General features: G+C 38.5%; 2 protein-coding genes across 2 annotated transcripts; one reads left to right on the forward strand and one right to left on the reverse strand.

Annotated features, from left to right (window-relative positions):
- The first annotated feature begins 14,631 nt into the window (after window positions 1-14,631).
- On the forward strand, window positions 14,632-15,942 carry LOC133824228 (uncharacterized). The gene has a single exon (XM_062257095.1). The coding sequence runs from the start codon at window positions 14,632-14,634 to the stop codon at window positions 15,940-15,942; it is 1,311 nt and encodes a 436-aa protein (XP_062113079.1).
- Window positions 15,943-32,930: 16,988 nt separating this feature from the next.
- LOC133824229 (uncharacterized) lies at window positions 32,931-36,096 on the reverse strand. The gene is made up of 4 exons (XM_062257096.1): window positions 35,129-36,096; window positions 34,905-35,046; window positions 33,149-34,543; window positions 32,931-33,089 (listed from the first exon to the last, which is right to left on the reverse strand). The coding sequence occupies exons 1-4, from the start codon at window positions 36,094-36,096 to the stop codon at window positions 32,931-32,933; spliced, it is 2,664 nt and encodes an 887-aa protein (XP_062113080.1).
- Window positions 36,097-72,089: the final 35,993 nt, after the last annotated feature.

Raw genomic sequence — 72,089 nt, forward strand, 5'->3', positions numbered from 1 at the left:
ATGTAATGTTAAGGTAAAATAAATTAAATGAGATTTTTGTAAGGTATATTAAATGATAAAATAGAAAAGTTGGTAGGAGTGTTCTAATACATAAATATTAAAGGAGCAAAGTTAAGCCTTTTAGCTATTTTTTACATTTGGACTACTTTACATCTTCTATTGGGATTGCTCTTAAAGCGAAGCTGTAAAATGTTTTATCTTTTAAATTTTAAAGAAGCGGAAAAGAAATCATCACACCAATGGATGATGTATGTTGCTTCTCTAGTTTACATAGCTACAGTGCATTTCGCCAGATTTATATAGTACTATAGCTCCTTCATATATATATTTTAATTAATATTTTATTCTCTCTATTCCTTGGAAATGTTCTAATGTCTCCCCCTTCCTTGTTAAATATAATAATGAAAATATGTAACTTCAACGTCAAGTAAAATATATATATTTATATAAATGTAGTTGGGTTATTTTCAATAATAAACTTTTTTTGTTTAATTTTTAAATATTAATTGGGTAGGTGAAGTATTATGAATTATATATGTAATTATATATATATATATATATTCCTTAGAATAATATGTATATATAAACATAATATCGAATGTAAAAATGTAACATGTAAATTATGTAAAGAAAATATTTAAATTGAATAAAAAATATAATATTTAATTGATATAGAGAAGAAAAAATTAGAAAAATTGATGGATGATATAATGTAAAAGTTAGAGGTAAAATAAATTAAGTAGTGTTTTAGTGATGTATTTTGAGAGATAGAGTAGATCACCTATTGAAAGTGCTCTTACAACAATCCTTTTAAACTCATGATCTAAAATAGAGATCTTTTATATCTTTATGCACATTTATAGTTTATTTAGAGTTCCTCTAAATATTTTTTTTTCTAGTTTTTTATTCATTTTTTTTCTATCCAAATTTATTGGTTTTTTTATTCTTTTTTATTATTTTAACTAATAAAGATATTTAAATAATGAAAAAAATATATAGAGAAGTTTATATTTGGTGTGTGAACATGTAATGTAATATAGAGAAAGTGAGGTTTTAAAGCACTCTCAATAGATGTTTTACCCTATTTTTTCAAATACATCAACAAAACTTTATTTTTTTTTTTTATTTTACATCAAATATTTACTTTACACCATACATCAACTTCTCTATATTTTTTCTACATCATTTAAGTATAATTTTTTTTATTCATTAAAATACTATAATAGGAAAGAGGAGGAAACAAAATAAAATAAAATATAATTAATATAGAAAGAGAAAAAAAGAAATAATAATAAAATAATTTTAACTCGATGAATAGTTATCTCTACACGTGGAGTAATATTATTCATCAAGGTAAAAAAATGTATAAAATAACTCAAATTTAACTCATTGAAAGCTTATTTTTACTATTAATCTCTATATTTTTAAAAATTAACTAGTTCATCAATTGTGTAGAATAAAGGTGATGCTGGGAGCGCACTAACTTGAGATAATATATTTTACATATTTTTTACAACAATGAATATTTTTTTAGATCATTACTCTAAAATGATTTTATTAGTTTTTTTATATTTTAATTGTTTTTTTAATATGTGTATATGTATATAAATATTATATATTAAGATGAATAAAATATATTAAAAATTGATATTTAAATGATGTAAAAAAATTAAAAAATATGATATAATGTAAAATAAAGAAATTAAAATGAGAGAAAAAAAATGATGATGTGAGTGCTCTACGATAAATTATAGTCTTAAGAAACATGAAAGGGTCCATGGCAGGCAGATAGGACCGGCCGCAGCATAATATGTTTCCGGAAAAGAGAGCATATATATAAAATATAATTGATGGAGATCACGTGAATTCCGGGTAAATGAATGCAGTTCATAACCGGTGACCGGTAAAAAGCCGGTAAGAAAAGTTGGCAACCGGTCAAACTGCCGAGGAATTAAAAATATTATATTTTTATACCCTCCAATTAAATCTCCCGCCTTTTATATATACTACCCAAATTTGGGGGCCGGCTTAGCTGGATTTTAGTTGTAGCCATTTCCTATCTGCCACGTAACCTCTTTTCTTTCTTTTTCCTTTATTCCCTTCCGAGAAGTCCCTATCTATCAATTTACAATTTTCCTCTTTTTTTTAATAAATAAAAATATTTGGAGTTTATATAATTTTTTTGTATTAGGGTTGATATTATGATGATGTGAGGCTGTTTTTAATTACTTATGTTATGCTACTTTGCTAAAAACTTTTGGTCCCAAGTCTTTTTTTCGTCAAGAGTGATTGGTGGAGGAGATTAATGAAAAAGGACAAGAGAGAAGAAATGTAATTATTGATTGAAAATAACTATGGTTAATGTGCATTTTCAGCTTTATTTTATAATCATATCACCTAATAATGTGAATCTAAATATCTTTTATTTTATTAAATGATTAGGGTGAGTTCACCAGTCATTAAATGGTGTGAGTGACATGACATGTAATTACTAATTATTAGTTAACAGTATGATTAAAAAATTATTAATAGGAGCACTTGTAGTGCTTGGCATTATAGACCTCATTAATATAATTATCTATCATACTCATATATACAGTAACACGATGCTAAAAAAAAATGTGTTTTATAAATATAGGACTTTTGTTGAAGGAATTGGTTTTCTTTCCTATGCTAGTAAGAATTATTTTTTGTTTTCGAAATATGGATAAATTATAACTCAACTTTTTTTTATATGATGTATATGTTATAATTGCAGGGAATCTATTATAAGTTTTTAGAAAATTTTAAATAATTTAGGATATTGAAATCAATCAAACAATTTGACACATGTTTTTATTATGTATGTGAAATAGGTTGTTTGAATATAATTTCAGTACCTTAAATTATTTAGAATTTTTATGAAATTTGTGGGAAGTCTCATATAACTACAATATACACTATGATATAAAAAAAATTAGAATTACAACTTATTTATATGCCCAAAACATAAAAAGTTCCTACCAGCCCGCCTAAAACAGAGTTCGACCCACGGAAGCCTCCAATAAATATTTCTTAACTAATGACAATTTTTTTAATACAATACCCATTAAAAACTTTGCAATGGAACACATTAATTTTACATAATACTGATTTCAAATCATGTAAGGATTTATGCAAATTTATCTTTGAAAATAAAACTATTACATAGTAGTTATATAGTTATAGGATAATTCTATGGTAGGTCCTTCAAAAAGAGCCCTACCGTAGGGCTCTTTTGTGTTCTCAACCTGTGAATAGTTTTCGACGCGATTTTTTTTATGACCATGTATATTGTAGTTATTTAGAGCATCCTGCAAATTTTCAGAAAATTCTGAATAATTTACAGTGCCGAAAACATATTATTGCATGCATGACTAATTTTTTTATGCGCGTGGAAAATAGCATGTTTGAACTCAGTTTTCGGCACTGTAAATTATTTAGAATTTTCTGAAAATTTGCAGGATGCTCTAAATAACTACAATATACACGGTCATAAAAAAAAATCACGCCAAAAACTATTCAAAAGTTGAGAACACAAAAAGAGCCCTACGGTAGGGCTCTTTTTGAAGGCCCTACCAAAGAAATTTCCATTATTATACCAAATTGTAAAGTTGTCCTATAAAGTTTTTAAAAATTAATAGTTATGGATAATTCTACGGTATGGCGATTTTTTTTTATGACCGTGTATATTGTAGTTATTTAGAGCATCCTGCAAATTACCGTAGGGATAATTCTATGGTAGGGCCTTCAAAAAGAGCCCTACCGTCGGGCTCTTTTGTGTTCTCAACCCGTGAATAGTTTTTGGTGCGATTTTTTTTATGACCGTGTATATTGTAGTTATTTAGAGCATCCTGCAAATTTTTAGAAAATTCCGAATAATTTACAGTGCCGAAAACAGATTATTGCACGCGTGACTAATTTTTTTATGCGCGTGAAAAATAGCATGTTTGAACTTAGTTTTCGGCACTGTAAATTATTCAGAATTTTCTGAAAATTTGCAGGATGCTCTAAATAACTACAATATACACGGTCATAAAAAAAATCGCACCGAAAACTGTTCAAAGATTGAGAACACAAAAGAGTCATACGGTAGGGCTCTTTTTGAAAGCCCTACCAAATAAATTTCCAATAGTTATAAAAGCTAGTGTAATTTGGAGTTTATTTTCTTTTTCTTTAAAAAAAAAAAAACAAAATTCACTACAGTTTAATGATTTCACATTTATTAGATTTATTTAAACAAAAAACAAAACGCCATTGCAAAATTTGAGGACAAACAAAAACAAAAGAAAATATATTCCTAAATAAATGGCAATTCCCTCAATTTTTAAATAGAATATGATTTTGCTTAGTGGGACGAAAAGTGGTTCCAGAGTATTAGAGCTTTTGTCTTAACGGTTCAGCTTCTTGATTAGTTACAAATTAGTTATTAACTACTTTCTATTATGCACTATGTTGCATTTTCATTTTAGTTGTCTTGACTGGCCATATATATGGCAGTAGACCCATTTTTGTAAGATACGAAATTCTAGTTCAATAAAAGCAAAGCTTTACCTTTCCTATGCTTTTCTCTGTTTTGTTTTCACCCAGTGTTTGTGCACTAATATGGTATCAGCATCCATCTAAGTCCATCAATCTCCAAGATCGACATCAATGACGCGTTGTAATACCCTACTATCCTAGAGTCGTTACTATGTGATTTTAAAATGTGATATTAACTCGCTAATCGATGTTTTAGACTAAAAAATGTGATTAATCAAAATAAAGATTCAGTTACTGAAAATCAAACATAAAAAGTTTGGATATTCATTAAAATTATAAAAGTGTTACATTGGGATCCTAAAATATTGTTTCAAAATATATTTACAACTCAAAAGTTAGAGTACAATCGACCTAAGCAACAAAATCGAACATTCACAGCGTGTCCCTCAAACAACCTCAGCCGTGGCGGCTAGGTAGCCCAAACAAGTACGCGTCGCTCCATGCCCTCTAACTCATGCTTGGCCAGCCTTTCCCTTGCCCTTACCTGCACATAGAGCACTCGTGAGCCAAGGCCCAACAAGAAAGCTCTACACATAGCATATGACAATTCAATCCAGTAAATGTACAACTTTAAACAGATAACAAACTATTCACATAACGACCTATGCCGACCAAGGTGCTTTACCAGGCACTAGGTTCACAGACTTCACCGAACGGGTGAGTACAACACCCTAGATGGCCATGCCATGGCGACCTGCATTCAACATGCTTGTTGTCGTTCGACTTGCATTCAACATGCTTCTCGCCGTTCCCGGCCTTTGCCATTCAGTCATAATTACACAACCATAGCATAACAATCATAAACACTCACACATAACATTAAACACGGATAATCAGGCCATGCCCTGCTCTACGGGCACAAATAGTTTTCTTACATTGAGTCCTGCAAGCCTTAGGTAAGCGCCCTAGATACGATCCCCGTCAATTGCTCGGATTAGCCCTCAGTTGTACAGAACGACCTCAAGCTTTCTTGGCTCCACTTTTTAGCTTGAATTCCTCCCTTGATCCTAAAAAATCAGCTTCGTTTGATCTTGGTTCCTGGTTTTCTATAGAAAGCCTGTAAAAGTCTAAGTGTGAAGAGTAGAGAGAGTGAGGAAAAGACTTAGAACGTACCACCATGTACTCCAGATCATCAGTGGGATACCTCTGCTCATACTCCTTGAGTCTTCTAGACGCGTAGGCTATCACCTTTCCAGCTTGCATCAATACACACCCTAAACCATGCCTCGAAGCATCGCATTAGACTCGGTACCGAAGCGGTAATCAGTCGCCGCTTTAATTCCTTGAAAATGTTCTCACATTTATCTGTCCAAACATACTTGGTCCTCTTACGCGTCAACTCAATCAACAGTGTAGCTATTCTGGAGAATCCCTCAACGAATTGCCGATAGTACCCTACTAATCCCAAGAAGCTCCTAACCTCTAGTACATTGCTCGGCCTAGGCCAATCTCTCATTACCTCAATCTTGGTTGGGTCCACCAAAATCCCCTTCTTACTTGCAATGTGGCCCAAAAATGTTACTTGGGGCAACAAAAACTCACATTTGCTGAACATAGCATATAGCCTATGCTCTCTCAACCGTTGTAGTACCAAACGAAGATGCTGCTCGTGCTCTGTCTCTGACTGAGAGTACACCAGTATATCATCGATGAATACGATCACAAACTTATCCAAACAATCCATGAAGACCCTATTCATCAAGTCCATAAAGGTTGCTGGGGTGTTGGTTAATCCAAAGGACATGACCAGGAATTCATAATGTCCATACCTCATACGGAACGCGGTCTTAGGTACGTCCTCCTCCTTAATCCTCAACTGATGGTAGCTAGGCCGAAGGTCAATCTTAGAGAAAACTGTCTTCCCCTGTAGCTGGTCAAACAAGTCATCAATCCTAGGCAGTGGATACTTATTCTTAGTGGTCAACTTATTCAGTTCTCTGTAGTCGATGCACATCCTTAAGGTCCCATCCTTCTTATTGACGAACAACACTGGAGCACCCTATGGCGAAAAACTAGGCCTGATGAATCCTAGATCCAGTAACTCTTGCAACTGGATCTTCAGTTCCTTCAACTCTGCTAGAGCCATTCTATAAGATGTCCTGGATATTGGCTCCACGCCTGGCGCTAACTCTATGACGAACTCGATCTCTCAGTGTGGTGTCAACCCTGGCAGGTCTGCTATAAATACATTAGGGAACTCACACATCAACCTAGTCTCACCCGGTCAACTGAAACGACCCTAGATGTATCCACTGTGTTCGCTAGGAATCCTATGCAATCTTCTTGCAATAAGTCTCTAGCCTTCAATACAGAGATCATAGGTACTCGTGGCCCACTCACTGTCCCCACAAACACAAAGGGTTCCTCCCTTTCCGGTTCATAGGTCACCATTCTTTGCTTGCTGTCTATCGTCGCCCCGTACTTTGATAACCAGTCCATCTCCAGAATCATATCAAATTCATCCATGACCAGTTCAATCAGATCCATTGATAACTCCTTACTATCTATCTCTACTGGTAATGCTCTAACCCATCTCCTAGAGACTACCAGTTCCCTAAATGGCAATAAAGTCATAAATCCTCTAGCATATAAATCACAAGGTCTACACAAACAGTCTATCACCCTAGCAAATACAAACAAATGAGTAGCTCCATAATAAATCAATGCAGTAAATGAAGAACTGGCACTAGAAATCTGACCTGTCACAACCGAGGGACTAGCCTCAGCCTTGGTCTGGGTCAAAGTAAACACTCTGGCTGGAGTGAGGTTGTCACTCCTTTTGGGTTCCTCCTTTCTGGCTTGTGGGCAGTCCTTCCTCAAGTGACTAATACTCCCACAGATGAAGCATTCTCTGACTCTGCACTCCCCCAGATGTTGCCGCCTGCACTATGGACACGCTGGGAAGCTTCTCTAGTTCTCTCCCCCACCCTGATGGCCACTAAAAGCACCCCGTGCCCTCCTATCTAAACTAGGAGGAATAAAAGAATCTGAGGCCTTTCTCTTCTGTTCACTGGGGCCACTACCCTGGCTAGAACCAGTGAAGGGAGGCACTGTCCTCCGAGCATCACACCTTGCGGCGCCTTCTCTCCATATCTGATCTTCAACCCCCTCAGCTATAAAGGCTTTCTCCACTACCTGAGCATAGGTGGTAGTCTTTGGACCCAATTTTATCTTGACATCCCGGGCTATAAACACATTCAGCCCCCGTACAAAACGATCCCTTCGTGCCATATCTGTAGGCACTAAGTCTGATGCGAACTTCAACAACCGATCAAACATCAAAGCGTATTCTGTAACGGTCATTTTGTTCTGTTATCCCCAAAAATTGGAGATCGATAACGTGGCAATAGAGGTGACAAGTGGCAGTACATGGTCCGTAAAAGACACATTAAATAGTCAATAAATACATTGACTACTCAGAGTTATGATAAAGTGACCCGGTAGACTGGTGAAGAGTTTTGACTGCTTGAGAGGTGTCATGACCGACCAGTCAAGTTGTTGCATTCGACCAGGAATGACATTGCTGCCCAGGAATGACATTGTTGCCCAGGAATGGCATTGCTGCCCAGGAATGACATTGCTGCCCAGTAATGACTTTGCTGCCCAGAAATGTCACGCAAGACCAAAGTGCCATGTTAGACCAGAGATATGGCATGCTAGACCAAAGTTCCATGTTAGACCAGAGATATGGCATGCTAGACCAGAGTGCCATGTTAGACCAGAGACATGGCATGCTAGACCAGAGTGCCATGTTAGACCAGAGACATGGCATGCTAGACCAGAGTGCCATGTTAGACCAGAGGAGTGCGTGTCCTACCAGCCAAGTGCGTGACTGTCCAGTAGAGGTGTGTTCGACCAGATTGAAGGTGATATGGATCAACCAGGTAGAACAGACTATGTCAAGATTCCTAGAAACGGCTTCAACAAGAATCGGTCTTGGCATACGCGGGAATATCTCATTCTTCCCACAAATTGGGTGTTCTGTTACATTTTGAATATTTTTGTAATTTAAATATAATAAGAATAATAAAATATCCTGATTCTAGGGGATATCAGATGTATGATCCTAAGCCTATAAATAGATGGCTTATGAGATCAGAAAGGGGGCTTCTTCTTTTGAGACTTTTTTGGGGAAATTTTGGGTCTGAGTTTTCTAGAGAGAGAAAGTGCTTGTATCTGAAAGAATTCTTGTATTCTTGTAATCTGTACTGAAGAAACTCAGTTGGCTCAGTTCATCTGATCTTGAGTGCAGATCTATAATCACAACTCTAAGTAGATTAGGCTATTACTAACATATTGGGGCTGAACCACTATAAAAATTGTGCGTGTTATTTATTTTCTTTTCAAACCCGCCTGTATCGTTTTATTTCTCTTGAAGATTTCATCGTTTTTGACGTTTTCACGTCGTTGGCCAAAAACGCGGTCAACATGTTCTCAGTTAGATTTGTAAACTCATCCACATTTGCAGCTCAAACTGCCACGGTGTAATACTTCTCATTGAAAACATCCCTGAACTCATCCCAGGTCATAACTGTCACATCCCTCCCCTGGGACACAACTTCCCACCATATACGGGCGTCTTCTCTCAACATATAACTGGCACAATCCACCCTTTCATTTCCTTCCACCCTCATAAAATCAAAGATGGAAGAAGTTATATTCATCCACTACTCTGCCCGCAGTGGGTCTGGACCACCCTCAAAGGTGGGAGGGTGTTGCTTCCTGAAGCTTTCATACAAAGGCTCACACCTGTTCTCCATCATAGGCTGGGTTGGCATTGGTGCCACAGTCTGTGGAATCTATAACCCAACACCCCGAGGAGGGGCCTGCTACCTCAATTCTCGGAGTTCGTCTTCAGTTCGCTGAAGTCTAGCTTGCATTTCTGCAAACATTTGTTGTCAGTTACGTGGGGTAGGTAAAGGGTCTTGACCCTGGTTGTCATCTTCGGCCATATTGTCGTGGAGTCTAATCAATCGCCAAGGCATAACTTCAATATGCCTGCAGTCATTGACGCTGCACATGAGGAACGATAACAACATCCAAAAATAAATCACCTCCTATTCCAATCAATCAAATATAACATCAAGTCAACATATTGCACAAACATATAACAATCAAAGGAGCCATGCCGTGGCATCATATATATATATAGATATATTCATCAGGCTTTATTTATAATATTGAAGCAAACAGGGCAACTCAGACAATCAATTAAACACATAATTCACTTATTACCAACCAACCCAGAGTCGACCTTGTCTCTGGCAGCGAGTGTATATGTTCAGTCGATCTCTAGGAACCATAAACCTTAGCACGCTCTGATACCAAGTTGTAACGCCCTACTACCCTAGAGTCGTTACCATGCGATTTTAAAATGTGTCATTAGCTTGCTAATCGAGATTTTAGACTGAAAAGTATGATTAATAAAAATAAAGACTCATTTACTGAAAATCAAACATAAAAGGTTTGGAAATTCATTAAAATTATAAAAGTGTTACATTGGGATCCCAAAATATTATTTCAAAATATATTTACAACTCAAAAGTTAGAGTACAATCGACCTAAGCGACAAAACTGAACATTCACAACGTGTCCCTCAAACAACCCCAGTCGTGGCAGCCAGGTAGGGAAAACATGTACGTGCCACTCCATGCCCTCCAACTCATGCTTGGTCGGCCTTTCCCTTGCCCTTACCTGCACCATAGAGCACCCATGAGCCAAGGCCCAATAAGAAAATTCCACACATAGCATATGACAATTTAATCTAGTAAATGCACAACTTTAAATAGATAACAAACTATTCATATAATGACCTATGCCGACCCAAGTGCTTTACCAGGTACTGGGTTCACGGTCTTCACCAAACGGGTGAGTACAACACCCTAGATGGCCATGCCATGGTGGCCTGCATTCAACATGCTTGTTGCCGTTTGGCCTGCATTTAGCATGCTTCTCGCCGTTCCCGGCCTTCGCCAATCCCGACCTTCACCGATCAATCATAATTACACAACCATAACATAACAATAATAAAAACTCACACATAGAATTAAACACAGATAGTTGGGCCATGCCCTGCTCTACGGGCACACATAGTTTTCTTACCTTGAGTCCCGTAAGCCTTGGGTAAGCGGCCTAGATACGATTCCCGTCAAATGCTCAGATTAGCCCTCAGTTGTACAGAACGACCTCAAGCTTTCTTGGCTCCACTTTTTAGCTTGAATTCCTCCCTTGATCCTCAAAAATCAGCTTCCTTTGATCTTGGTTCCTGGTTTTCTCTAGAGAGCCTCTAAAATTCTAAGTGTTAAGAGTAGAGAGAGTGAGGAAAAGACTTAGAACGTACCACCATGTTCTGAGCCATCACTCACCTATCCTCAAGCCAATTTATCCTTTTGCCCCTCTCTCTAGCTAAACACCCATACTAACCTCAAGGGCATCCTAGTCTTTTATTCCTTCTCTTGCAAAAATGCCATTTTTTCCCATTTAATTTCCCCCCAATATCAATTACTCTAGAGTTAGTTACCCAAGTTACCATAATACCACTAATTACCAAATATCCCCACTTGTGACTTTCCGCTTAAATCGCAAGACGGGATCCACCGATGCCGGAAAACATAACACAATATTATCAACGTACATACCCTCAACGAGCTAATTTTACAAAAATGCCCATGGTTACCAAGCATGGGACTTTAGGCATAGTTAAATTCACAATCACATTTATGCTCTCAATGGGCCAAAATTACAAATATGTCCTTTATCAATAGAAACAGGCCCACATACATATTTAACTCACCTAAACATGCATTTCTAATCATATAATCATTTAATTCAATTAATCACATAATTAAATGAATTATTGCCCTCCTGGCATGCTAATCAAGGTACTAAGCCTTATTAGCAGGTTTGGGACGTTACAACGTGTTATGATTGGTTAAATACAAATGATAAAGTGTTTAAAATACAAGCAAGGACTAAACACTTAGTAGAATTCACATAGTGAAGATGTGAATTTGAGTTTTAAATTGTAGGCACTTATAAAATGCAAATTTAGGTCCAAAGTGATACATAAAAGTATCTAAGGGGTGGCGATATATTGCCACCCAGGAGGCATCACATTGCCTAAAAGCTAGGGTTTCCAGAAATGTCGCTTGGTGTATTACATAGATTTATGTAAATGCTCAAAATTACGTGTTTTGCAAGTCTAATCCTATTGGTTAGACCTAATGATGTGCCTACTCTATATATGGGTCAAAAACAGTGATTTGGGAGACTTGATCACTCTCTCCAATCTCTCTATACCCTCTCTCTCTCTAGCTTCAAGAATCTCTAGTTTTCTCCAAGAACTCTCCAAGAAAGGGCTTGACTTACAGAGTTGAAGGCTTCTTCAATCTCAATCCTTATTTCCTCAAGAGAAGGCCTCAAGCATTAATGGTGGCTGGGAAATAGAGTATTAGGAAAGCATTCTACAACGTGTATAAGCATTGGTTTGTGTTTGATTTGCTCAAGGGTTTGCTTAAATGATTATTCAAAGTAGTGAATTTGCCTAGGGTTTGAAGCTTCATCAAAACTTGAAGAACACCATTGTTCTTTCTTAATATTTTTTAAGTCTATGTCAATCCAAACTTTGTGTAGATTCTATTTTTTATGGTGGTGTTATCTCACTCTCCCCTAACATTCTAATACTCTATAATCTGAGATAGCATATCATGGAAGAATCTAACTCTCTTTCGGATTTGAGATTCATGACACAAATTTTTTAGATTAGATAGATTTGATGGGGACTAATTTTGTGCATTGGCAAGACAAGATTAGGTTCTTGCTCACTACTTTGAAGGTTTTCTATGTCTTGGACAAAGACCTAAAAGACTTGGAAGAGCCCAAGGAAGATGATACTCAAGAAATCGTCAAAGAAATGAAGAAGCGCGAAGAAGATGAATTGATATGTAGGGGTCACATCCTCAATGCCCTCTTGGATAAGCTCTATGATCTCTACACCAACACCAAGACTGCCAAGGAGATTTGGGAAGCCTTGGAGAAGAAGTACAAAGCTTAAGAGGAAGGTACAAAGAAATTCCTTATTAATCAATATATGAAATTTAAATTTTATGATGATTAACCCCTTCTCCCTCAAATTCAAGAGCTTCAAATTATTGTTAATAAATTGTCTTAAAATTGTATTGCCAGAACAATTTCTCGTTGGTGCCATTATAGCCAAGTTACCTCCTTCATGAAGAGGATATAGGAAAAAGATGCTCCATAGAAATGAAGAGATTTCTTTGGAGGAGATTCTCAAACACTTGAGAATTGAGGAGGAATCTCGTTCTAGAGATTTGAATGATTAGAAGTCCAATGGAGAGACTTCTAAGGCCAATGTAGTGGCAAATCCTCCTAACAAGGGAAAAGGAAATGGTAAGAACAAGGGCAAGGGCCAAAAACCCTTGGGGCCCAAGAAGAATGAGGGGAAATTCAAGAGTTCCAAGGGACCTTGCTTTGTGTGTGGCAAGAATTGCCACTTTTCTAGAGATTGTAGGTTCAAGATGAGCCATAACAATGAAACAAAGGTCAACTCGGCTCAAGAGGAGGTAGTGACTACACTAAGTGAGGTCAATGCCATTCATGGAAAGGTGAGTGAGTGGTGGTATGATACTTGTGCCGCCATTCATGTAACCTATGATATATCTTTATTCAAGACCTTTGAATCTTCAAAGGAAGGGTATTAAATCCAAATGGGCAATGAGAAAAGGTCCAAGGTTGAAGGAAAGGGAACTATTGAATTGTTATTCACATCCGGAAAGAAGGTTCTACTCACCAATGTTTAGATGTACTAGAAATGAGTAGAAACCTTGTGAGTGGCAATTTACTTGGCAAACCGAGAATCAAGGTTGTGATAGATTCCGACAAGCTCATTTTATCTAAGGACAATATTTTTGTTGGAAAGGGATATGCTTGTGATGGCATGTTTAAACTTTTCACTTCCATTGACAATGTGAACAATAAAACTTCTTCTTCTTGTTATATGCTTGACTCAAATTCTATTACTTTGTGGCATGTTAGACTTGCACATATAGGATTTAGCACAATCAAAAGGGCTGTCAAATGTGGATTAATTGATAGTGATAATGTTGAACATGAATTTTAACTTGATGGATAGAATTTTAACTTGGAATGTTCGGGGGATTAACAGTCAACATAAGCACAGAGAGATTAAACAGTTAATTCAGTCAAAGAAGGTTGGCTTGGTTAGTCTTCTCGAGACAAAAGTGAAGAATAAAAATATGGGGTCTATTTACATGAATCTGTTTTCTGGATGGTGTTTCACAAATAATAACCATTGGATTGATAAGGGTAGGATAATAATTGCTTGGAATCCGAGTGCCTTTACTTTGGATATCAAGTTATGTACAACACAATTAATCCACTGTCAAGTACAGGTCCCTAATCGAACATGAAGTTTCTTGATTACTTTTGTATATGGGTATAATGATGCAGCATCTAGGGAGAGCCTTTGGAATGATTTACAAAGTTTGGCTGGGAGTATTTCTGTCCCTTGGCTGGTGGTTGGTGACTTCAATGAGATATTATCCATGCATGACAGAATAGGCAAAAAAACTTCTATGAAGTTCTCAAGCAAATTTTCAGATTGTTTGTCAGCTTGTCATCTGGAAGATTTGAAGTTATCTGGATGTTACTATATTTGGAATAATAAGCAGAGAGCAGATGAGAGGGTTTATTCTAAAATCGATAGAGCTTTAGTGAATTCAAATTGGACTGATCAGTTTCCTAACTCAGAGGCTGTATTTTTGCCAGAAGGGATCTTTGATCATTGTCCAATCCTTGTTCATGTCACGTTGGAATTGCAGATGGAAAAGAAGCCATTTCGCTATTTTCGTATGTGGAAAGAAGCACCCTGTTATGACAATAAACTTAAGGCAAATTGGGAATTATCAGTGGATGGCACACCAATGTTCCAGCTAGTGTCAAAACTAAAAAGGTTAAAGCAGGTGCTCAAGAACATCAATAGAGAAGGTTTTTCTGATATTCAACAGTGACAGATTGATTTCTCAGGAGCAAATGTGTAGAGAACAGTATATGTCTTACCATAAAGCTTACATGAGCTTCTTGGCACAAAAAGCTAAAGCCTCTTGGATGATTAATGGTGATGAAAACACTCACATCTTTCATGCTTCACTTAAGGCAAGGAGACTTCAGAACAAAATTTTATCCATCAAGAATGAGGTAGGGAATTGGGTAGACTCTCCTACAGCTATAACAAATGCTTTTTTAGAGTATTATAAAGGCTTGTTAGGGACAGTAATGGTATGCAGGAAGAAGGTGTCACGGTCAATCATGAAGCTGGGACCAGTCCTAAACGCAGGGCTCATTCAGGTGCTTACAAGGGAGTTCTCAGCTCAGGAAGTTAAGAACATGATATTTGCAATCCCAGGGTTGAAAACCCCAGGCCCCGATGGATTTGGTAGTTTTTTTTACCAGGATAATTGGGGGTTGGTGGGTTCGGAGGTCACTACTGCTGTGTTATCCTTTCTTACTTCAGGTAAAATTCTTAGAGAAATTAATAACACAGCTATCACACTTATTCCCAAACATATATGCCCATTTTCGGTGAGTGATTTCAGACCTATATCCTGCTGTAATGTCATTTACAAAGCTGCATCTAAGTTGATTTGTTCAAGGATAAGGAAGGTGCTACCTGAATTAATTGCAGACAGTCAAGGGGGTTTTGTTCATGGTAGATATATAGCATACAACATTATGACATGTCAAGACCTGGTTCGGCACTATGGGAGGAAAAACAATAAACCAAGTTGCCTGATTAAGTTGGATTTGAGGAAAGCATATGACACCATCGAATGGGATTTTATTGAAGAAATGCTCACTAGTTTTCGATTTCCACAGAAGTTGATTCAGCTTATCATGGTATGTGTGAGAACTACCAGATTTTCATTGATGATTAATGATCCTATATCCCCCTTACTATTTGTACTTGGTATGGAATACTTATCTAGGATAATGCTTAAGGTTGGTTCTCATCCTAGTTATAAGTATCATGATCGGTGTGCTACTTTGAGGTTGAACCATTTATGTTTTGCTAATGACATTTTGTTGTTCAGCCATGGAGACTTTAGTTCTATACTTTTGATGCTCAGAGGTCTCAAGCTGTTTTCCACGACTTCTGGACTCTTTCCAAATGAGGCAAAGTCTGCAATATATTGCAGTGGCATGAGGGATTCTGAGATTGAGAGAGTACTAGCTGCTTCAGGATTTTCAAGATCTACATTACCATTTAGATACTTGGGCATTCCTATCTGTTCTAAAAGGATTTCTAAGGTTGAGTGTGGGATCATTCTAGACAAATCATTCTAGACAAAATGGTGGCCAGAATTAGACAATGGAGTTCCAGGAATTTGTCATATAGTGCCAGAGCAATCTTGATCAATTCGGTCTTAATATCCATTCACTCTTACTGGGCTCAAATCATGGTCTTGCCAAAGAAGTTACTGAAGGACATAGATGCAATTTGCAGGGCATTCTTATGGAAGGGAGTTACAGAAGCTCACGGCCCAGGTACAGTTGCTTGGTCCACTATCTGTTCTCCAAAGTCTGCAGGAGGGTTAGGCTTCAGGAAAATTATAGAATGGAATATAGCTGCCTTGGGGAAATATGTCTGGGCAATTACAACTAAAAAGGACAACTTATGGGTGAAGTGGATACATAGCATATATCTGAAAGATAAGGACTGGTGGACATATTTAGTTCAGCAAGGCTGCAGCTGGTACTGGAAAAAAATAGTGGAAATTAAAGAACTTTTTCGAGCAAGAATGGCTGAAGCAGTGTTCAGAGCAGTGAAATATGGAATACACTCGGGGCATGCATTACTGTATGATCAACAAACTAAGGTCCAATGGAGTAAATATGTTTGGGAGAGATGCAATATACCAAAACACAGGTTCATCCTATGGTTGACAATACATCAGAAGCTGAAAACCAGAACTTATCTTAATAGTCACGGTCAGGTAGTGGATAAACTGTGCTTGCTGTGTGGGATGCATAATGAAGAGATATCACATTTATTTTTTCAATGTGATTACAGCAAATTATGTCTAGTGAAACTAAAAGAGTGGATCGGTTGCAGAGCTCAAACAGGGGACTATTTCGCATTATTGAGTTGGATATCCAAAGCCAAACACATTACTAAATTCAGGAGAAGTTGTTATATAGCTGCTGTATTAGCTTTAGTGTATCATATTTGGAGAGTCAGGAATCAGGTTTTATGGTCCTCGAAGCTGTGGCATGTTGATCATACAATGGAGGTCATTAGGAGAGAACTAAAACTGAGATTTACTGTAATGTATAAAGGGAAACAAAATAGGGATAAGGAATGGTACCAGAATTTGTAAAGTTAGATGTGGATTGTAAGTAATATAGAGGTAGGAAGGAACTATATTGTACATGACTTGTTTTGAGCAATACAATGATTCTTATTCACCAAAAAAAAAATGTGAATTATGTGTTAAATCTAAAATGGTAAAGAAATATTTTCCTAGTGGTGAAAGAAACTCTAAGTTGTTAGATTTGATACATAGTGATTTATGTGAACTTAATGGAATGTTGACTAGAGGAGGAAATAGATATTTTATCACTTTCATTGATGATTGCTCTAGGTTCACATATGTATGTTTGCTTAAAAAATAAAGATGAAGCATTTGATGTGTTTAAAGTGTATAAAGCAGAAGTTGAAAATTAACTTGAAAGGAAAATTAAATTACTTAGAAGTGATAGGGGTAGTGAATATTTTTCAAATGAATTTAACTTGTTTTGTGAAGAACATGGAATAATTCATGAATGTACAACCACTTATACTCCACAACAAAATGGTATAGCAGAAAGAAAGAATAGATCATTTATTGAGATGATTAATGCTATGCTATTACATTCTAAATTAAGTTTTAGTTTGTGTAATGTCTTGAATTCCCTAATGTGGCTTAATGCTTGGATTAGGGGCCAGGAGGGCCATAATTGATTTAATATGAAATTATGTAATTTTATGCATGATTATGTGAATTATATTATGATATGATGATAATTGCATGCATGTGGGCCCACTTCTTATTAGAAGGGCATTTTCATAATTTTGACCCGTTAAGGGTGTAATTGTATATTTATGTGCATGTTTGTGAATTATGGGTGGAACCAAATTATTATGTGGATATATTCGAGCTATTCGGCCTGAGATGATCTTAGGATGCAAGTTAGTGGTTTGGTCATAACAGGATTATTTGTCGGGCTTGGGGTGAGCCTGGGGGTAATTTGATGCTTAGTACATTACCAGGAATAAACGGGTAAGGGGATATGATTTAATAAGTATTTGAGGATATTGGGAGTAACGGGAATTGGAGGACGTTAATTATGATTAACGGGATAGGTTGGAAATGACAATTTTTCCCTTGGGTGGCTTTGGAGGTTTTAATGACTCTAGGGGCAGTTTTGTCATTTGGATTGTTAGATAGACTTAAGTTTAGTTGGCTGTAGAAGGGTCTAAGGCAAATATAGAGTTCCTCATTTCTCTATCTCTCTTTCTTGATCATCTCTCCCTCTCCTTCTCGGTTTGGAGTTTGAAGCTAAGTTAGGAATTAAAGCTTGAGGGTTAAGGTGTGGAGTTTAGGGTTGTGTTACAGCCATTGAAGGGGTTCAATTCTTTTTTTGAGGTAAGGTTTCCAGATGAAATTTCAAGGTTTTGCTCTGTTTTTATGTTGTTTAAAGGATTGAGAGTTTTGATCTTAGAAGTGGTTATTTGGTGTGGTTTTATGTGTTTCAAAGCTTTGGTTTTGTGGTTTGAATGGTAGTAATGTTGTGGTGATAATTGGTGATGATTTTGGGATTGGTTTTTTGAAGGTTTGGCTGAGTTTGAATTGAGAAATATGCAGGGGAGCTGGGTTCGCAGGGTCAAGTCGCGACTAAGTTCATGTGAGTCGCGACTTGAACCCATTCCAGAGCCTCCCATGGCTTCTGTCTAGCAGGCGCGTCATGAACCACCCCTGGTACCCTAGACAGGGAGCTCTCGATCTTGGGGGCGCGTCACGACCCTTGGAGGGCAAGTCACGGCCCGCCCATCTTTTTGTGCCAGGATAAGTTTTAACCGCAGGTTTTCATTTCCTTAAGCTCAAGATCGAATCTACTAACCATTTTAGTAGGATTTGAGGTCCCGGGAGTGGGGTTTTAGTCCATGAACCTTTTATTGCTTATTTTATTGATGGGATTTCATATTTGGTTATGACTAGGTGACTGCTAAGGGACTTAAGGACCGATTGTTCTCAAGGATCGTTCTTTTATTATTTCACGCTCGAATTAGAGGTAAGAAAACTGCACCCAGTATGTGACATGCATGGTTATTGATGAGGCATGTTGAATGCTCTATTTATGGACATTGGTTGCATTATAAATGTCTGGCAGCTCTACTTACTTGTGAATTGCACTGACTTATTAGTTAGAAACGACATTGGTGTTTAGTATGGGTCATGAAGTTCTGACTTATCAGTGATGATCAGCAGTAATACTGAACACTGGTTGTATGGTATTGTCTTATGAGTCAAGAGCGGAATTAGCGTGTTTAACGCAGGCCGAACTGAGTAGATCTACTCAAAATGAGCATTAAATGCTTGACCGACCTATTGGTCGAAGAAAACTAAAGCGCTTGACTATTCTAAAGGCTAGTTACATAGAGCCAGAGCTAAAAGGCTCAGGTGACTGAAACGTCACATGGCTTGGGAGCATAAAATCCCAGAGAGATTTATTAGTCATCTATGCAGAGAGACTTATTAGTCATCTACCCAGAGAGACTTATTAGTCATCTACCTAGAATGATTTATTAGTCATCATCTGACTAGGGCTGCAAGCCCCAAAATCAATTATTTATAATGTATACATGTAGTAATAAGTTTTCTTGCTGAGCCTTGGCTCACGGGTCCTATGTGGTGCAGGTAAATGGAAAGAAAAGCTCACCTAGCATTGAGTGGAGAGCTTAGGTGGCAATGTGTACATATGTGGTTGCTTGACCATTGCGACCAAGGTGTTTCTCTGGGGAACTAGGGTTTAACCCTATTTTTGCCATTTAGGTCAGCGGGTTGTAGCTTTTATACTGTAATGACCATTTTGGATTGTAAATTACTTTGTAAATACTTTTATGGGCCCATGTACAATTTAACATTTTAAATAAAATATATCAATTCCTTTTGACCGAGATTTTCACCCTGGCCTATTAATAACACCTAGATGCATGTTTATAACCTAATGACTCATTTAGTAAGTTGAGCACTATTTAAAGTACACAGTGTGACAGTCTTGGGCTATCTAGGGCGTTACAGTTTGTTGGGGGGGGGGGGTGAAACCTTGCTATCTGCTTGTCATATTTTGAATCGTATTCCCATGAAGAAAAATAATATATCTCCATATGAGTTATGGAAAGGAAAGAAACCAAGCACTGGTTATCTTAAAAGTGTGGGGGTGTCTTGCTTATTGCAAGAGCACCAATCCAAAAAGGACCAAGTTGGGTCCAAGAGCTATAAGATGTGCATTTGTGGGTTATGCCCAAAATAGTAAAGCATATAGATTATTAGACTTGGAGTCTAATGTAATAATTGAATCTAGAGAGGTTAATTTCTTTGAGAACATGTCATGTGACAACAAGTTAGAACCAACTCAAACTAGAGAGCCTCAAGAGGAGACTTCTATAATAGTTGGTGAGCAACCTCAATTGCCTAGAAGGAGCCAAAGGCTCAAAGATTTGGGATCAAATGAGAAGTGTTCTCCAATAGAGACACTATACATTTTTGAAGGTGATAATGAGGAAGTTACTTGGAAATATCCAATAGTACTTCAAATATAAGATGATTCCAAAACCTTCAAGGAAGCAATGTCCTAAAGGGACTCCCTTTTTGGAAAGAGGCAATTAATGATGAAATCGATTCAATTATGTCAAACCACACTTGGAAATTGGTTGACCTTCCAAAGGGGTCCAAACCAATTGGGTGCAAATGAGTATTTAGAAAGAAATACCATACCGATGTCACCATACAAACCTTCAAGGCTAGGCTAGTAGCCAAAAGTTTCAAACAAAGAGAGGGAATAGATTACTTTGACACATATGCACTGATAGAAAGAACTACTTCTATAAGATTGTTGTTTGCCTTATCATCTATATACAACCTTTATGTTCACCAAATGGATGTCAAAATGACATTCTTAAATGGGGATCTCGAGGAGGAGGTCTATATGGAACAACCAGAAGGTTTTGTTCTTCAAGGAAATGAACATAAAGTGTGTAGACTTGTCAAATCATTATATGGTTTGAAACAAGCTCCAAAACAATGGCATGAGAAGTTTGATAAAGTCATTGTTTCTAATGGATTTAGACACAACAATGTGCTTATACTCTAAGACTTGTGGTGACTATGTCATAGTTGTGTGTCTATATGTAGATGACATGTTGATTTTGAGTAATGACATGAAAGGAATAATGGAAACGAAGAGGTTTCTATCTTCTAACTTCAAAATGAAAGACCTTGGAGAGGTGGATACCATTCTAGGAATCAAGGTTAGAAGGAATAGTGGGGGTTTTGTGTTGAGTCAAACCCACTATGTTGAGAAAGTGCTCGACAAATTCAGTCATCTCAAAATCAAAGAGGCACATACACCATTTGATTAAAACATGAAGTTTGAAAAGAATGAAGGAAGAGCAGTGGCTCAATTGGAATATGCAAGTGCAATAGGTAGCCTAATGTATGTCGCTCATTGCACAAGAGTGGATATTGCATATACGGTTAGTAAACTTAGTAGGTTTACTAGCAATCCAAGTATCAATAATTAGAAGGCTATTGAGAGAATACTTGGTTATCTTAAGGGTACCAAAGAGTATAGTCTTCACTATACAAACTTTCCAAAGATACTTGAAGGATATTCCGATGCTAATTAGATATCGAGAATTGGAGATAATCTTTCCACCACTGGTTGGGTGTTTACTCTTGGAGGAGGTGCAATCTCATGGGGATCCAAGAAGCAAACGTGTATTTCACACTCAACCATGGAAGTAGAGTTTATAGCTTTAGTGGAAATCGGCAAAAAGGTCGAGTGGCTTAGGAATCTCACGATGGATATTCCTTTAACCACAGATATGGTATCAACAATTTCAATACATTGTGATAGCCAATCCATACTTGCTAGAGCATATAATAGTGTGTATAATGGAAAGTCTAGACACGTTAGTCTAAGACATGAATATGTGAGACAATTGATTCAAGGTGGAATCATATCAATCTCATATGTTAAAATAAGTGAGAACTTAGCGGATCCATTTACAAACCTCTTGTGAGAAGGTTAGTAAATTCTACTTCAACAGGGATGGGATTGAAACTCCTAGAAGAATAGATTCACCAATGGTGGAAACTCAATTCTCAACTTGTACAAATCAAGGGAAAGAGTTCAATGAGTAAGAACAAGTCATTGGTAAGTGAATAGTTTCAACACTAAAATTTATGATGAGTTCCATCCAAGATGGTTAATGTTGGTTGCTACCGAGTTAGGGTTAAGCCTAGGGCTTTTAATGAAGTTTAGTTGAGTGTAACAAGCATCTATAAAGGTATCAAAGATGTTGTAAGAACTTCACCTATGTGGACTTAGAGGTGGTGCCGCCTCTCATGGGAGTTGGAGTTTCTCCCCGGAAAGTTCACGAAGAGATGAGCACATGGCCATGATAATGCTAAGTGAGAAAGTGGTAAAACAAAAGATGTTGTGGAGGTATGTGAAGTATCACCAGTGTTATCATATGGAATACTTGGTTCAAGCTTTAAGCTACTAATGATTTCGATAATGCTTTGTGGTATTTTCACTAAGATAAAGTTCAAACCGAAAGACACATTATTTTATGCGCCAAAATTTTTTAAGCTAAAGAATGTGTCTTGTATTTAACCAAGTGGGGGATTGTTATGATTGGTTAAATACAAATGATAAAGTGTTTAAAATACAAGCAAGGTATAAACACTTAGTAGAATTCACATAGTGAAGATGTGAATTTGAGTTTCAAATTGTAGGCACTTATAAAATGCAAATTTGGGTCCAAAGTGATACATAAAAAGTATCTAAGGGTTCCCAAAAATTCTGGTGGCATTTGGAGCATTTTTTGGACCTTTGGAAGTGTCCAAAGTCAAAGGGGGTGGCGGTAAATCGCCACCCAGGAGGCTACACATCGCCTGAAAGCTAGGGTTTCCAGAAACCCTAGTAGCAGGTGATGCATCGCTTGCTGTATTACGTGGATTTATGTAAATGCTCAAAATTACGTGTTTTGCAAGTCTAATCCTATTGGTTAGACCTAATCACGGTGCCTACTCTAAATATGGGTCAAAAACACTGATTTGGGAGACTTGATCACTCTCTCCAATCTCTCTCTACTCTCTCTCTCTCTAGCTCCAAGAATCTCTAGTTTTCTCCAAGAACTCTCCAAGAAAGTGCTTGACTTAGAGAGTTAAAGGCTTGTTCAATCTCAATCCTCATTTCCTCAAGAGAAGGCCTCAAGAATCAATGGTGGCTGGGAAATAGAGTATTAGGACAGTGTTCTACAACGTGTATTATCCTTGGTTTGTGTTTGATTTGCTCAAGGGTTTGTTCAAAGGATTATTCAAAGTGGTGAATTTTCCTAGGGTTTGAAGCTTCATGTAACGCCCCACGTCACTATGGCCGCTTCTTGGAATAACGACTGGTCCTACAAACCAACACGAGTCTTTCTAGCGTACTTTGTCCTCACTCGCACGCTTCTTGGGAAAACTTCCCAGGAGGTCACCCATCTTGAGACTACTCCAGGTCAAGCACGCTTAACTTTGGAGTTCTCAAGTGATGGGCTACCGAAAAGAAGATGCATCTTGTTGGCATAGGTAGTACCCATCAATCCATTTAAGTCCTCTTCAACTGTGTAGTCCTATACCTACATAGTCTTAGAATCATCACACTTGACCTTCCCTAGGCGGTGTGGGATTGCACAACCTTTTACCCGGTCTTTCCCCTTACGGATCACGAGATTCTGACTGTCACAATCACCCCCCCCTTACAAGCCCAACGTCTCCGTCAGCCACACTTCCGGCTGGGTCAAGGCTCTGATACCATTTGTAACGCATGGCTGCTTCCTGGAATAACGACAGGCCCTACAAACCAAAACGAGTCTTTCTAGCGTACTTTGTCCTCACTCGCACACTTCCTGGGAAAAATTCTCAGGAGGTCACCCATCTTGAGACTACTCCAAGTCAAGCACGCTTAAATTTGGAGTTCTCAAGTGATGGGCTACCGAAAAGAAGAGGCATCTTGTTGGCATAGGTAGTACCCATCAATCCATTTAAGCCCTCTTTAACCGTGTAGTCCCATACCTGCACAGTCTTAGAATCATCACACTTGACCTTCCCCAGACGGTGTGGGATTGCACAGCTTTTTACCCGGTCTTTCCCCTTACGGATCACGAGATTCTGGCTGTCACACTTCATCAAAACTTGAAGAACACCATTGTTCTACTTGGGTTTGCATGTTCTTTATTAATCTTTTTTAAGTCTCTGTCAATCCAAATTTTGTGTAGATTCTATTTTTGTGTGGTGTTATCTCTCTCTCCACCAACACAGAGCACACTACTCGTCTTTCCAACTCTGATGGTGGCGAAAACCCTCTTGCTCAAGATCCCCACGCACAAAAAGGATTACCATTTCCATTTCCTAATAACTTTGCTGAATACATTTTTCATCTAATTCATCTTGACATTTAGGGTCATTTCCTAATAACTAGTATGGAAAGTTTCAAATACTTTTTTACTATTGTTGATGATAAATCTCGGCTCACATGAACCTATTTACTAAAAGAAAAATATGATGTCAAGGACATCATCCCATCATTTTTTCAATTGATAAATACTCAGTTCTCCACTAATATCAAAGCAATAAGAACTGATAATGCCAAAGAGCTTAATCTTGCCTGTTTTTATGCCACCAAAGGGGTCATACAATATCACTCGTGTGGATACCCCACAAAAAAATTCTTTGGTGGAAAGAAAACACCAACATCTCTTTGAATATTGGCCGATCCCTTTTGTTTCAATCACACTTACCATTAGTCTATTGGTCCTTCATTATTAGGACAACCATTTACCTCATCAATAGAACCCTTTCAGCCATTTTCAAAGGGAAAACATTTTGTAAGATCCTACATAGCAAAGAACCTATTTATGATCACTTAAGGAACTTTGGTTGCTTAGCCTATGCCTCCACACTCAAAAGCACAAGACATAAATTCTCACCTCGCTCTTGTGCATCTGTTTTCATTGGGTACCCCGAAGGCATGAAAGTCTATTGTCTCTTAGATTTAGAGACAAACCAAATCTTCACTTCAAGAGACACCAAATTTCATGAACGCATATATCCTTTTCAAAACCAAATAACTAACAAAGACATTTGTTGACGGTGAAATCTCGTCAACGATATAAGGTTAGAAAACTAAGACTATATTGCCAAAGGTATCTCAGAAGAAGATGGAGAAAACTTAAATGAGCAAAAATGTAGAACTGCAATGGAGTCGAAATTGTATATTACTTAACAGCCTTAGCATACAATCAATTTTCCAACCCCCCTTTCAGGTGGAGTTAGAGTTCATTTTATAGTAGGCTCTAATGGCCCTGAGTACATGGTGGTCCAGGGGACCAAATGGTACGTGAGTACACTAGTAGAAGAGTGGTCCCTGGGGTAGTGGTGTCAGCTCTGGTACATGGTCAGAGTTTATGGGTGCACCTTAGCTTTTGTACTCGGTTATGCCTCCACTACTTGCCTTGTACGGGTGTCAGAGATGGGCTGGTGAGGACCATAACAGGTACCTCATTTGTACGACCACTACCTGTATGGGATGAATACCCTATCCGTACTCCGATTCCTTCCGACTTTGCATGAACCGCTATGAGGCTTCCCCACTTCATTCTCAAGGGTGCGTGAAATAGGTTCTTGACCTCACCTCATGTTAGACCCCCAACAAGAGTGGTGTCCCATCATCAGCTCCTATCAAGGGAAGTGACTAAGCCCCTCCAACGAGGCCCACTATGTAGGCAACTCTTAGTGGCACGGACATGACGTGCCGAGGTGGGGGTGTCTCTCGCGAGCCCCTGGCGCAACGTGGGCGCGGCGTTGGCCTCGGAAGCCCTTGGCGCGGCAGGTGCGCGGGCGAGGCGAGGGCGTGGTGTCGGCCTTGTGACCCCCTGGCGCGGCTGATGCGTGGGCGAGGCATTGGCCTCGCGTGGGGCACTCGTGTGCGTGCGGCGTGAGGCGAGGCGGTGCCTCGCGTGGGGCTATTGGGTGCGCGCGGTGTGAGGCGAGGCTGTGCCTTGCGTGGGGCTGTTGGGTGCGCGTGGCGTGAGGCGAGGCAGGGCCTCGCGCGGGGCACTTGGATGCGCGCGGCGTGAGGCGAGGCGGGGCCTCGCGCGGGACACTTGGATACGCGCGGCGTGAGGCGAGGCGGGGCCTCGCGCGGGGCACTTGGGTGCGCACGGGGGACGCGAGGTGGGGCCTCGCGTGCGTGGCTGGCGTGCGCAGCTAAGTTGCCACACGGACGATCGCGTGTAGTGAGACCCTTGTGGCCTTGGAAGGCACTCATGCATGTTGGACACCCTTGCATGGAGAGGCTCTTAGGCCTCTTGGGGCATCCTCTTTAAGGCTTCCTATGAGACATGGGTTGTGGGGAAAAATACTGGGTCGCTTTGATTGCCTGGGGCTGATGAGGGTTAACCTCCATATTTTCCCTTGGTGGAATCTGAGCATCCACACATTACAACCATGGACTTAGAGATTTTTTCTTTTTGGTGGATTTTTGGCATCCACACTTGCCCCCCAGTCTATAGGGAGGCCTTTAGGCGTTCTTGTAGACTTTTCTCTCCCTTTTTATCGTAGATATATATATTTTTCATTAATTATGATCGAGGTCCTTTGGAACCCACGCGAAAGGGGGTTCAGTAGGTCTTTCTTTGGTGCACCTTGATTGTATCTATAAGGATATATTGACCCCTTGGGTTCTAGTTATCCTTTTGCATACTTTTGCTCGCGCTTATTATTTTTTGCGAGAAGCGTCCTTCTCGTCATTAGGCATAGTACTATTTTTGCAAGCGTCTTCTTTGAGACCCTTTTTGCAAGCGTCTTCTTTGAGACCCTTTTTGCAAGCGTCTACTTTGGAGACCTTTTTTGCAGGCATCTACTTTTGAGACCCTTTTTGCAAGCGTCTACTTTGGAGACCCTTTTTGCAGGCATATACTTTTGAGACCCTTTTTGCAAGCGTCTACTTTTGAGACCCTTTTTGCAAGCGTCTACTTTTGAGACCTTTTTTGCAAGCGTCTACTTTTGAGACCCTTTTTGCAATTTTTGAGGTGACCTCCCCTCGAGTCGGGACTTTCATGGCTAGAGGGTCTTCGTTCAATCTCAAACTCGTTCAGCAGCCCCTCTAGCGCGACGCCCCCTTCTATATGGAATCTCCAGTCGTATTGGTAGGAGGGCAGCTGGAGGAGGGTTCGCTTTCTTCAACATAGAAGTTCTTATGGCCCTTTTCCACACGTATGTACTTCTGGGCTCTCTCTCGAAGTCATCCAAATTTGTAACTTCTCTTTTGAGCATGTTCCCCCACAACTTGCTTCCTGGATGAACTCCGGCTGTAATAGCCACCTTGTGCTCCGCTTTGGTTAGACCTCCCACCTTTGTTGCTTCTATACTGAACCTATGGATGTAATCCTTCAGACTTTCATTCTCGCCTTATTTTATGTTAGCGAGGTTGGTAGTTGGCATGACGTAATCACACGCTGCACGGTGTTGCTGAAGAAATTCATCAGAGAATTGTTGCCATGACTCAATTATTCCTGGCCTTAACCTCTTGAACCATTTGTACGCCACTCTTTTAAGCGTAACGACGAAGCAATGACACTTTGCCCTGTTTTTGACCCCTCTTAACCTCATCAAGTTATTGAAGGAGTCTAAGTGATATTTTGGGTCAGTAGTACCGTCGTACGGAGTCATGCGAGGCTCTCTGAAGCTAGTGGGCATTTGCTCAGCCTGAATCTCCCTCGTGAAGGGTGACTCACGGTCGAATTCTTCGTCATCCATGTGCCCCCCAAGTGCAGTGGTGATCTTGCCTCGAGGGCTTCGCATTTTGGTGTCTAGCCCCCACCTCTTTTTGCATAAGAAGTTTCGCGGGTTCTCGGGCTGATCCCTTGCCTTGGTTGTGTCCCTCGGGGGAACCACGGGGGGTACGTCTCTTACTTCTGACCTCTCCCCATGGGGCTCTTTTCTTAGGCTAGGGGTGCCTCTTTTGAGGGGACTTCGACCTCGTTCTTACGACCATCACCTTCCCTCCGCCTTTGCTCCTGGGTACATTTCGTTGGCCTAGGTCCCCCCTGGTACTTTGTCTAAGGGGTTTTACTGGTGGAAAGTTGGGTTTCCCCATTGTCTACGGGGACAGTGCTTTCCCCTTTTTTATGCTCCTTCCCTTTACGCTTAGGGAGGGGTATGCTTGAATTCCCTTGCAGTAGGTCGTTTAAAACCTCCTGCATGTTCTTTATCGTGGTTTCCAGCCTTCGAGTCTTTTTATGCAACTCGTGAATCTCATCCTTGTAGAAGCGTGTCCTTGAGATGGAACTTACCGAGCGTACCCCGGGACCCTTGCCTGGCCAGTGCGTCGAGGGACCGGGGTCCTGGTGGCCTGAGCGTGGGGTCAACCGGGGCCGGTTAAGTGGATACACTAGTGGCTCTGAATGACCTCCATCGGGCTGGATAGCTGGAGACGATACTTCCCTCTCCTCCCCTGGGGGAAGAGGTTCTTCCGGTCCACCTCCATGCTCGGGCGGAAGGGGGTCTTTCTTGGAAGCCCTCCGCCCTACTTCGTCTCGGTGAACCTCAACCTCTTGTAGTTGCCGTAGGCGTTTTGAACGTCCTAGCATCTTTCTTTGTTGGAAGTGATGGAAGAACACTGGCTTGAAGCTTGTTCTTCCCACAGACGGTGCCAAACTGTTGACGGTGAAATCTCGTCAACGATATAAGGTTAGAAAACTAAGACTATATTTCCAAAGGTATCTCAGAAGAAGATGGAGAAAACTTAAATGAGCAAAAATGTAGAACTGCAATGGAGTCGAAATTGTATATTACTTAACAGCCTTAGCATACAATCAATTTTCCAACCCCCTTTCAAGTGGAGTTAGAGTTCATTTTATAGTAGGCTCTTATGGCCCTGGGTACATGGTGGTCCAGGGGACCAGATGGTACGTGAGTACACTAGTAGGAGAGTGGTCCCTGGGGTGGTGGTGTCAACTCTGGTACATGGTCAGAGTTCGTGGGTGCACCTCAGCTTTTGTACTCGGTTATGCCTCCACTACTTGCCTTGTACGGGTGTCAGAGATGGGCTGATGAGGACCATAACAGGTACCTCATTTGTACGACCACTACCTGTCTGGTACGAATACCCTGTCCGTACTCTGATTCCTTCCGACTTTGCATGAACCGCTATGAGGCTTCCCCACTTCATTCTCAAGGGTGCGTGAAATAGGTTCTTGACCTCACCCACGTTAGACCCCCAGCAAGAGTGGTGTCCTGTCATCAGCTCCTATCAAGGGGAGTGACTAAGCCCCTCCAATGAGGCCCACTATGTAGGCAACTCTTAGTGGCACGGACATGACGTGCCGAGGTGGGGGTGTCTCTCGCGAACCCCTGGCGCAACGTGGGCGAGGCGTTGGCCTCGCGAGCCCTTGGTGCGACAGGTGCGCGAGCGAGGCGAGGGCGTGGTGTCGGCCTCGCAACCCCCTGGTGCGGCTGATGCACGGGCGAGGCATTGGCCTCGCGCGGGGCACTCGGGTACGCGCGGCGTGAGGCGAGGCGGTGCCCCGTGTGGGGCTGTCGGGTGTGCGCGGCGTGAGGCGAGGCAGTGCCTCGCGTGGAGCTATCAGGTACGCGCAGCGTGAGGCGAGGCGGTGCCTTGCGTGGGGCTGTTGGGTGCGCGCGTCGTGAGGTGAGGCAGGGCCTCGCGCGGGGCACTCGAGTGCGCGCGGCGTGAGGCGAGGCGGTGCCTCGCGTGGGGCTGTTGGGTGCGCGCGGCGTGAGGCGAGGTGGGGCCTTGCGCAGGGCACTTGGATGCGCGCGGCGCGAGGCGAGGCGGGGCCTCGCGCGGGACACTTGGATGCGCGCGGCGTGAGGCGAGGAGGGGCCTCACGCGGGGCACTTGGGTGTGCGCGGGGGATGCGAGGCGGGGCCTCGCGTGCGTGGCTGGCGTGCGCAGCCAACTTGCCACACGGACGGCCGCGTGTAGTGAGACCTTTGTGGCCTTGGTAGGCACTCATGCATGTTGGACACCCTTGCATGGCGGGGCTCTCGGGCCTCTCGGGGCATCCTCTTTAAGGCTTCCTATGAGACATGGATTGCGGGGAAAAATACTGGGTCGCTTTGATTGCCTGGGGCTGATGAGGGTTAACCTCCATATTTTCCCTTGGTGGAATCTGAGCATCCGCACATTACAACCATGGACTTAGAGATTTTTTCTTTTTGGTGGATTTTTGGCATCCACAACATTGATGATTTATTTCCACATACTATAGTTCCATCATTGATCCTACCCCAATCTATTCCAGTGACTTTGCAAGACTCAACAAAGTTTCCACCAAGGGCTATGACTACTTGCATAGGACACCAAATTCAAAAACCTGCTCACCTTGATAATTTTGTGTGGCATTTTTCAAAAGCTTCCGCCTCTACCTCACACTCTATATCTCACTCATTACAATACAACAAACTCTCTAAAAAAAATTGAGCTATTGTCTTGGTCTCTCACTTAGTGAGCCAACTTCTTACAAAAAAGTTATTCTTCATACAAAATGGTGAGATGCCACGAAGGCAGAGTTAAAAGCTCTAGAGCTCAATAAAACATGGACCGTTACCTCCCTACCTCCCAGCCACAAGGCCATTGGTAGCAAATGGGTTTGCAAAATCAAATATAAACTCAATGGTACCATAGATCGATATAAGGCACAACTTGTTTCCAAAGGCTACACCCGAAAACAAGGCATTGACTGTTTAGAGACTTATGCCCTTGTAGCTAAGTTCAATACTCTAAAAATATTAATTGTTGCCGCTGCCTTAAAACAATGGCATCTTCATCAAATGGACATTAATAATGTCTTTCTTCATGGTGACTTAGAAGAGGATGTTTATATGACTATCCCAAAAGGTTACCAACCTTCCTCCCTTTTTCTGAAAAACTCTGTTTTCAAGCTCCAAAAAAGCCTATATGGTCTAAAACAAGCCTCACGACAATGGTATGCAAAGCTTAGATCCTCTTTGCTTGCTAATGGATTTACACAATCACCTTCAGACCATTCCCTTTTCACCAAAAATGATTTCACAAAAATACTTGACAGTAAATTCAAACTCAATGACCTTGGACCACTTCGTTTCTTCCTTGGCCTTGAGATTGCTCGCAATACTAAGGGCATTTTAGTATCTTAACACCCCTTTACTCTTCATTTACTCTCAGATACTGGTTTCTTAAGAGCAAAATCTGCTTCCACTCCTATGGAACCAAACCTCAAGTTAAGCAATGATAGTGGAGATATTTTAGATAACCCCACTTCCTACCGAAGCTTGATTGGGAAACTCATTTATCTCACTATCACTCGGCCTGACATATCCTTTGCTATCAATAGGGTTAGTGATTTCCTTGGCTCTCCTAGAGTTCCTCATCAACAGGCTGCTCATCGAATATTACAATATTTGAAAGCCACACCAGGCCAAGGCCTATTTTTTTTGCTTCTTCTTCTCCTCAGGTGACTGCCTGTGCCGAGACCAACCACAATGGTCCAACAATCCAATTCAAGCTCTTTGCCGATGCTGATTGGGGTGTTTGCCTTGATACTAGACGTTCTATATCTGGTTTTTGTGTGTTCCTTGGTGATTCCCTCATCTCTTGGAAGTCAAAGAAACAGCAAACAGTCTCTAGATCCTCCGTTGAAGCTGAATACCGAGCAAATGCAACACGTGAAGTCACTTGGATCTTAGCGTTACTTAAACGTTTTGGACTCAACCATTTGCACCCGACATTACTATATTGTGACAATATCGCTCTCCTTCACATCTTGGAAAACCCAGTCTTCCATGAGAAGACCAAACGTGTTGATATTGACTGCCACATTGTTAGGGAAAAAGTCACCAAAAGCACACTCAAATTAATCCATGTCCACACCAAAGACAACTTGGCTAATGTTTTTACAAAGGCTCTATTTTCAGTTCCTTTTAAGACAATTGTATCCAAGATGGGTGTCATTAACATGTACACTCCATCTTGAAATGGCCTATTAGAGCTACACTAAGTTAGTTAGTGTCTTAACTCTTTAGCTTCTTGATTAGTTACAAATTAGTTGTTAACTACATCTGTTATGCACCATATTGCATCTTCATTTCAGTTGTCTTGACTTTCTATAGATATGACAGTAGATTAATTTTTGTAAGATACGAAATACTAATTCAATAAAAGCAAAGCCTTATTTTTCCTATGCTTTTCTCAGTTTCGTTTTCGCCCAATGCTTGTGCACAAATACATAGTAAAAAGTGAAACCAAACATATGAAAGTCATCGCATTCCATTATATTTCATTCTAAATGTTTTTCTCCAACTAAACATTATGTGATAGGTAGCATTTGGTTTGGTGGATGGAATGGTAACGGGATGGAATAAGAATAGTAATGAGAATTGATTATGATGTTTGATTTGTTGTTGGAATGGACATTGGAATTAATGATAAATTGACAAAAATAACCCTATTTCATTAATGCATAAATGTATTTAATATATATTAAATATTTCATGTATATTATATATTATTTAATTTATATTTTATATTAAATATATAATATATTGTTTAATATATATTACATATTAAATATATATTATATATTAAATATTTAATATATAATATTAAATGTATTATATAAATATTATATATATATATAATTTATGATATATATTTTTTTTATCAAAAGAAAAAATTTATTGATCAACAAACAAGTACAAAGCCAAAGGATGGAATTAGAACCACCTCAGCAAACAGTACAAATTACAGCAGATTCAAACAAAAACCAGTGGCTAGACACATAACATCACCACAGCAAAGCCACACCTTACAGTAAACTAACAAAATGCAACATTTGTTTTTCTTTGGGAGAACAATTACAACCAACTAAATTCATAATTCTTGCTTTAATAGAAAATCTAGTCAGTTGATCAATCCTATGCACCGGGATACAGCAATTCTCAAGCCAACACTTATTTCTATTCAACCAAATGAGGTAGATAGAAGCAGCACAAGCTGCAATGATCACCTTCGAAAACCAGCTGGACTGAGGCAAGGACAGCCAAGTAATCCAGTTCTGGAACTGAACTGGCCAAGCAAACCCTCTCAGCCATTCTTGGGCTGATTGAATCACTTTCCTGGAGAATATACATTCAAAAAACAGATGGGAATGTCTTTCCTCTGCTTGAAAACAAACTGGACAATTTAATGAATTAAGAGGAATATGACAGTAATTAAGCCAATCTCTAGTAGGCAATTTCTGATTCACTGCAAGCCAGAGGATAAATTGATGTTTAGGAGCCGAGAGTCTATACCAAACAGCCTTGTCATAGTGCACCAGGGAGCTAGGAAAGACCACTGAGTACAGTCTGCCCAGCTGAAGCTTACCATTCCTCACAGCAGCCTCCAAAACAGATTTTGACAGAGATTGACAGAAATTAACTATTTTCCTCCAATACCAACTGGTATCATGCTTCAAAAGATAATCCCAAATTGAAGATCCTTTGAGATAAATGCAGTTGACCCATTTAACCCAAAGCATATCCTGCTTGGAAGAAACAGCCCAAATGAACTTAGCCAACAAAATCTTGTTCCAAGAAGCACTATCTTTGAAACCCAAACCACCACAACATTTCGGTTTACAAACATGTTCCCAAGAGACCCTGTGAAATTTACTTCTATTATTCTTCTCACCCCAAAGAAACTTTCTACAAAGACAGTCTATTGCTTTGACTACTTTCTGAGGTAACAGAAAAATATGCATCCAATAGGCTCGAATCCCCATCAAAACTGAGTTAATAAGTTGAACCCGACCAGCATAGGAAATATGGCGATTAGCCCAACCAGACAGTTGAGATCTCATTCTATCAAGGATAATTTCACAATCAATGGCTCTCCATTTTGTAGGTCTCAAAGGAACCCCTAAGTAGTTCAGAGGGAACTGCCCTTCAGACAAGTTAGAAAACTGCAACAAAGATTGTTTGTCCCCAGCAGAAATACCACCAACAAAGATTTTAGACTTGCTTTGATTAATAGACAACCCCGATGCCTTAGTAAAATTTGTGAACACTTGCTGCAATATATTGATTGAGCTCGGGTTAGCCTTGGAAAAAAGAAGGAGATCATCGGCAAAACAGAGGCTGACCAAATTTAAGGATTTACATAAGGGGTGAAATTTGAAATCTTTTTCCTTAGAAGCCTTTAACAACAAGCGAGTTAGATAATCCATTACTGTGACAAAAAGAAGGGGTGATATTGGGTCTCCCTGTATAAGACCTCTAGCTCCTTGAAAATGGCCTTGAATGCTTCCATTCATCACTAAGGAATAGGAAGTACCCCTAAGGCAAACCATGACCCATCTAATAAACCTCTTCGGAAAGCAAAAAGCATTGAGAAGATTCTCCAAAAAATCCCAGTCAATTGAGTCATAAACCTTGCTTATATCAATCTTCATAAGACACCTTGGGGAACAATTCTTCCTGTTATAATCCTTGAGTAAGTCTTGAAGGGTAAGCACATTATGGGCAAGAAAATGATTTTTAACAAAGGCCCCTGATTCTGGTTTACCAACAAAGGCAGAACAAGATTGAGCCTATTGCACAACATTTTAGATATACATTTATATATAGTGTTGCAGCAAGCAATAGGCCTAAAATCTGAAGCAGCCATTGGTTGGGTCACTTTCGGGATTAAAGATAATAGAGTATTATTTAATGGCTGAGGTATACTAGATGTCTCAAAGAATTCCAGAACAGCCAAAGCAATTTCCTTACCAATATCCTTCCATAAAGCTTTAAAAAAACCTGCCCCATAACCATCCGGACCCGGGCTTTTAAGAGAATGGATACTAAACATCGCGGCTTTAACCTCTTTAACAGTGAAATGCTTTATCAAATTCAGCTGGGCATCACTGTTCAAAACTGAGCCAAACCCCTAGCTTGAAGATCAATAACCCCTGTAGCATGACTGGGAGTGCCCAAAAAACTTTTAAAATGCTGCAGAAAGTGAGCTGTAACTTTATCATAATCATCTTCAATCTGTCCCTCAGCAGTAACAAAAGAGAATATTCGGTTAGCTAACTTCCTTTTCCTTAGACTAGCATGAAAAAAAGGAAGAGTTGTCATCCCCAAACCTCAACCAATCAATTTTACTTTTTTGGTAAAGAAAGCTAGCATACACTTTCTCTTGTCTTTTAAACTCAGTAAATGCTTCATGATCCTCTTGACATAGCATCATATTTGAAGGATCAGCAAAACACTTAGCATGAGCTTGCTGATATAACTGTTTACTCCTCTCATAGTTACAAGATACATCCCCCATTACTTTCCAATTAATTTTTTTCAATATATGCTTCAGCCTTGTGAGTTTCCAGCAGATTTTATCGAGACTTCTACCCTTGAATCTTAAAGATTGCTTCCAGCTAGATAGAACTTGAATTCTAAACTGAGGGTGAGTAATCCACATATTATAAAATCGAAAAGGTTGCACCCCAACTCTTAGAGCAGGCATATGCTTTATCAGGATTAGAGAATGGTCAGAACCAATCTCCCATTGAGAATAAGCCGTGACTGAAGGGAATTGCTCCAGCCAAGAATCGTTGATGAAAACTCTGTCCAACTTGGAGAAGATGCGAGAATCTCCTTCTTGATTATTAGACCAGGTGTAAAAAGGACCCAAAATCTTCATTTCTTCAACCAAACCAAGATCATACCATTGTCGAGCATCATCCATTTCTTTCACAGTGATTGGCCTGCCCCCCAATCTGTCTTTCAGAGTCAAAACAGCATTAAAATCCCCAAGAATCATCCAAGCTTTACTAGGACAAATCAAATGGGATAAGTCATTCCATAAAATTTTCCTAATCTCCAAGCTATTAGAGCCATAAACAAAAGTAAGACATAAATCTGTTTTATTAGAAAGTCTCACTTGACAGTGTAAGAACTGATCGCTCTCTTGCAACACTGCAAGTTGCACCAAATTAGATCTCCAAATCACAAGAATACGACCTTCCACAGCCTCACTACTGTAAAACTCCCATCCAAAAAAAGTAGAACTCATAGCTTCTTTAATTTTAGCTCCCTTGATTTTTGTTTCAAGGAGAGCCACAATCCTAACTTTATTCATCCGAAAAACTTCCATAACCATCTTCTGTTTATTCAATTTATTCAGTCCTCTAACGTTCCAACTCATTATGTTGCTACTATCCATAATTCTTGGATGAAGGAGGCCTTGCATTTGCTGGTTTCTGACAGTTCTGCAGGACATTAAAATGATTGAAGTCCTGTTTAATCGAAATCTGGGCTCCTTGCTTTTTGATTCCAACTGTTTTTGGAGAAATCCATGGAGCCTCATCCTGAATAGGAGAAGGCTGAATAGTATCTGACTGAGTAGTGTGATCTTGAATAATGACAGCAGTAGAAGCCGGCCTGGTATTTGTTGTAAACTCAGGAATTTTTCCACTGGGTGGAGTTGTTGTCTTCATCTCAGGAATTTTTCCACTTGGTAGAGTTGTTGTCTTCACCTCAGGATGATCTGTATTATCAGTCCCAGACATCTTTTCCTTTTGGTTCAGATCCTTCTGCTTCCAAACAGACTCAGTGACGAATTTACAAGAAGAGACAGAGTGTCCCACTTTCTTGTAGTTGGAACATTTCGTTGGAAGCCATTCATAGTCTATGACCTGTTCTACAATTTGGCCCTTCTCATTGAAATAGTTGATAAACTTTGGGAGAGTATCAGAAATCTCCATCTCAACTAGAATGCGAGCAAATTTAATCATTGAACGATTCTGAGTTATTTTGTCAATCATGATAGGCTTACCTATTGTGCTAACTAGAGCACTTAAGAAATTCACTCCCCAATACTGTAATCCAAGATCAAGTAGCCGAATCCAAACAGGAACAGACTTGATGGATTTCAGTGATTCGATATTAGTAGTCCATGGGCGAAGAACTACTTGTTTCTTGTCAAAATGCACCACTCCTGATTCTAAGACTAAGTCCCTCGTTGCTTCGTCTCTGAATTTCACCATAGTAAACCCAGCATTCATTCAGGCAATACTCACAATTCCAAGATTTCCCCAAATCCGCTTTACAAATCCTTCAAACACTGGCAAAGGTGGGTTCGCCCTTATCACTACACAAATCACAGCTGAGTTCCAGAATGAAGCCTCTACTTCAATTTCTTCCATGTCCAATTTCGCAATGACCTGGCCATCCTTCTGATATGGTTCCGAGTAGTGAAGCTTTGTGCAACCGTGAGATGGAAGAGATTCACGAAATTTTGCCCAAGTTTCCTTAGCTGAATCCAGGTAAGATTGATCCTCAACCTCAGCCGCCCAATTCGATTTCGCAGGTGCTGTAGCAATTTCGAAATCCTTTTGTGATCCATTACCCAGACTCTTGATCTCGCACTCATACTCTTCTGTAACGTCTAGATCATCACTCGTAGCTGTTACAGGCTAGTGAACAACTAGTTCATCACCATTGGATGAAGGAAGCTTCGTAGCTGTTGCAGATTTCGCAAGCTTCAGCCCAGGTTTTCTTCTCCTCGCCATGGAAGAGGGTGAACCTGAGAACCACGCTCCGTTTAGTACTTGAAATTCAAAAGCTTCTTTCTTATCTATTCTATTAATTTATGATATTTAATATTATATATATTTGAATGGGCAAAATTAACAAAAAATGTTGGAATGGAGGATTACCAAGGTGAGATGTGGTATTGGAGGATTCCACCAAGTGTAGTAAATGAGCATTCAATTGGAATAGATTGCAACACTCAAAATGCCAAACCAAACAATGGAATGAGAACTTTGATTCCATTCCATTCCCATTCAACCAAATCAAACATGGTAATAGAGTTTTCCCTAAGAATCGAATTAAACTGTCCCTTGAGCATATGATTTGTACCTATTTACAGGCAGCCATTGACAACTAGAGTCCCATCAAATGGGGGAGCTTCCCTTAATTTGATGTTCAAGGCTCATTACTCTTGTTTAATAAAATTATTTATTCGACTTAAATGGGGAATAAAATTAGGTTAATTCCTTTGTAAGGATATTCGGTCTACTATTTTAGATCTCTAGGAGATGGGGTAGCTAATGCGCATAAAAGACCTTCCATAATTATTAGTCTCTTTAAAATGACACCTTCCTAGCTTTTGAGTTGTCTAATTAAGATTATTCTAATTGGTCTTTGTATAAGGAACTAGAGCATGTCAATATGTTGAATCCAACCAACTTGCACGACACTCCACGTGTTTATTTTCTCTAGTTCGAAAAATATCGTCCCGCAAGAATTAAATTCAATTAAAAAAATTGAGTACAATGATTACTAAATCCTAATTTTATCTAAGCAATCAATTTCGAAAGATGATGAAAACTTCAAAGAAAATATGAATTTCATAAAATAAATAATTAAATGGAAAAACTCAAGACAAGAACAATTGTTAAGATTTCAACTTCACTCTTGAATAACTCTAGAAACAATTCTAAATATTCCACCTCTCGATTTCACAATCTAGAACTATTTCGGCTACTTAGATTTTCGCTTATCTCTCATTCTCACACAACCTAAGTTGTATTTCAGCTGACATTTGTTGATGATTTTGTGAATGAAAGAATGATCTTTGACCTGGTGTTCCTTTTAAATATTGAAGTATTCGTTGGGATGCCTTTAAATGAGGCAGTCATGGTAAAGATAAATACTAACATAAACGATTGGCATCAAAGGATATGTCAGGTCTAGTAATTGTTAAATAAATCAGCATAGCAATAAGACTTCAATAAGATGTAGGATCGGATAGCACATCTTATTCATCTTTGCTTAGCCTTAAATTAGGTTCCATTGGAGTGGAAGCATCCTTAGAACCTAAATAACCTATATCACTAAGAAGTTGTAAAATAAAAGGTCTTTGGGATACTAATAGACCAGATTTAGACCTGTCTATTTCAAGACTAAGGAAAAACCGAAGTGGGTCAAGGTCTTTTAATTTACATTTTGAGTTGAGATGTATTTTAAAGCAATTTATGGCTAGGGGATTATTGCTAGCAATGATTATATCATCAACATATAAAGAGCAATGAAAATCCCATTGGTATTGTTGATGAATAAAGAATGATTTAAGGGAGATGGTTTGAATCCATCTTGAATAAGAGTGTTGCTTAATTTAGCATACCATTGTCGTGACGCTTGCTTTAAGCCATATAGATTTACACATGAGATTGAAAGGAAGCTCCCCCTTAGGTTGATATTCTTTTGGGAGTTGCATATAAATAACTTCATCTAAATCAACATGAAGAAAGACGTCATCAATATCCATTTGATGTAAGGACCAATTATAATTGGCAGCAAGAGTAGGAAGAAGTTTAAAAGTATTAAGTTTGGCGACAGAAGCAAAAGTGTCAAGATAGTCTATACCATGTTGTTAAGTGTATCCTTTTGCTACTAGTCTAGCTTTGTACCTTTCTATGTCACCATTAGATTTTTGTTTGATTTTGTATACCCATTTGCTACCAATGGTATGTTGTCCCAGAGGTAAAGAAAAGATGTTCCAAGTGCAGTTCTCTTCAAGAGCAGAAAGTTACAATTGTATAGCTTGCTGCCATTCCTTTTGTTTAGACGCAACAATGAAGTTTTGAGGTTCAGCGATGTTGTTGGCAGCTAAAATAGCAGCCCGAAACTCAGTGGAAAACCTGTCATAAGAAAAAAAAATTGCCAATAGATGAGCAGTAGAAGGTATGACATTTGTATATGAGAAAATATAGTCTTTAAGATGAGAAGGGGGATGAATCAGACGACCAAATTTTGTCTGAATGTTATGTGAAGTGCTAGGAGATGGTTGTGGTGCATAATTTGTCATTTGAACTTGTGGCTGCAAAACAAGTTGTGAAATATGGTATGAGGGCATAAAATTGTTAGAAAAAAAATTAGTAATATAAACCTTTGGTTTGGATTGGAGAGGGAGACATCTTCATAGAAAATAATATCCCTTGAATGACATTAGTTTCTAAATCCAATATCGTATATGCTTTCATTCCATTAGGATAACTAATGAAAATACCAGCATTACAACGTGGACTAAATTTGTGTCTTTTCCTATCAAGAGTGGACACATAAGCAAGACAACAAAAACTTTTAAGATGTGCATATTGAGGACATTTACTATTGAGCATTTCATAAGGAGTTTTAGGCTTTAAAAAGAATGAAGAAGTCCCATTAATCAAATAAACAACTGTATTGATAAGGTAACTCCAATAGACCAAAGAAATGTTAGATTGGAAAGCAAGAGTAAGAGCAACATTTAAAATATGTTGGTGTTTTCTTTCAACAACAGAATTTTTTTGAGGACGTTCAACACAAGAATTATATTGTTGAATACATTTGGAAGCATAAAATGAAGTTAAGTTTAACTCCTTTGCATTATCATATTTAATTCCCTTAATAATTACAGTATATTGATTTGTAATAAAAGTAAAAAATTGAGGGATGATAGTGTTCACATCAGATTTCAGCTTCAACATAAAAACCCAAATATAATAACTATAATCATCAACAATTGTAAGGAAATATTTGTAACCTTAAATACTCGTAATATGAAAATGACCCCAAATATCAACATGAATTAAGTAAAAAATGGCAGCACTAGTACTATTATTAGAAACAAAAGGCAAACACTTTTGTTTAGCAAAATGACATATATAACAAGGTTTTCATGAGATTTGGTAACAGAAAAATTCATGTCTTTATTGGAAGTATTAGTAACTAACATAGAGGGGTGCCCTAGGTGATTATGCCATGTATAAGCATTGCTACAAACCAAAAGGTTTGAGTAGGCTGAGCATGAAGGAATGAAGGTTTTGTCTTGCTCAATGGTGTATAAATATTGTCATGCCGATTAGCTGTCCCAAGTGGTGAAGTTAGAGTATGACCCTGTTTGAAAATATAACATGAGGAAGAGGAAAATATAAGATCATTTAGACTTTGTTTTAAAAGGCATTGACAGAGAAGAGATTAAAATGGAATTGAGGCACAAAAAGAACATCATATAAAATCAGGTTTTGACTAAGATAAATAGTGCCTGATTTTTCAATTTTTATTTTTAACCCATTTGGAAGAGTAACATTATTAGCAATAATGGTGGTATTAAAAGATGCAAAACAAGTACTATCAAAACAAACATGGTGAGTAGCACCACTATCAACTACCCAAACATTAGAAGGGATAGATACATCGTTACCGGATATGTTGGACACCAATGGCTGAGTTTGTTTTTGAGTGGATTGGCCTTATTTGAGAGAATGAATGACCTGATAGATCAATTGATGACATTTGGACATGAGAAGTTTATCACCAATAGGAGTAGCATTTGAGGAAGAAGCCATAGTGTTGTTGACTTAAGCTTTGCCTTCTTTTTTTTTTTTGGTTTCTTGCCATATCCAGGGGAAATCCATGAAAGAAGAAACACTTTTCCACAAGATGAACATGCTTTAAACAGTGAGAACATGTTGGTCTTGGTTTCTTGGTACAGTTGAAGGTAGGCTAGGTGGGATTTGAAGCAGAGGCAGCAACTCTTATGGCAGATAAATGGGACATACCAAGGGATCTTTGTCTTACTTCTTGAACAACCATGGAGAACACTTTAGATAATGAAGGTAAATGATCATAAAGAAGAATTTGGGCTCTGACCTGAGTATAGGATTCATTCAAGCCAATGAGAAATTGGAGGACATGATCTTGATTGTATAGATCAATAATCTTCTTCATAGCTCCATAATGACAGCCACGAGTGCAATGGGTAACCGGTTGGAACTCATTGAGTTCATCCCAAAGAGATTTCAAATTTGTGAAATAGGTATTAACATCAGAATCTCCTTGTTTGATGCTATTAACATATGTTTTCAACTAAAATATTATTGGACCATTACTCTAATTAAACCTGTCATGTAGATTGGACCACATTTCAGCAACAATATTGTTGGGACATGATGCTTGCTGCAATTTCTTTCGAAACGGACTGAAGAAGCCATACCATTACAATACTATTGCAGTGCATCCAAGAAAAAAAAACCATCAGAGGTTGGGTGTGTAAGGGAACCATCAACGAAAGCCATTTTTTATTGGATGAGATCGAGATAGTGGCTACACGTTTCCAAGATTGGAAAGAATCTTGATCTGTGAGAAGAGAAGGAGCAAAAACATAGTTGGTTTGGTCTCCATGATTGAGAAAGTATGGATTGGTTGAATCCTCATGGGCGAGTTTGGCTGGTGATGCAATCGGAACAACTTGGTGAAATGTTGGTGCAATCAGAGCCGAGATACAAATGGGAGAGGCAATCGGATCAACTAGTTGAGCTAAAGGTGCAATTGGATCAAAGCGATTCAGATTGGGATTTGTGGTGCCATTGTTAGAGGAATTTTCAGTTGGAATGGAGGTTGAAGGGGCAGGGTTGCTGTTGTGTAAAATTGTTACGCAAGTGCACGTAATCGTAACAAGTAATAAAGAGTAAGTGAGATCATTCCCACGAGGACTTTATATTAAGTACCAAAAATTAATTCCTATTTCTATTTGGCTAACGATAATTGAGTCACAAGAGTTAACCAAAATTATAAAACACAAATCTAAAATTAATTTCAAGAACTGAAAATAAACAACGTTAAGAAAATTTAATAGATTAAAAACTAGGGCAATCAATTTCATCAACCATCCTCTTTAATTCTTATTAACACAAATCTTACTATTCAATTTTTCTCTTGTGATAGTAGGTCAACAATAATAACTTATATTCGTACTAGGATATATAAGTCTCAATCCTATGCAAATTTTCTACATCTCTGTGATAAATTAACATAAGATAGGCATTAAGATTAACAACCCCAAAACTACACAGACCACACAGGTACTCTCGTCCTAATATGAAATTTATGTTTATTCAATTATAGCATATTCAATTCTCACTTCTCAGATTTCGAATCAAAATAATATATTTCATGTCAATGGTGATCAATCATTCACAAGCATTAGATTAAAATTCAATAAATCACAAGATAAAATTGAAATTATAAAACTTGCATTAATTTAAAATAAAGGTTCAGGAGAATCCATTAACACCCTAGAAAAATAGTTTAGTTCATGATCAAATTCATAATAACCATAGAAGACATAAAAAGCATCCAAAATACATAAATTCAAAGTAGAAAAGAAGAAAACTATGACGAATTCATCGACTCCACTTGCAATCCTCCACAATGTGCCTCTAGCCGTCTCCTAGGGTTAATCTCCTCTTAAAAACGTCATTAAGAAAGCTTTTATAATCCCTAATTAATTATGTGCGAAAGGACAAAATTGCCCTTGAAAAATGCCCTAACTTCGGCTTCCGTACGGACTGGAGTCGCGGCTCCATATGATAGAGCCGTAGCTCTATCCACTTTGCCATTCCAGAATTCGTCTCTGACTTCTTGTAGCGCCGCAACTCTACTTGATAGAGCCGCAACTCTAATTCAGATTTTAATAGAGCCTCAGCTCTGTCTGATAGAGCTGCAGCTCTAATGCTGACAGATTTTTTTTTCTTCTCTGAAACTCTTAGGGTTGCGGCTCTACACCATAGAGCTGCGGCTCTAATTCCAACTTTTCACCAAATCATAAATTTGACCTCCGGTTTCGCCTAGTTTCCATTCCTTTGCCCGTTTAACACCGTTTCTTCAAGAATTAAGCACTTTTCCTCCAATTTCAAGCTATTTCCTTCATAACCACACTTAGTCCTGAAAACACAATAAACACCGACATAATATCGCACAAAACCAAATAAAAGACTAAAATTGCATCTTAAAACACGCCATAAAAACATACCAAAACTAGTCCTAACAGTTGCCGTGGTTGTGACCTCTGGTTCGCACCATTGGGAAATATGTTCAGAAAAAATGACTAGCTTAAGCCGGAGGGGATGAGGGTTTCTCTGGTACCATATTAGGGAAAAAACTTTTGTATATCTCGAGTAAAACTCAACTCAATCTGGTACAAAGGTATGCCAACATATATACAAGATGAAAATACTAAACTACCCTAGAACAAATTGTTATTAGTTGCAACTAATAGCTAAGGTGAGCTAATCTTAATAAGTTGTTCTACCCGCTGTCAGATTGCTTAAATGTTCCCCTCTTGAGTAACAATATTCACAATATAAATAAAGCCCTAATTATAATTATATAATGCACAACAATATACAAATCACAATTATAACATCAATAAATCAAAGTAGAACACAAGAGCAATATTGGACTAAAATAAACGTTGCATTAAATCATAAAACTAGAATCATAACAAGAGATCCATCTACACCCCCAACAAACAAGAACACTAGCCATTCGACATGTGGTTCATAATCTCAAAATATTGTTCAATATCTAAGAAAAACAAAAAGATGAGAAAAGATGAAGAATGATGAAAAACTTTTGAATCTTGCTCTCCAGTTGCCTCCAATGTGTTTCTCCCCTTCAAATTAAGTTTCTTCTCTTTTTATAAGTCTTTTGGGTGTGTTTTAATATTTAGAAACATCTCTTGGCCAACCTATGGTTTAATTTGGGTGAAAAAAAGTGTGAAAAATGCAAATATCCTGACTTTTCTAGCACAAATGGTGATGCATCACAACTTATCAGGCGACGCATCCTGATTCTCGTTTTTCCCTCCTCACTCAACATTGCTTAGTATAACATGCATAACTTTTTTATTCAAACTCCAAATGAGACAATTCAACATGTTTTAAAAAGCTGAAAAAGAGATATACAACTTTGTGTTTCATGAGCTCTCCAAGAAATTGATGGAAACATAATCAAAATTTGGCTTGACGATCCCAAATGATCACAAAATCATCAATTAAAGTCATTCTTATACACTTAAAGGAAATACATCAAATCCAAACTTAAGAAAAATAAGCTAAAACAAGAATAAAGAATAATAAATGAGTGCATAAAATACACAATCATCAACAACAATATTACATATGTATATTTAGCATGGTGTATAATATTTAATTTTAAAGTAATTGCTCCAAATAAACCCTTTGAAATATTATTTTTTTTTTTAAAAAAAAGCATACGTATCTTAGTGCGTTATGAATATGCAACTTTACTGATATTTGTTTTACTATAGTCATTTTTCCAAATGTAATTTGTAAAAGTTTTTTTTCAATTTATTACTATTTTAAATAATTTCTTAAATAAAAATATATGTTTTTTTTTGTGGCAATAAAATATATGTTTTGATATAGAGAATATATAAAATATTATGAGCTAAAATGATGTCTTATTCTTTATTAAAAAATTAATAATAAATGCTTACAAATTTATTAATTTTGGCTTACAACATCTGTAAATTAAAAAATTTTAATGGTAAAATAATAAATATTATATATATTTTCTCATATGTTTATTATTTTTATTAGAATAATTAGTATTATTGTCCCCGAACTTATGACACTACCAGATCGTTCCCTCTAAACTATACGACTTATTAAAAATTCTCCCTGAACTTTTCCTTTTATAGAAACATAGTCATTATGTTAGTTTCTAATCCATTTTTCCATTTAAACTCTGATGTGGTATTGTCATGTCAATCCCGTGTGTAGAAAATTAGCATTTTCTCCCCTGAACTTTGATTACCACAAAATTGTGCCCCCTTCTATTAAAAAAAAAAATAAATAAAAAAATCTATTTTTTTTTACTAATTCTTATAAAAATAATTCAAATATTAATTGAAATCTTACAAAATTAAATAAAAGTCATTTAAACTCTAATAAATTTTTTAAAATTCACTCTAGATTCATAAAAACCAAATATCCAACAAATAAGAATGAAATAAAAAATCAAATATGAATGAAATAAATAAATTAAATATAAATAAAATCTTAATTAATTCAATAGACTCATATTAGAAACTTATTTATTTTTGTTATAAATTAAAAAGAAACAATTTCGTCATGCTAGGTTTTGAGTTGCACGACCCCAATCTTTTTATTTTCTTATCATTTTTTTTTTTTTTTTTTTTTTTTTTAAGGAAAGAAAATACGTATAATGCGATTTTAATTTGAATGTATATTTAGTTTTTTTTTTTTGACAAAGAATGTATATTTAGTTTGGTACTTAGGTTTTAGTTTCATCTAACTTTAGATTTTTATAAATTCAATTATTATAAATTCGAACTAATACTAATATTTCTTTTCAAAGATTTAACGTTTTTCTTTTTAATGTTACTATTATAATTTTATTTTGATTTTTTTTTAATTTATTATGTTTGAATTAATTTTTAAATAATTAATACAAAAAGTATATATATTTTTTAATTTTTAATTAGTTTTTCTAATAAAAATGAGTACTATTTGGTAATGGTCAAAGTTCGGGGCAAAAATGCTAATTTATCATAATGAACAATGCCACATCCGCATTTAAATGACGAAATATAATATAATATAATAGGACTATGTTTTTATAAATGATATATTTAAGGAGAAGTTTTTAACAAGACGTATATTTTAGGGGGCACAATCTTGTAATATCATAAATTTAAGGGACAAAAATAATAATTATTCTTATTATTAATATTAAAATTTTAAAAAATGAAGGACCCTTATCACGACTTTTCTCATTTATGTGGTGGCTTCAACATTGTTGAACATTATGCTTATAGTTGGCTTGATAGAACCCTCAACTCAATTTCTCATCTAAGAGTATCTCCAATAGAAATGCAAATTTATGATACGTTGCCACAATATATCACAATTCAACAATTTTTTTTTTAATAATATACTAAAAATTATGTCAAATTTAACACATTAAAAGTTGATCTAAATTTAGATTAAAATATGACATGATCCAAATTGAGATCATCAATAATCACTTTTTATTTAATTTTTTGTTATTAATTATTATTATATTTTTTTATTATTTTATTCATTATTAACATTAAATGTTCATTCATTTATTTACTTTATTTTACCACTACATATTATTTTTGATATTTTATTTATTATTAGCATTAAATTCAGACCTTTTTACATCACTTTTACATTTATATTTATGTGCATTGACAAATACTACCCAAATTTGAGGATCTCATGGATATATGTTCGGATTGAACTCCAAAATATTAGATGAAAACCAAACCCAAATAATCCGAACAGATGCACAAAGAAAGCACACAACATCAAAATTATTTATTGGTTTAGTAGACAAAAACAATATACTTAAGCAACCTACATTCAAGGCGCACAAAAGTCTTAGTTGAATTTACTATGAACATTGAACATTGAAGAGATTGCAACTATATTATTTGTATAAAATTAATATTAGGAAAATTTGTGGCATAAATACTGATAGTTTTCGTTTCATTATAATTATGTTTTTGGGTGCACAGTCACTACATGGGACGTTAAATGCATTTAGGCTGACGGAATAGCCATGTGTCATGTTACCATTGGTCATACTCTTATTTTTTTTAAAAAAAACTTGATTATTGATTTTAAAATTAAAAAACCAATAAAAAATATTTAATTACAAAAAATAATTTAATATAAAAAAATTAAAACAAAATATTTTTAATTCTTTTTTTCTTCTCTCTCCTCTTCTTCTCGTCTTCTTCTTTCCTTTTTTCTTTTTTTCTTTCGCTTAAACTAAGTCCAACAAAAACTCAAACCCATAATTTGAAACCAATCAAACAAAATCATATCAAGATTTTAAACAAACTAAAATCAAATTGTGAATCATTAAATCTAAACCAAACCCAGATTTTGAACAAAAAAACCCCTATTTCTTCAACTGACAATCTCCGTACCGAATCCAAGAAACAAAATATTAAAACCAATAATCCAAATCAAAACTAAAAATTAAACAAATAGCACATGAAGACAACAATCCAGATCTAAGCCAAAACCCAAATCTGATGCTCATGACTGAAGAAGGAGAAGAACATCTAAAGAGCCCATGCTCACCAAAGCCCATTGTTCGAAGCAAGGTCCATGCCTGAAGTTCTGTTCGACGTCCTTCTTCTTTGTCTGAAGCCCTAACTCGTGTAGATTTGTGTCCATTCCAGGTCTTCTCCAGTATCGTAGACGAAGAAGGAGGAGGAGGATGAGAGAAATCAATATGGGGAAGAAGAAGGATGATGAGGAGGAAGGGGAAGGGGAATGTCGGGGAAGGAGAGAAATTACATGAAGGAGAAAAAAGTAAAAAAAATACAAAATTATTTATTTTATTAATCATGATACTCTCTTTCTTTTTTATTATTGAAAATATAATTTTATTAATTTAAAATCAATATATAAGTTTTTTTGAAGGTGGACCAATAATAGCCCGACACGTGGCTATTAATTTAAAAGGGAAATTTGACTATTGATGCATTAAATGGGGTAGCATAGCAAAAATGCTCTACCCACTCTATACATATGCATTTGCTCCTATTATTTACATTATTTCAAAAAATACCCTCTCATTTGTTTCATACTTTCTCTTTCTACTTTCTCGATCCGAAACCAAAAAACCAAAATCTCCATAAACTCTTACTCTCCTTTCGCACAATATTTCCCACTTTATCGTCCACGACCACGACAACATTAAAAATGGCAAGAAACCATTGTCGGACTAGGCGGGTAGGTGAGAAAACCCATGAGATCGACTAAACAAACCCGAAATAGGCAAAGGTGAGGGATTTACTTGTTTACTCTACAATTAATTATTTGGGCCTGGTTTATTTGTTAATTTTTTGTTCATATGATAGATCGATGATGGGGTATGAAGAAATCTGGGTTTGTTTTCGACATTTTTATTCACCTCGACATGCCTCGATAATCCTCGACAGTAATGGTCAGCATCAATATTGTGTGCTACCTCGACAACCCTCGATAGGCCTTGACAGACCTCAATAGTTTATATGTTGTTTGACTTTTTAAACCTCGATGGGCCTCGACATGCCTCGATGGTCCTCAATAGTTACCAGATTGTTTAAAATTGTATTTTTAACATTTTTTTTGTTTTTTTTCAAATGCATGATTTCATTGTACCATTGGAGAAGCACTTTTCCGGTCGTGTCACCTATGGGGGTAGTGCTTACTTGGAAACCCTTATAGAGCAGTTTAAGAGGCATAGGCTAATTGAACAGGCAAAGGCATGCCCATTGGGACAGTTCTTCAAGGCTAAGCCTTTTAGTTTTTCTGGGGTTTTGCTGCATCAGCTTATGTTGCGTTAGGTGTAAAGCAAGAAGGCTGAAGATGGACAATTCTACTTGGGCAACACTCTTTGCAGATTTGGGATTATAGAGTTTGCCCTAGTGACCGGGTAGAATTTTGGGAACACCCCGTCCCCAAATGAGTTGAAAGAGCATCTTTCAAGTGATCGGATCATCCAAGAATACGTTAATGGTGATTCCAAGGTTAGTTTCGACCAGTTGGAAGATGCTTTGAAGGCCTCGAAAAACCTAGAAGATGCATTTAAGCTGAGTTTGTGCTATTTTGTAGAGGGGGTACTGAATGCCCCCGAGAAGACAACACAGATATAGGGTGATTCCCTGAAGATGGTTGAGGATCTTGACTATTTTTTCAAGTATCCGTGGGGGAAGCTGTCCTTCAAGAAGGTTATTAGAGGAGTTCAGAAGGACATGCAGAAGCAATTGAAGCATTATGAGGAGAAAAAGAAAGAGGGTTCAAGCAAAAAATAGAAGGAGTCGAAGTATAGTTTCTATGGCTATGCCCCCGCACTTCTGTACTGGGCTTTTGAGGCATGCCAGCTATCGGGAGTAAGTACGATGAAAGTAGTGGGAACTAGATTCCTAGGATGCTTAGCTGGGCTACGAAGACCGATATCAGTCTTTCGACAGCTGAGTTGGTCCCTATGTTCGCCAAGCGTCGAGTAAGTTCCACTTTATCTTGTTAAATGTCACAAATTAATTTATTAATTATTTATTTTATTAAAGTTTTTCTAACACATGTTATTCGACCATGTAGTTAGTGGTATTTTCCATGCTGAAGCCACATCCCGGTGAGGTAGTCTACTACAATAGCCTCCCAGACATTGATTCCAGGTTATTCCCTGAGTTGGAATCAACTGTAGTGGAGGCTAGGACTGCAGCAGAGGAAGTAGTGCATGAGAAGGAGGCATAGAAGCTGGAAGAGGTTGCAAAGTAAGCTTCCATTTTTTACGAGGATGTCCCAAGGGTTGAGGAGGGCACTTCACAGACCTATGCACCTTCCTCTAGTCAGGTTGCCCAGCCTGATTATGAGCAGTTGATGTAGAGGCTCAAGAGGATTGAGGAGGGCTAGGCAACCTTACTTCAGAATCAGACTACAATCATGGCTCAGTTTCTCAGGTCGATCAACCCACTTAAAATCAAATACAGAGTCTGATATCTTGCCTAAGGACTATGAGCCCGGTGATCCACCCTCCACTCCACAGGACCAAACATCTTTTGTTGCCAGTGATGCCGACAGTCCCAGTGTACGAGTACTATAGCCTGAGGAGGCAGCTGACCTTGAAGTTGTTAGGAAGAAACGCAGGCTCAAGCGTTTTGATGACTTCACCGACCCAACGAAGATGATGAGAGTAGATAAATAGGGGCTAGTTACTGAACCTTTGAGGAAGTGTGACCCGCAGCAGGAGAAGTGTAACGCCCTGGTTACCCTAAGACAGTTACGGTGAACTTTGAACCGTGCTTAACTCGCTAACCGAGTTCTTTGGTTAAAAACGTGCTTCTAGGTGTTATTAATAGGTTAAGGTGGAAAACTAATAAAAAGTAAATGATATATTTTATTTAAAACATAAAACTGTTCATGGGCCCATAAAAACATTTACAAGTTATTTACAATCCAAAATGGTCATTACTGTTTAAATTTACAACCCGTCGACCTAAGCGGCAAAATTAGGGTTAACCCCTAGTCCCTCTGAGAAACTCCTTGGTCATGGTGGTCAAGCGGCCGCATATGTACAAATCACCACCTAAGCTCTCAACTCAAGTCTAGGTGAGCTTTTCTTTCTCTTTACCTGCACCACATGGCACCCATGATCCAAAGCCTAGCAAGAAAACTCAATAATGCATATAAATATTATCAAATGATTATCATTATAGTCATACAGAGCTTATAGCCCTAAATAGATGAGTGAATATCACTTTGTGGTTATGTTAACCATGAAGGAGCTTATAGCTCTAATCAGATGAGTAATTTAACACTTGTGGTTCTGGTAAACCATAATGAGTGACTGATGAGCAAGTCACTACGGGGCTCGACACCCATAGCCATGTGACAATTCAGTGACTAGGGCTCTCTGGCCCTGGCTCTAATTAGATGAGTGACTGATGGGTAGTCACTACGGGCTCGGCACCCATAGCCATGTGACTAAGCAGTCATTGGGGCTCTCTGGCCTTGGCTCTAAATAACTAGCTTTTGGCTAGACAAGTGCTTTTAGTTTTCATCGAACTTGAGGTCGGTCCGGCATTAATGCTCGTTTGAGTCATTCAATGCAGATGTCGATTAGATCTAATCTTTATTGGCTTACGTTAAACACGCTAAGACCGTTCTTGACTTATGAGTCAATACCATGTGACCAGTGCTCAGAACTACTGCCGAACTTGACTAATGAGTCACAGATTCACAGTTAATACTAACATCATTGCCAATTCTAACTATTCAGTCAGTGCCATGCACAAATGAGCAAGATTTGCTAAGCATTCGATATGCAATCAACATCCACATTTAAACATTCAACATCCCTCAAGAATAACCATGCATGTCACATATGGGGTGCAATTTTCTTACCTCTGGTTTGAGCGAGAATTAATAAAAGAACGACCCTTGAGAACGATTTGTCTTTTAGTTCCTTAGCGGTAACCTAGTCATAACCAAATATGGAATTCCATAAAAAATTAATAATAAAGGTTCCCGAACCAAGACCAAGCCTCCGGGACATCGAATCTTACTAAACCGAGTAGTAGGAACGATCTCGAGGCCTAAGACTTGAGTTCCCATGATCAAAACACTATTTTGGCCACAAAAACCCTCAAGCGTCGCGGCCCCAACACCCTGAGCCGCGGTCCCCAGCCAAAGCAGAGGCGCCTGAAGCAAGCGCCGCATCCCACCTTCCCCAGTGCCGCGGCCCCCAGACCCCTCAACTCCACCGCCCGTCTGCACCATGCTCGGGACGCGGCGCCCAAGAACAGGGCCGCGGCCCCACCTGGAGATTCAGCCATAACCCCAAATTTCCACCTTTTAATCCTTCCAAAAACCTACGTAAACATCTCCAAATCCAAAAATCAAAGTTCCCAAACATCCCAATGATCTAAAATCATCAAATCCCGAGGCTCAAACAAATCAAAGATTCATCAACACACAAAATCCAAATCAAAGCTTAGAAACTCCAAAACTCAAAACTTAAAGCTTGGAATACCTTTGATTAAGTTCTTTCTCGCTAAATCCTTCGGTTAAGAAGCTTCTAATCTTTCTTAAGATTGCTATGCCTCAATCCTCGCTTGATTTCGACTCCTAAAACCCAAGTTTTCTTTGAAATTGCGACGAACGGTAAAAAGGAATAACGGGGGAGAGAGTCAAAGTTTTTTAACGTAGTTTTCTTTCTGACAGGCTACTTCAAGCTTAGGTAACCTCAAATAAATCCTAATGCTCGGGGTCCCAAAAACGCCGCCGAGGAAAAAATAGTGAAAACTCCCAGAATTTCCTCCTGATCTCACTAACTCCCAATATATCCTCAAATAATCATTCTCATTATCCAATATCCCAATAATTGACCCCGTTATGACAAAACCGCTAACTTGCAACCTAAGATCGTCTCATGCCGAATAGCTCGAATATATCCACATAATAATGGGATCTCATCCATAATCACAACATGCATCAAAATATACAAATATGCCCTCAACGGGCCAAATTACCAAAATGCTCTTATAATTAAATGTGGACCCAAATGCATGCATTTAACATCATATTATAATATAATTCACATAAACATGCATGTAATAGTTTAATGGGATAATAAAACAATTATGGCCCTCCCGTCCCACTAATCCAACCACTAAACTGCATTAGGGGTTTTGGGACATTACAAGAAGAGCTTCCATAAGTGGATGATCGGGAAGATCGATAACAAGAGGGATCAGACGTCCATATTGGGAAGCACGATGTGGCATGGTTCTTGCAGTTGCACATGGTTCAAACTTGGCTTTGGGATTCGATATGTAAATTGCATTTATGTTTTCAATTCAATCATAAAATGTGTTGAAGGTATTAACGGATTTTCATGTTTTTACAGCATATTGATGCCGCTCTGCACATGCTACGCCGCCGATGCCACTTTTATCATGCCGCACTTCGGCAGGATGCTACGATCATGAACATCACCTTCCCCCAAGTGTGCCTAGGTCGTTGGAATCATTTCAAAGAGATCGACACTAAGTATACATGGGACGACGATGTACTAAAAATGCTGAAGGGCGATGATAATCAGTTCTTCGCATCCTGGCACAATGTGAGTGAAGTATATTTTGCCTTGAACGTCGAGCAAGCTGTGCATTGGATCGCCATTGAAGTCTCCATTCCACTATGGTGCATCAACATTTATGATTCCAACCATAGCGTGCTTAGTCCGACATTGTTGGAGGCAGTGATCAAGCCTTGGTGCTTATTGTTGCCTTCGTTGTTGTGGTGTTCTGGCATGTTTGATGACCATGACAACCTCTAGACATATCCTGAGTAGAAAGCAAAGCCTTTTTTCGTATTGTCGTATTTCTCCTGAGGAGTGTCCTCATACTAAGACAAGGCATTCCCCTATTTAATTAGTATTTTTAAAATCTGAATATTAAAGTTATTTTTTTCTTATATTGACACACAATCGATTATATGCAGTGGGGATTGTGGTATGCTTTCCATCAAACATATCGAGCATTTGGTTTCCATGCTTCCACTCGATACCATTATTGATAAGAACATGTAGCATTCAGGACCAAGTGGTGTGTGGACCTTTTCTATCAGAATTTGTCACCGTGATGCTCTTTACATTTTCTTGATACACCTCTTGTATAGTATAGTATATAGTTAGTTTTGTATATGGTTTTTTTATCAAACATTATTTTTTGATAAAGTTATTAAATAAAAAAACTACTAAATTCACATAATATGTCTTGTTTACCCAAAAAAGATTCACTTGCTGACGTGGAAGAATTAGTACGCACATGGGTTTCACGTGACTATTTGACTGGTTATGTTCAGGTCAACCATCGACCAAAGATGAAGTTGCTCGATAGATCAAGAAGATGCTTAACCATACGACATAATACGTGTTTCATTTGCGACCAGGCTGGTCGTACATATCAGATATTTCTAAAGATATTTGATCCTAGTATTTTGTAAAGATTGTAATTTCAATTATTATTTAAATATGTTTGTGTCAAATATGAATACGACCCATAAAGAGACCCTTGAGCCTATAAATAGGACTCAAGGGACTCTTTGAAAAGGGGGGATCTTGGATTTTTTTTCTTATTTCTAAGTAGAAGAGAGGTTTCTATTCACGAAATTTGTATTCATCTTGAAGCTTGTGAAACTCGTGAACCCTAGTTCACTGATTGCAAGTTTTGGTATTCTTCTCAAATAATAAGAGCACGAAGTGGACGTAGGTCATTACATTTATCTGGGGTCGAACCACTATAATTCTTTGTGTCATTTATCTTCTTGAGTTAAAATTCATTTTATTTCTATCATTTTTAGTGACTCCATGTCGTTGAACAAATCGAGGGTCAACATTTTGGTGCTTTCATTGAGAGTTGAATTTAAGACCTTCAAGAAGATCAAATGGCGAAAATAATCAGGAAAACTGGGCAAACCTAGGGGAATGTGCCAAATCAACCTCCTCCACAAGGTGTAGCAGAAGATGAGTCATAGGTGGAGTTGGAAGAGGAGGAGATGGATTCTAAAACTTTGCAGACGACTTTGATTGTATTGCAAGAGGAATTAGCTAATTTGAGAGCTAATCAAGAAAATGTGGCTGAAACAATGGTGTTGCAGCAAAGGGAGATTGACCGGCAATGCCAAGAACTGAATGAGCGGCAGGCTAACATGGACCGCCGACAAAGGGATGCCACTGCAACCTTGGAAGTAGCCATTCAATTGGCATGAGGACAGCCTGCACCTGCCTCCCAACCAGATCAGCCACCTGGTGCTCACCCGCAACAAAATCTGCATTCAGAGCATCCCCAGTATCACCATAATCCACCGCAACAAAGGAATCCTCAAAGGCCAGAGCAACCTCCTGCGGCTCAGCAGGAAAGGCCAGTCCAAGATCCTAAAAAATGACCACCCTCTCGCGCTGGTCGAGATAACGCCTAGCAGTAGAGGCAGAATAGGGCCAAGCAGCATCCCAGGAGCCCTAAACACCAGACAGCTGGGGAGCAAACCCCTCCCACCAGAGGACAACATGCCTTGGGAAGCAGAAGACAGGTGGAGTCAGGCTCTGTGGTCAGAGGTCCCCCACGGCATATTAATGTCAGGGGAGCTACCGACAAACGCATGCCTCCCCTTGTCTATTGGGACGTGCCAGCAGGAAGAGAGGGAAATAGTGCGAACAACATGTCACACCGTCATAGGTCACAATTTAGAGATGGTCATGACTATAATAAGACAGACTCTGGCAGGAGGAACGCTAGTCGACAACAGGAGGATAGGGGTGAAAGAAAAAACCCTCCACAAATGGATAACTGACCAATAAGCCAGAATGCTGGGGGCAGCCTAAACAACCCAATGTCTTTGACCGGTTGGGTGTAAGCGAACAAAGGCGGAGGGATGAAGATCTGAGGGATGCACTCAATGACTGTAGGGAAAGGCACGATGAGTAATTTCCCCAGCTCTGGTTGCTCCCGCAGTATCAGATGCTGTACAGGCCCAGATAAATGCCTTAAATTAGGCTGTCCAGCAACTGGTTAGGAATAAGGCATCCCATATAGAATTCGATCGGAGGAAGGGCACCCCATTTATGCATATAATTGTTGTGGCAAAGAATCCAAGCAAGTTTAAAATGCCAATTTCACCCAACTTCATAGGATTGGAAGATCCTGTATCTCACGTTAACAAGTTCGAGATACAGATGGACATCCAAAAGGTGTCAGAGGATGCTCTGTGCAGAATTTTCCCTGCCACTCTATTTGAAACTACTCAGGAGTGGTATTTAAAATTCCCTTCGGCCAGTATAGTTTCTTGGGAGATGTTTGTAAAGGAGATTTTATGGACAGTTCTATGTTGGTCGAGTACATTCGACCGAGGTCCATCAGTTGGTCGAAATTCGGTAGAAGGAAGGAGAGACCCTGAAGGGGTATATCCAACGATTCATGCAAGCAGCTGCTCGGGTGAAAACAGTTGGGGATGAGGGAAAGATGATGGCTCTCACCGCTGGAGTACGATTCCATTCATCCCTCTAGAGTAGTTTACAAAAGAATGGAGTCAAGAGCACTCGAGAATTTATGGATCGAGCAGACAAGTATATCAAGCTCGAGGAGGCTATCGCTAATGAAGAGACCAGGGCCAGAAAGAAGACCCCACCAAAGCCGCCAATGGATCTGGGAAAACCAATGGCAATGACAAAAATAATGGAAAAAGTGGGGGGAAAAGGGCAAACAACGAGCCGACAACATCTGATAGCAAGCACCCAAGGCAGAAAAGGTACGAACCGAGGTTCACCAATTACACAGCCCTGGTCGATAGCCGAGTGGAAGTATACCAGGCCAGTCATACCACCGTCCCCTTTAGGCGGCCAGCCCCGATTAGGAAAGATATCTCCAAAAGGGACACTACCAAGTTTTGTCGTTTTCATAACGACTATGGCCATAACACCAACGAGTGTAACTAGCTCAAGGATGAGATTGAGTTCCTTATCCGACAAGGGAATTTGAGAAGACATGTCCGAGTAGCTGGAGGTTCTCAGCAAGAGGCTCACAGAGGCAACGAGCAGGCACCTGCACACCAACGCTCGCCTCCTTCACAGCTAGCTTCGGTTGTTGGTACACTGTTGACCATCTGCGGAGGGCCACACATAGCAGGTGATAGTTGGAAGGCTTTGGGCCTTGATTAGTGTGCCTGAAGGGAAATAAGTGATTTATTATATGAATATGTGAATTTGATGAGTATGTGATTAGAAATGCATGTTTAGGTGAATTAAATATGCATGTGGGCCCCGTTTGGTTGTTAGGGGCATGGTTGTAATTTTAGCCCGCTGAGGGCCATAAATTTAATATTTGTGTATTGTGATTGACACCATGCGTGAGTGGTGATATATTTGTGATGCAGGATCCGAGGCAGTCCTAGGGAGCGGTTTAGCTAGAAAGTCACAACGGGGTCGAATACCCGACTCAGGGCAAGTCGAGGGGTATTTCAAGCATTAGTCATTTTACTGGGTTATCAGTTTATGAAAATAAATATTTGGAGATATATTTGAAGTTAGAACGGTTATGAGGGATTATCGGGGAAATTTACCATTTTGCCCTCGGGGACGTTTTTGGTACCCCAAGCCTTGGAGGTAACTTTAGAGACCTAAGTTAAGTAAACAAAACTAAGGATATGCTCATAAATTAGGAAACTGACCCAAACACCCTCTTCTCTCTCTCTTATTCTCTTTAAACCTTACCAAGAGAAACACTGAAGATTTAGCAAGGATTTGAGCTCTAAACTTGGGGATTAGCTCAGTTTTAACTTGTGGATTCAAGCAGAGGCTAAGGTAAGCATTAAATTGTGATTCTAACCATTAAATTCTGTAAGTTATTGGCTGGGTTTTAGTTTTATTAAGTCTTTGAGGTTGAAGATTGAGTTTTGGATTTGATGAAGTTTTAAGCTAGCTTATTGTTATGTTTTGTTGTTGAGACTATAGTAGAGCTACTGGGGTGATTAAGTTGGGTTGTTGGATTGATTTTGGGGTAAATTGGCTTGGTTTTGGTGGTGAAAATGGAGGATTTTTCTGGGTTCAAAGGGTCGGGCCACGGCATTGTTCTTGCTGAGCCGCGGCCTTCTAGAACAATTGGGAGGCCAGGAAGAAGGGCGGGTCACGGCACAACATAGATTGGGCCGTGGCGCGCATGGCCTGTTTTGGGGGTTGGGGTTTCTGGTTGAGGCGGGCTGCGACATGGGGCCTTGGGGCCGCGACGCTTAGTGGGTTTTTGAACCCCAATGAGGTTTTAGGCTCGGAAATCCAAAAGTTAAGGCTCGGGATGGATTTTATCACCAAGATTGATAGAATTCAAGGTCCCGGAGACTAGAATTATAACCCAAAGTTATTTAACGGATTAGAACTTGATGGATGGATGTTGTTGATACGTTGTGACTAGGTTTTCAGCGAATCTCGGACTAGGGGATTATTCTCGGGACATCGGTGCTCGGAAAGCTCGAGACACAGGTAAGAAAATTGTTGTACCCATAGAGCAGGGCACAACCCTATAGTTTGTATTGCAGGGCACGACCCTCTATGATTGTGATGTAGGGCGTAGCCCCATTGATTATGTTCATTTATGTTTAAGTATTTGTTAAATTATGCCATGTGTGCATATTTATGAATGAACGACAAGGGTTGGGAACGGTTAAGACCGAGAACGACGAGGGCCGGAAACGGCAAAGGCTGAGAACGGCAAGGTCGAGTATGGCAATGGGTCGGGAACAACGTTAAGCACACGGAGTGCGAGCTGCCAGGGTGAGACCCTAATGGATACCTAGGATATCCTCATGGTGTAGACCGCGAACCCAGGGCTTGGTAAAGCGCCTGGGACGGCATGGTCGTTATATGTTAAGCCTGTTGACGGTTTTATTATATGCCGATTGATAGATATGCATATGTTAATTGCTTGTGTGGAGTTTTCTTGCTGGGCTTTGGCTCACGAGTGCTCTATGGTGCAGGTAAGGGCAAGGGGAAGATTGACCAACCATGAGTACGGAGAGTGTGAAGTAACATGTACATGTTTGGCCTGCTTGATTGCCACGGCCAGGGGTATTTTTGGGAGATGTCTTGTATTAAACCAGATTTTTTTGTTTAGTCGACTTTAATTATATTTTGAGTTGTAAATATTTCTAACAGTATTTTGGGATCCCAAATGTTAAACGCTTTACAATTTTCAATGATTGGTTACATTTTCAAATTATGTGACTTTTATTACAGTTTAGCTACACTTTTAATCTAAAACCTTGGTTAGCGAGTTAATTGCACGTTTTAAACTCACTTAGTAACGGCTCTAAGGAAGTAGGGCATTACAGTTTTGATCAGAGAGGAAGATAACATCCAAAAAGCAGTATACTATGTAAGCAAGAGGCTAGTGGGAGTAGAATTATGGTATCCGCCCATAGAGAAATTGGCTTATTGCTTGATTCTGGCCTCTAGAAAGCTGTGACCTTACTTTCAAGCTCACCCCATCATAGTGCTCACCGACTAGCCACTACGGCAATGGGCAATCAAACTAGGACAGTTCAAAATTTCTTATTTACCATGAACAACTATGAAAGGAAAAGCTCTAGCAGATTTTGTTGCGGAATTACGCCCGAGGGACATTGTTTCACTGTGCGATCAGATTCAACTTTACGGCTTCCAACAATGAAGCCAAGAATGAAGCTCTGCTCGCAGGATTAAGACTAGCTAAGGATATGGATATAAAATCACTAGAAATATATAGCGATTCCCAGCTAGTAGTTAATCAAATCATGGGAGAATATCAGGCTAGGGGTCTCAAGATGGTGGCCTATTTGAAGAAAGCAAAAGACTTACTAGCACAATTTGCAAAGTATACTCTTCAGCAAGTACCTCGTGATTAGAATTCAAATGTTGATGCCTTAGTCAAATTGGCAAGTGCTAAAGATGTCAACACCTTGAGCATAGTACCAGTTGAACACTTGTTGGCATCGAGCATTCAAGTGGAAGAATCTGCGCTAGTGATACAAGCGTCAGATACGTGGATGACGCCCATCATCAAATATCTCGAACATGGATTATTACCACCAGAAAGGAACAAGGTGAGGACGCTTCAAAGACAATCAGCACGATTTGTCTTGGTCGACAAAATTTTGTATAGACAGGGATACTCAATGCCTTTATTACGGTGTGTTTCTAAGGAGAAGGCTAAGGAATTGATGCACGAGGTCCATACAGGTTTCTGTGGAGATCACGCTGGGGGGCAGAGTTTGTCGAAAAAGATTCTAAGGTAAGGATATTTCTGGCCTACCATGATTAAGGACTCTATGGATTTCGTTAAAAAGTGTGACAAGTGCCAAAGATTCTCCAAGATACCACGAGCAGCCCCAAATGAGCTCAAACAGATGCAAAGCCCATGGCCATTTGCAGTTTGGGGGATTGACCTGATCAGATCTTTGCCTGCAGGGAAAGGGAATGTCAAGTATGCAGTAGTTGTTGTTGACTACTTTACTAAGTGGGCTGAAGCTGAGCCACTCACAACAATAACGACCCAGAAAGTGTTGGACTTTGTTGTCAGGAACATCATATGTCGGTATGGGTTGCCAAGAAAAATTGTCTCAGATAATGGCACACAATTTGACAACGATCTTTTTCACTAATTTATGCGAAAGACATGGAATTATAAAGAGTTTTTCTTCAGTGGCTCATCTACAGGAAAATGGATAAGTTGAAGCCATTAACAAAACTTTGAAGGAAACCACTGAAGAAAAGGCTCGAAGAAGCAAAAGGGGCGTGGCCAGAGCAATTACCAGAAGTACTCTGGTCGTATAGAACATCTCACCGAATAGCAACAGGCCATACACCATTTTCTTTGGCCTATGGGTATGAGGCCATCTTCCCTGTTGAACTAAACCCACCATCACAAAGAAGGCTAACATACGACCAGAGTGCAAATAGCTAGTTATTAATGGAATCTTTGGACTTGGTCAGCGAAAGGCGCGATCAAGCTCAACTTCGGGTAGCACAACAAAAGGTCGCTTGATATTTTAACTCTAAAGTACAAGAAAGAAAATTTGACATGGGAGATTTGGTACTTAGAAGAGTTTTTCTCAACACTCGCGACCAGACAGCCGGAGTACTCGAACCAAACTGGGAAGTTCCTAAACTTGCTCGCTTAAATGGAGATCTCGTTCCTTGCTATTGGAGTGGAGAACACATTCGCAAGTATTATCAATGAACAATTCTTTTTAAAGAATTGGCTTGTATTAATTTTACTTTTTACAAGTTTATGAATAAGGGCTAGTCAGTTATATGGTTGGTTACTTACGAGTGTGAGATTAGTTTTTGATCACTCGTATAGACACAATTTTTGTCCATTTATTATGAGAAATAAAAGGAATTGTGCGCAGCCAGATATTCTTGCCAATTATTGTATTTATTACAAGTATTTGCTCATTACGTGTGTTGTTTTGCTATATTATCGTTAATTGTTTATAAGTACGCGAACAGTAACGTTCGAACAAGACTTGGTCATGGCAAGTGACCGAGAACCTTAGCTCCTCGATCACTTGGGGGGCATATAAGATACTAAGCAAGCAAAGCATATCAACAAGCATATGTAAACACACGAGCAAAATAAGGGAAAGCATACTACGACACTTAGAGTATTTTTCAAAAAATTTAGTTAATTTTGTAAAATCTTAACAAAGTGTTATGCTAAGTTTGATCATACGAATAGATGCTATAATAGCAGTAAATATTATAATGTCACAACAAAATGTTTACACCGCAAGTAGTATCTGCTCAGATGTAACTAACAATTAAAAGGAAAAGCTGCGTTATGCAGCAAAATTGTCTCAACATCACGAACAATTGTTTGCGTGTTTTAATTTCATAAACAAAAAAATAAAAAATTATTCTACAGCTGGAGGAGGATCTTGCTGAGACTGCTGGTCGACTGTTGTTCCAACATCTTCTTCAGCACCTTCAATGCTTGTTGCCAAGGATATTTCGGTAGAGCCTGAGGCGTTTTGGGCATTCCTTTCTTCTTCTAGGCGAGCAGCGCATTTGGCGAGTTTAGCCTGTTCTGCTTGTTCGGGAAGGTAGTCGAAGGTCGCCCCTGGATTGTTCTTCCAAAACATGTAGAAATAATTGAAGGTGGCTCCTCAGAACCTCTCCAAATTGTGGGAATTTGTCTCCTCGAGTAGCTTGACTTTTTCCTCCAGACCAGTGGCATCCTTCATACTGGCCACAAGATCTTCTTGAAGTTTGGCTGCTTCCTTGAAGTTGTTCTCTGAAGCTTCCTTGAACATCTCCTTCGTAGCAACAGCTTTGGCCAGCTCTTCTTGGCTCCTCTTCAACTCCTTGGTTAAACTAGTGACTTTGTCTTCAGCCACCTTAACCCACTCCTCACACGCCTTGATCTCCTTGGCATGTTTTGCATTGACATCCTCGGTGCGATGCCAGCCATTGTTCATGGTTAGGATACCCTGCGAGCAATAGAAGAATGAAGTTTTAGAGCTAATCAAAGGGAATTTTTTTCAACTAAAACAAAATACCGACAAAAAATTACACTAAGAAATTGGTTGCACTCACGAGCAAGGACCTGGCTGGGTTTCAACGTAGGAAGACAGGAAAAGGCCTTTTGGCTGCGCCGATGCTTAGACAATCTCTGCAGCTTGTCTTTTGTTGAGCTATAAGCATTGCTCAATAAATCTGCGGGCATATATCTTTCTGCCTGGTTAGGGGAAGTAGTAATGTGAGGAGGAGGAGGCGTCGTAGTACTGGACGGATCAGGAGTCAGAGGGTCTCCTAGTCGAACTCTTTTTCTCGAGGGTTCACCACTACTCTCTACAGGGTGCTTTCTGCTCGTCTTTTTCCTGCTCGAAGGAACGTCTGCAGAGGCGTAGATGTTAAAGGCATCTTATGACAGCATGACTACAAATCGAGAAAAAAACGATCAGATAAAGTTGTATGGAGTGGTAATGGAATAATGTAAAGAGAAATTCTAAGTAGTATACCCGAACAATATTTACTGGTCTTTATATTATCTAAAGAACTACTGCTACACTCACTATCTGCCTCGAAGAAGTATGAGCTAAAATTACTGGTTGTAAATTTAAAGTTGCCATTCCCATCAAATAAATGACATGGAATGGGCAAGTTATCTAAGAGTGAGAAGTCTATACCATTCTCGTTTGAGGATTCGAGTATAGGACCGGTGTATTCGAGTATTTTTTGTTTTCCCTTCCCGTGATGGGTAGGGGTATTAGCTGCTCGAGTGCTAGGAGTTGGTTCTTGGATGGTCACTCTCGTTGGTCACCGCCTCTGGGGTTGTGACACATCCTGTTGCTGTTCAGGGATGCCTTGTCTGTCAGAGACCTCTCTAGTGGCACTCCCCACGGTGGATTCCCTCAAATCCTGGTGAGGTGGTAAAAGGCCGACCAGCCTTAAATTATTCTCCGTGACCAGCTCCTTGATGCTTTTTCTATATTGGTTATGCTGGCCAAGGCTGCAGCTCTTATCTCCATTTCTGGAGTGGGGTCTGGTCGGTGCCATGGACCTAAGCACATCACCAAATTACTGAAGGAAAAAAATGAATGAATAGAAGTTCCGGCCATAGATTGATAAGTTTACCTCGTCGTGTGAAAGCCAAGTTGTCAGCAACTAGATCTGTAGTGAGGAAGTACTCTTGGAAGTATTTTCCTACGTTGGACTTATGGGTAACATCACTCAGGAATGTGTGAGCAGATTCCTGGTGGCGGAAGTAGAAAAACCCCGTGTTGTTTTAGTTAGGGTTGGATTTAAGATCGAACGGATAGTTGATCTCGTGTGGGGTAGGCACATGCCATTTTTTGTGGTTATAGAGGATATAGAGTGCTGATAGCACTCTATATCCATTGGGTATTATTTAGAAGGGGGCGACCTCGAAGTAATTGGCCACCCCTCGGAAAAAATCGGGCAAGGGTAAAACTGCCCCTACTTCGATGTGATACCTCGACCAGGCGCTATAGGCACCTCCGGGTAAGTTTGCCCTCCGGTCGAGTGTTGGTTTGTAGGATAATCCCATAAATCTCATACTTCTTGGGGTATTTTTCCACCGTCCTGGTCGATATGACACTAGGAGGAGCAATGTACCGGTCTACCTCTGCTCGAGGGCCATCGTGAGGTCGGGCCTTGGTTTGAATGTCTGGTGGTGAAAAATTTAGAGGTTTAGGGTCATTTGAAGGACCCTCGGTATGGGAAGTAGGCTGGCTAGAAGGTGAGTTAGTCGTTTTCCTTTTCCTACGAGCAGTGTATTTTACATGGCCCATGTTTGGTTGACAGGTTGAGGGGCTGGTCGTAGGGTTTTGTTGAGAAAATGGAGGTTCGGGAAAAGGTAAAGAAGGTTGTTCTTGATCCTCGAACAGCAAGCCAAGAAGTCATCGTCTATTGGTCTCTCACCTCCCCAAGGATGATGCATGAATATCTGAGAAGAGCAAAGGGGAAGTGAGAATCTACGACCGACAGATAGAAGAAAGAGAAAAACAAGGATAGCGTTGCTCGTGTATAAAAGTTAAGCTTTTATACGACCAGCAACATCCTGATAAAAACACTTTAAACATGCGAGCAGTTTGAAAAAACAGATCAAAAAGTGAAAGTGAAAAGTTTTTCGTGAAAAATGTTTTTGCTCCGAAAACAGGCGGGAAAAAACCTAGTTTTTCCGAAAAGTTTAAAATTGAATTTTCACTTCGATTTTGGACCCGAAAGCAATATCCCTATATCTCACATTACTTTCTAAACATTGCCTAGTATATTATACTACCTAAAATCCCATTTCTGGCATCTTTTTTCTATGTATTTTTTGTCTAAACCATATTACCCATAAACTTATTCTCAAGAACAATAGACGCTATAACGAAAATTCATGAAATCAGTACTAGATTGTATAGAAGAGAAAGTTGGTTTGAAACTTAATTGGAATATGAGTTGTAGGAGAAAACACGAAGATGTTGCTCAGAGTTGGTCGAAGTCTCAAATCACGCTGAGTTTTTCAAAATTTTTTGGGAAGTTTCTCTAAATTCTCGAGGAGAGAGAAAGTTTCGGTAAAAATGAAAAGGCTGGAGGGTAGTATATTTATACTGCTCGGAACACTATTGAAAAGTAATGATGGGAGTAGGATTTCGATGTATGGGAAATCGCAATAACCATCAAAATATTTTTGGGAAACTATAAAGGTCATGATTGCTTACTTTTTCGAAAAGGTACTGACAGGTGTGGCATGTCAGGCGAGTGGCAGTTTGAGCAAGTTTATTAAATGCTGGTCGTAGTAAAATAAACTTGGGGGGCAAATGTTTACCCAAAAAAGATTCACTTGCTGATGTGGCAAATGTATGCACATGGGTTTCACGTGACTATTTGACTGGTTATGTTCAGGTCGACCATCGACCAAAGATGAAGTTGCTCGATGGATCAAGAAGATGCTTAACCTACGATAGGATACGCGTTTCATATGCGACCAGGCTGGTCGTACATATCAGATATTTCTAAAGATATTTGATCCTAGTTTTATGTAAAGATTGTAATTTCAATTATTATTTAAATATGTTTGTGTCAAATATGAACACGGCCCATAAAGAGATCCTTGAGCCTATAAATAGGACTCAAGGGACTCTTTGAAAATGGGGGATCTTGAATTTTTTTTCTTTTTTTTTCTTCTTTCTAAGTAGAAGAGTGGTTTTTATTCACGAAATTTGTATTCATCATGAAGCTTGTGAAACTCGTGAACCCTAGTTCACTGATTGCAAGTTTTGGTATTCTTCTCAAATAATAAGAACACGAAGTGAACGTAGGTCATTACCATTAACTAGGGCCGAACCACTATAAATCTTTGTGTCGTTTATCTTTTTGAGTTGAATTCATTTTATTCCTATCATTTTTAGTGAATCCGTGTCGTTGACCAAATCGAGGGTCAGCATGTCTGCCTTGACAAAACTCGATGGGTCAAACGAATTGCCTCGATAGGTAAAAAATAATACTTAACCAAATCTGCATCGATAGAACTCGATTGGCCTCGATAGGTAAATTAATGCTTAAACAAATCTGCCTCGATTGGCCTCGATAGGACTAGATTGGCCTCGACAAGTCCAGAATAATATCGTGCCAAATATGGCTCGATTGGCCTCGATATGACTTGATAGGCCTCGATAAGGTCATAATAATGCACAACGATATATGCCTTGATAGGACTCAATTGGCCTCGATAAGGTCATAATAATACACAACGATATATGCCTCGATAGGACTCAATTTTTCTCGATGGGTCCAAATTAAGGCCTATAGAGGCAGATTGACTACTGTGTCGAGGCCAATCACGGCCTATCGAATCCTATCGAGGCAAACAGGAAACATTTTGTGAAGGGCTATTTATTTAGATAAAAACCAACAAAGTATTAGGGGAGGTACCTGAATATAATCAATTGAATTATCACATAACATAAATTTATAAAGCCTAACCTTACATGACTTCTTATTGTGCCCACTACCACCACATCTGCTACACTTATGTGGCTTGACAATCTTTTCTCCACATGAAGCATAGCGGTTTGTCTTTCGCCTAACCACTTTCTGCTTACTGGGCCTTCCTACAGGGAATTTCTCAACTGGGACGCCGACAACCATATCTCTGATGTGATCAGGGATTACCCATTCATCCTCATTACCAACAGGGTAAATAGTTTCCTTATGAGTGTCCTTCAATGCCTCAATTCTATAGTAAGGGGAACACAATGAGTAAATGTTTGTGCTTCTTTTTCTGGCTGTAGCAAAAGCATGTACACAGGGTATCCCAATGGTTTGGAAAATGCAACAAGAGCATGATTTTGTGGCCAAGTTCACCTCACCATCACCATTACCATCGACCACAAGAAATTCATGATGACCAAGGACATGAACATCCAGGAAAATTGCTTTCTCACCTATTTGCTTCACATCCTTTTTTTATCTTAAATGATAATACAGTTGTTGCTTTTGCAGCTCTTTCACATCTATCGGCAAACCAAGACTGAAGAGTGAATCTTATGAATTCAAGAAAAGTGGCAACTGGAAAGCTCCTTGCCTCCTTGGTTTTATTGTTAAAGCTTTATGCGTAGTTACTCATCATGATATTGTATCAGTTTCCAGGAAAATAAGCGCTACTCCACCTTTCAAAACCAATTCCCTCAAGATATTGAGCAATGGGCAAATCAATTACCTTAATCTTTTCAAAGAACTTGTGAAATTCCGTTCTTTGAAACGCATATGCTGCACACCCCATGATGTCTTGACAATGGCCAGTTTTGAATTTTGCCACCACATTCATACAGATGTGGTGGTAACATGCACCGTGATAGACATCTGGGAATACAAGCTCCAAAGCATGATTAATGCTTTTATGCATGTTCGATACAAAAGCTAGGTTCTCAATGTCCCATATGGCTTCCTTCAATTTTCTCATGAAATAAGTCCAAGAGTTATGGTTCTCACTATCCACCAATGCAAACGCAATTGGAAACAACTGGTTATTTGCAACCAGCGCAACAGCACGGAGCATGTAGACACCATACTTATTCTTCAAGAATGTGCCGTCCACACAAATGACAGGATGACAGTATTGGAATCCACGCCTAGAAACACCGAGGGAAAAGAAGAAATACAAGAAATGACCATCTTCTGCTACAAAATCAGTAATTGTACCTAGGTTCTTATGCTCCAACTGACATAGTTATCCAGGTAACTTTTAGTATGATTCCTCAGGTGTCCCTCTGACATACATAAAAGTCTTTTCTTTGCATCTCCATGCCTTCTCATAGCTCATTTCGACCCCAAAATGGTGCTTCATTTCCTCCCTTATGTTGTTTGCCATGTACCGAGTACCATCGGTAGCAAATTTCCTCTTGATTAGGTGGCCAACAACCCACGGTGATGCTTGACGGTGGTCCTTATCTCAAATTTCTTGTGAGCAAGTGTGTACTTCGTTGTATACAGTAATCTTAAACATTTCATATCACATTTTTTTCTTACCCCTCAATCTCCAACCACAATCATGATCCTTGCAGGTAATGTACCACACATCAGCCCCATATTTCTTCACCATAAACTCAAAATTATTCTTCATCGCAAATATGGATGCTTTGGTTTTCAATTCAAGCAATTCTCTGAAGCTTTGCCGATTGAGGAATGATGTTGATGTGAGACATCTATATCCTCTTTGGTGAACATGGGAGCACTCCATGTTCTACGATCTTCACCTAAGTCCAATGGAGAACTCCATCTAAAACTATCATTGGTTTTACTTGGACCTAGACGACTACTGCTGGTCCCAAGTATTTGTTGGTCTTCTATTATGCGCTCCTCAACTACCATAACATCTGAACTCTGTGTTGGAAAATCTACCCTAATATCTAGCCCACCAAGATCTGTTGCATCAGCAACAGGATCGTCGTTGACATAAGGGTCATAGCCATAGGGATCGTACTCCACTGTGTCATGAAAATATGGCGGATCTCTAACAGGGATATCATCGTGGACTATAACGTCTGGATTTGTCTCAAGAACAAATGTCCCAACCTCACTTTGAGTTCCTTTGAAACCATGACATGGGGGAGAAATGTTCTCTTCAAATCGAACTTCTTTATGAATGCTGGGAGAGGGCGATGCATTTCTTATACCTCCCTTGTTAACCAATGTCACACATAGAGGAATCACCTTCTCTACAAATTTCGATGTTAACCCAATGAATGCACGAACATGCCTATTATTTTTTATAACGGTAGGTTTGACGAATTGTGATAGGCATGTGTACGGGACCTCAATTTTCAAGTCATGCACACATTTATCCACTTCGAGCTCATCGTATTGAATGTCAAGCAGTTGCTCGTACGTCACACCCTTCTCTAAAGGCAGACCTTGATTTTCAACATCCCTGGAAATCCAATCCCTATTTTCCAGTTCCCATACACCATTGAATGCAACACATATGGAAACAATCGAATCTGTATCGAAAAAACAAAAAAATAGGTCAAAAATTAAACTATAACATAAAACAGCAAAACATCGATTTTTGTCGAGATATGTCGAGGCCTATCGAGTACAATTGAGGTACATCGAGGCAGACTGCCCAAGAAATTTCTTAGAACCCATCGAGCCCCATCGAGGCATATACTACATACATTAAGTTCTATGCCTCTATCGAGGTCCATCGAGGACCACCGAGTCTCACCTAGGTAGCCATTTTCCCTAAATGTGTGAGCGTTTTATCGAGTACCATCGAGTCTCATCGAGGTAGTCATTTTCCCTAAATGTGTGAGGGTTTTATCGAGGTCCATCGAGGACCATCAAGTCTCATTGAGGCATATCGAGGTAGCCAATTAATATAAACATATGATAGTTTTATCAAGGTCCATCGAGGACCATCAAGTCTCATCGAGGCAGAAAAAAAGCCCAGAAAAAAAACCAAGAAAGACACGAAAATCCATTCCGACAGTGAAAAATTACAATAAAATATGAAGGCATACACATATTTGTTTGAAATAGCAAAAACAATGTAGATAAACAAGTTCCTCACTACATATAACAAATATATACTTACCCATACGATTTTTGCCCCTATATCCGAAATCCAAAATGAAGTTCTTGCCTTGAAATGATTCACAACTTGCCCTTGAAATCCAAGCTCGAAAATTAGTATAGATTAAGATAATGGTGGCTGCCTTGTTTTTTTTTTTTTTTTTTTGTATGAGAGCTTGAGAGATAGAGAGGGAGTAAACAGTAGGAGAAAAAGAGAGGAAAATTTATAATAAGAGCATTTTGGGAATCTAAGGGAATACTAGAATAAAAATGTGATGTTTGTTTTAGTTTGGTATTATTTTGTTATACGGTCTCATTTAATGCACTAATAGTCAAATTTCTCATTTAAAATCGGTCTTGAGTGCATTTAACAGCTAGTAACTGTCACACCCAAAACATAACATTAAGTATTTTTCCCTTAATATTATTATTTTTTATTAAATTTAAATTTGTATATTTGTCAAAAAAAATTGTTGTTTAAATTAGTATAATATAATTTATTGTTCCAAGTTATGGCTAAATATTTGTTGACACCTTTTGTTAAATTTTAATTTTAATTTTATTTTAAAGGTTTATACCCTTTTATCTTTTTCTATTTTGCCAATATACACTTACAGAGATTTAAAAAAAATACCATATTACTCTTTTTGTTTTGCAAAAATGTATATATCAGACCCTTCAATTAATTTTTGGTCAGATTTTTTAAGAAAGAGAGAGAAATACCCATATTAAAATTATTTTAAATGTTATGTTATCAAATTAGTTAGTTAAATAACTTAATAAAATTTATCCAATTAACTTTAATGCAATCTAAATATTAAAAAATTACTTTATTTGTACTTTATTAGTGGTTTCTATATTGTTTCCTAAACATTCTTTCAAAGAACCCTTTCCAAAAGTTCCACACATATAAATTGTTTTGTTTCATTGAGCATGGTTTGATTAAATTTCAAAAGCCAATATACACATACATATAATTATTGGATAAGTACATGTCTACACCACGTGCGAACAAGTTCATAAATAGATAAATATTACATGTTTTATAATAATTGTACTAACCTAGCTATTATCAGCTGGGGTCTACCTTGGTCATGCTCTCCACTTACTTCATCCATTGAACATATTCAATTAATTAACACAATTTTGACGAAATAGCTAGAGTTGCTCCCAAACACATCACTTGCAATTGCAAAGCATGCATGCATGAATCTATATATTTTATTATTTAAAAAAAAATGATAATTTTCATTTCATTGTTTAAAAAAATTGGGAAAATTGAGAAAGAAAGAAAAAAAATCATATTTATTTATTCCTTGTTTGAGTTTGTTAATTTTATTGAAAATTACAAGGTATAGTTGTCACAATATCGTTAATGCACACTCAAGCAATAAATTGTATTACTAAACCAATTCAATAAAGTTTATGCTTAGTTGTGAAAGGAAATATATAAAAAAAAAACATACATATGTGAGAATCCCAAAGAGACACAATGGAGAGAAATAATAATAATAATAATAATAATAATAATAATAATAATAATAATAATAATAATAATAATAATAATAATAATAATAATAATGTCACGTAATACTAAATAAATGAAGACAAAAAAGAAGTCCAAACTACCATCTTCAAGGTTATATGAATCGTGAACAAATACAGAATTCTATGAAGCATAATATATTATATTTATTATTATAATATCTTACCAACTTTGCTATCTCATATATTTATTTATTTATTTTGTGACTTTTATTAGGAGACTATCTTCTTCAAAATATAAAGAATTAGTTAAAAAAATTAATTATGGATTATGGTATAATACTTCTTTACATTTATAGAATATTGTTTATCACTCTAATTTTATTTCTTTATACTTCTTTTATTTAAAATGAATAAAATATTAAAAAAATATGTAATATTTAATGATATAAATAAAAAAAAAATAAGGAGATGTATGGTATAATGTAAAAGTTAAATGTTATTATGTAAAATAAATATTAAAAAAAAAAATTTAGATATAAATATTATCTCCAAGTGGTGGTGTTCTTCATCTCCAAGTTCTTGATGTTGTTGTGTAGTTTTTTTAGTGTTTGTAGTTGCTTGTTTCTGTATGTTTTTATTCTTTTATTTTGTTTGATGTATTAATGGTATTTTATCACCTTGCCTATAGGACTTTGGCTTGTGCCAATTTTGTTGTGGTGTCACTAATTTGAGTTGGAGTCTTGTTGCTTGATTATAAGATCTTTATAAGGTGAGCTATTTTTTAGTGTGTCTATGTGAGGGTCATGATCGATCTCCCTTTGTCGTTGTTACGTCAATGTTTGTCATTGTTGTGGGTGACATTGTTCCTAGATTTATTTGCTCCATCATTGTTACTGGCTTGATTGGTTGTTGTTTGGGTCATCTTCTTTATGAGATCTGTGTGGCTCATTGAGCATCGCTTGACTTGTAGAACTATTTGTCCATTTTTAACCATTGAATGATAGTTCATTTTCCTTTAAAAAATAGAGATATATTTTAAACGATGGGATAAATGAGTCATTGTGAAAGCTCTAAGATCAACTCTGCGACATTCTCTTTAAACACCACCTTAGCAATTTAACATTAGGTTTAAGAAAAACCTGTTATACCAAA

The sequence above is a fragment of the Humulus lupulus genome, chromosome 3, assembly GCF_963169125.1.
Source record: "Humulus lupulus chromosome 3, drHumLupu1.1, whole genome shotgun sequence".
NCBI classification, from domain to species: Eukaryota; Viridiplantae; Streptophyta; class Magnoliopsida; order Rosales; family Cannabaceae; genus Humulus; species Humulus lupulus.

Bases quoted from the DNA above. Each gene is read 5' to 3' on its own strand.
- LOC133824228 (XM_062257095.1), top strand. From the start codon at position 14,632: ATGTGTAGAGAACAGTATATGTCTTACCATAAAGCTTACATGAGCTTC.
- LOC133824229 (XM_062257096.1), bottom strand. From the start codon at position 36,096: ATGGTTATGGAAGTTTTTCGGATGAATAAAGTTAGGATTGTGGCTCTC. The intron at 34,544-34,904 runs GTTATTGATCTT...GTTGTGCAATAG, and splicing joins CTCCCAGTCATGCTACAGGG to GCTCAATCTTGTTCTGCCTT. The intron at 33,090-33,148 runs GTTTGTTTTCAA...TATATTCTCCAG, and splicing joins TTAATTCATTAAATTGTCCA to GAAAGTGATTCAATCAGCCC.